Source organism: Saccostrea echinata, unplaced genomic scaffold, assembly GCF_033153115.1.
Source record: "Saccostrea echinata isolate AGI-Se365-2 ecotype Australia unplaced genomic scaffold, CSIRO_AGI_Sech_v1 ptg000027l, whole genome shotgun sequence".
NCBI lineage: Eukaryota > Metazoa > Mollusca > Bivalvia > Ostreida > Ostreidae > Saccostrea > Saccostrea echinata.
Genome location: NW_026889776.1, coordinates 14,307,842 through 14,379,930, shown reverse-complemented (window position 1 = coordinate 14,379,930; position 72,089 = coordinate 14,307,842). Strand labels below are relative to the sequence as shown.

The window sequence follows — 72,089 nt, the reverse complement described above, 5'->3', positions numbered from 1 at the left end:
TGATTCTGTCGTTTCTTTTCCACTATTATTATTTTTTTTTTCTTACCGATTTTGTGCAGACGATTTCTCGAGAACGACTGGAGAGATTTTCATGAAACTTTCAGCAATGATGGCAAGTCATCTGAACTTTATGCATTTTTTTTTATTTTGCCGTCGCCACTTCCGGTCGCGAGATACGGCCAATTTTCCATTTTTAAAGTGGCATTTTGTCCGCGAGTGTTCTCAAAAACGGCTTGAAATTGAGTCTTGAAACTTTCAGGGATGATAGATTGTGACTCGTAGATTTGAGAAACCTGTATAACTTTTGTTGCCGTGACGTCCGTTGTCCACCGGAAGTAGTCTAAAAATATGCAAATTTTTATTTTTTTTCTTATTGAAATGTTCTTAATATAGGCAAATAGACTGTTTCGAGTCATATTATTTCCACCGGAAGTTATTTCTTCCGAACCGGAAGTAGTCGAAAAAATGCTCATTTTTCCTTGAAACTTTGAGGGATGATTCTTCCACACTCAATGAAGAGTTAAAGGTCATTTTGACTACTTCTGGTCATACCGGAAGTGAATAAAAAACATGATTTCTAGATTGGCAAAGGGACTTTTTCATGTTTAAATTATTTTTAATATTTTTTAGACAAATATGCACGCGATATCTCGAGAACTCTTCAGTTGTTTTTCGTCAAACTTTCAGGGATAATGAGTTTTAAAAAGTCATTGTTACATTTGAAAGAATTTTGGAAAAATTCACTTCCGGTTCCATGTTACGCGCAATAACATAATTTTTAAATGGAATTTTTCCGCGGCAGATCTACAGAACGGCTAAAGTTATGAACTGGAGACTTATTGGAGAGCATAGAACATTACTTTTAGATTTGCGGAATTCCCTTTTTGTGCATCGTCAATAGTTCCGGTCGCTACCGGAAGCGAATTAAAAAAAGTCGATTGTTTCAACTTTTTTGTCTCTCAATATTTTTTTTAATGATATTACAAGGGATAATAGAGACTCTTATAAATAATGGTCCTACTAGCATAATAGTTAGCGTGTTCAATTTTCATGCGGGTGACCTGAACTCAATCCTCAAAATGTCTGGATTTTTTTGTACCATTTTTCAGCTGAAATATAATACTGTATCTTTGAAATGATATCTGGTATAATTTTTTGTTCGAATTACGCAATACATTTTTACAAACAATTTACGTTTTATAATATTTAATGTATGAAGGAGTTAAAAGGAATGCACATCGTAATACATATAGTGTTATGAATGAGGAATCAACTTCTCCAATAACGGAGATTTTAAAATGTACCTTTTTTCGTGAGTGTTCTCAAGAATGGCTAAAGATATGAGCTGGAGACTTGTAAGAGATAATAGAACATGATTTCTAGATTGGCGAAGTGGCCTTTTTGTGCGTCGTCGTTACTTCCGGTCGCTACCGGAAGCGAATTTAAAAAATCGATTTTTTCAACTTCAATATTTTTCTTTAATATTTGTAGGGTTAAGAGAGCCTCTTTTCAAAATACTGAATATATAATTTGTTTTCGAATTCATAAATCCAAACTGTAGATATTCGTCATTTTCACTTGAAGCGGGAGTCCAAATGGTGTAATTGTTAGCGCATTGGATTTACACGCTGATGACCAGGGTTAAATCTCCAGAGTGTCTGATTTTTTTAAATCACTTTTTCAGCTTGAATTTATGATTTTATTTTAAAAATCGGACGGAAGACCTCTCATTGCTCGCAATGAGTTTCTAGTTATTATTATTTTTCTTCCTGGGTACTTTTTTGTCCGTGAGTGATCTCCGAAACTACACATCCGATTGAAGTGAAACCTTTTTAGGGTTAATAGGAGTGTTATGTAGATTTGCGGAACGAAGGTCATTTTGTGCGCACATGCATGCACGTGCGTGCGCGTGCAATGAGTAAAATGACCAATATAATTGATATAGCCATAACTTTCATTTCTTTTGATGAAATACTTTGATACTCAGAATATAAGGATATATTAATAGTGTAGACAAGATGACATGGTCAGAATGCACATGCATGCACGTGCGCGCATGCGCATTGATTGAAACAACCAATACAATTGATATAGACTTAACGTACATTTTTTGACAAATTGCTTTGAAACTCAGAATATAAATATATATTAGAAGTGTAGACAAGAAGACTTGATCAACGCACACATGCATGCACGCGCGTGCACGTGCGTGCGCGTGCAATGAGTAAAATGACAAATATTCTTGATATAGCCATAACTTTCATATCTTTTTATGAACTGCTTTGATACTCAGGATATCAGGATATATTAATAATGTAGACAAGATGACATGGTCAGAATGCACATGCATGCACGTGTGTGCATGCGCAATGATTGAAACAACCAATACAATTGATACAGAATTAACTTGTACATTTTTTGATGAATTGCTCTGAAACTCAGAATATAAATATATATAAGAAGTGTACACAAGATGACATGATCAGCGCACACATGCATGCACTTGCATGCACGTGCGTGCGCGTGCAATGAGTAAAATGACCAATATACTTGAAATAGCCAAAACTTTTATATCTTTTGATGAAAGACTTTGATACTCAGAATATAAGGATACATTAATAGTGTAGACAAGATGACATGGTCAGCATGCACGTGCGCGCGTGCGCAATGATTGAAATCATCAATACAATTTATATACACTTAACTACAATTTTTTGATGAATTGCTTTGAAACTCAGAATATAAAGATATATTAGAAGTGCAGACAAGATGACATGGTCAGCGCACACATGCATGCACGTGCGTAAGCGTGCAATGAGTAAAATTACCAATATACTTGATATACCCATAACTTTTACATTTTTTAAGTAATGCTTTGATACTCAGAATATATAGACATAACATATCATAAATGTAGACAAGACGACATTGTCAATATGCACATGCATGCACGTGCGCGCGCATACAATGCTGAAATGACCAATATACTTGATATAGCTTTAACTTTTATACTTTTTGATATTTTTCGCATGTGAATAAAAATTGGTTTACAGTATATAATTTGTCATGTTTATCTTTGTTCTTCCACTCTCCTTTCTGCCCTCCATCAGTTTACATTTTTGCTCATGTAAAAAGAATCTGTTGAAGATATGTCTATCATCATATACTGATTAAATTAATTTTGATAATCACAATTCAAACATTTCAAGATTTTGTGATGTTGACCCTCCCTATTCATTGCATTGCTAGTACATTTCCTAATGTTGATTATACTCATTGACTCTGAAATTAGCCTTGACCTGATTTTGCATTGACCTTGCTACCTTGAATTTCATACAACTTGAAGACAGAACTTCAACCATGCTAATGTTTGACTCTGAAATCATTATTCATGATTTTGACCTAACCTGATCTATTTTTCTACTGGCCAGAGACTACCCTCCCTGCAGGTTTAGTCAGACATCAATATCACTTGGTACATGAGTAAACAAAATCAAGAATCATTTTATTAATAAGAATAAAATTTTGAGTCAAGGAGCTTATTTTCTCTCTCTTTTTTTATTATAATTTCAAACTAGTAGTCTTGTTAGAGACACATTGTACATGTATTTTGATTTTAGGCCAAAAAAATAATAGTCTTGTTTCCTGCTACCAGCCTGAAAAAAAATAGGTAGGAAAATTATTTTATTTTTTTCCGACGGCTTTTTTTTTTGGATGTGAACTAATACAAAATCAAATTAAACATGTCACAGGTCAATATTGTCTTTTAAAATTAAATTTCATGTCTTCTGATGCATAACTCAAGTGGTATTTTATGAAAGTCCATTTTGAAACATAGAATTTCATGAAATGCTTGTTTTGTGTTAACACAGAAACCAATAATGGCAATAGGATGATGAAATTCCCTATATTTTTCTTCCAAAACTAAAACTTTAGGGTTGGGCAAAAAAAAAAAAAAAAAAAAAAAAAAAAAAAAAAAGGGCGGACGGGTAGCAGGAAACAAGACTAATTATTTTTTTGGCCTAAGTTAAAATTATTAAAGTTATGTTAAAGAAAACTACATATTCTTGCTGGCATGCCAAGAAACAAGAAACAGAACAATATGAAATTCTGACTTTAATGAAAAATTACTCTCATGAACTACAGGGTACTCTGTCTACCCAAGCTTTTTTTAACTTGTCATACTCAATATGATCAACACAACAAAAACATGTATTAACATACTTGATAAATCTGACAAAATTATAAATTAATATTTTGCTCTTGTTGACAAATCATGAAATTTCACCGAGTAAAGATTTTGTTTAGTTGACCACTTAATACCAATATGTATTTACTAAATGATACAACTAAAACAATCCTTCACTTCTAATAAGGCATCAAGTAGCATCCCTATTATGCTTATTGTCAATAATGGTTGCATAATTTCATGAAAAAAATTATTTTGTGAATCTTCAATATCAAAAAAATATCTCTTTTCATCTGTCCTGATTCTGCATTTTAGATAATTTTACTTGTGCAATCACATAATGTCATTGCAATTTTTTTCTCGGTTTTGGTTATTTCTTTGTAAAATCACCATATTAAGCATAAATTTCTCAGTTCCAAGTAGTATTCCAGCAATTCTGTGCACTGTTTCCTAAAAAAAACCCACATGGATCAATTAGCATTTACATAAATAAACACTTAAAAAAAAGAATTAAAAAAAAACAAGAGTCATTAAATGCAAATAATGCATGAGATATTATTAAGCCCCCCCCCCACCCCCACCCCAACCTCATATAAAAAATAATATGCAGTGAGATATCTTCTGTTCTCCCAAAACAAAGTCAGGGGCAACAGTCGCAGCAAACATTGACAACTGCATGCATCAATTTAATTGTATAAAAATATAGCCTCAATCATCCCCCTTTCTTTTCCATATTTTAAACAAAAGCAAATCTTCACTACACTCTATACACAAGATTATTTGAAGTTAAAAATTAATGAACATTTCAGCCTTTGCATTACCGAGATACAAAAATTTATATTTTGATTCTTTATTTCAAATTTTATAAGGATATCTCATTGATTACAGAATTCTATTAAGTGTGAAATAGTACTGTTTTAATAATGAAAATTTCTTTCTATATTTTAAACTTCCTTACATAGTTGCAGTTATATAAGGCAATTAGAGATTATAAAACAAATTTCTCAGTTTTTCTAATTTTACATAATTAGTTCTTAAATGAAATAGCACATGACACTACCCCCCCCCCTCCAAAAAATCCATACAAACAAACAAAATTAAGCCCTGAACACACTGAAAACTACAAAACCTGCAATGTTGTGTTTTGTTTAGCATGTGATGGTTTTACATGTGTTTACATTCTACCTGGATCAACATGTAAAAACAGTCAATGATTGAATGAATGCAAGACAGTAACTATATAACCTCTCCCTTTATGCAAACACACACTGAAATTTAATGTAACTTTAAAACCAATGTAGATTTTATCATATATGCTGTATGGATAACATAATTTTCAACAACAGATATATATGTATTATATGCAGGTTGAAAACTTGACGATTATTAATTATTTTTTTTAATAATTGAATTCAAATGTCATTGATGTTTTTTGGATATTTTGATGTTTCTTACTTATAGATATTCATACATTGCTATTAATTAATTTACTTATAATTCACAAACGTGCATGAGTTAAGATTAAATATCGACGAAGGTAAATAATTTTTACAGGTTTTTGTACTTCGATACTTGCCTAGTGATCTTATTACTGCCAGGTATCTTTCACATCAACATCACGGCCTTATCACCAAACGCAACTTAATTGTAGCTCTGGAATCCATGTAACCGACGTTGCTTTCTTATAAACATTTGTTTCCAATGCTTCGATCTATTGTTCATGCAGTGTATCGGTACGTGACACTTGGAATTTCAGTAAGGTGAAATCCATTTTCAGGCTTTTCACGACCAAACACATATATTTCCCAGGCACAGCAAGGCCTGACCAAACATTTAACTTCCAGTAATACGAAATACTATACAAACTAGGTTTAAAATGACGGAAAATATCCCAGACAGACAGAATTAACTCCTCTGAATCATGTTCTGCTATTTTCACTTTCATTTTCTTGAAATTTGGCTGAAGATTTCCGAAAAGGGAAACAACTCTTGGTGAAAACGTACGTAATTTCAGAGATTTTTACAAACTTTACAACTGATTTATTTTCTTAAATCAAATATTACCACTCCAATTTTTTGATATGTTCTTTATAATTGTTTAGGGTAAAATTAGGAGCATCAAATATTCCACCAGTGCCTACGATTTTTGGGTACACTGTTAAGTTTTCCCCACCTTTTAGTAGCATTTTTTGACATTACTTTGCATTTCTTGGCAGGTCCAAAACTTTTTTTGCAGTTTTCTTGTTTAGAAAATGCAATTCACAAATAATTTTAAAGATAAAAATTAATAATAGTCATTTAAATTCATCAAATAAATATTAATGGGGTAAAATGACCCTTGTTGTTATTTCCCACATATGTGCAAAAATAGGTGACCCGTTGCCATGGAAACAATGCCAACTGATCATTTGCAATACTATTTTTTTAAAATGGGCTTATAGTGTGATTATGTCACAAGTTTAAACAAAATCGATGAGAGTCTATTTCCAGTCCATTTTGATGCTTACAGAGAATGACTCTTAATAAGATTTTTTTTGTCTCATCTTCATTATTTATTATTTACAAGCCTACCTGATCATTAAAACTTTGAAAGTACTTTTTGTATTATGCAATAATTTTTTTTTTTTTTTTGCATAATTCTCTATTCTACTAACTTTCAAATACATTATTTACAGTGCTTAATTATCAAAAGTGAATGGCAAAGAGAAATAACATCTCTCAGTTGCATACAAACTGATAGAGCCCTGGCCAGGATCAGAACATTGACCAAATGGTCCTGATGTTCAAAAATCTGGTTAAAATATCTTTGCTTATTAAAACTTTTATTATGTTTCCTTCGATATACTAAGGAGCAGAGAAGAATGCATTTTCACTACAAATTCAACTCAAGCCCTACCCTAACACGAAAACCCATGTCCCAGTGTCATGAAATTCACAAATTCGATAGAGGCGCCCTCATTATCATAACTATGCACTTAGTTGACGATTTTCAAAGAATTAATACATTTTTCACTTTATTATCAATATAGCCCCCCCCCCCCCCCCCCCGAAACAACAAAACCTGGGAACCACACGTTTTAAGATTTTTGTAAGAAGCACAATTGTTCATCATAACTATGCGCTTTATTTATCTGCTCAACACAGAGGAGAAGACAGAATTATTGAACAGAATTAATGCACAATATAATAACACAACAGAGACTAACACCAGTACATCTGACTTAGGGGCCATGAAACTCAAAATTCTGAAAGAAGCACTCTTGTTCATCATAACAATAGACTTAGTTTCTTTACTTTATAACCAAGAGCAGAAAAGAATATTTTCAAAGAAATTATGCTTTTTCACTATATAATCAATAGAGCCCCCCCCCCCTCCCCAACCCTGGGGCCATGAATTTCACATTTTTTGAAAACGCATCCTTATGCATCATAACCATGCACTTAGTTTGTTTAAATAATACCCAGGAGCAGAGAAGATTTTCAACGAATGAATGCATTTTCACTATGAATAGAGCCCCGCCCTTACACCAGAACCTATGACCCAGGGGCCATGAAATTCACAATTTTCGAAAAGGCATCAAAGCTTATCATAACCATGCATTTAGTTTGTTTAAATAATACCCAGGAGCAGAGAAGAAGATTTTCAAAGAATTAATGTATTTTCACTGTATAATCAATAAAGTCCCGACCTAGCACCAGAACCTCTGACCCTGGGGCCATGAAATTCACAATTTCGAAGAGTTACTCTTGCTCATCATAATTATGTACTTAGTTATTCTATTTAATACCAAGGTGCAGAGAAGATTTTCAAAGAATAAATGCATTTTTACTATATATTCAATAAAGTCCCGACCTAGCACCAGAACCTCTGACCCTGGGGCCATGAAATTCACAATTTCGAAGAGTTACTCTTGCTCATCATAATTATGTACTTAGTTATTCTATTTAATACCAAGGTGCAGAGAAGATTTTCAAAGAATAAATGCATTTTTACTATATATTCAATAGAGCCCCGCCCTAGCACCAGAACCCCTGACCCTGGGGCCATGAAATTCACAATTTTGGAAGAGACACTCTTGCTCATCATAACTATGTACTTAGTAACTCTATTTAATACCAAGAGAAGATTTTCAAAGACTTAATGTATTTTCACTATATAATCAATAGAACCCCGCCCTTGCACCAGAACCCCTGACCCTGGGGCCATGAAATTCACAATTTTGGAAGATGCACTTTTGCTTATCATAACTGTGTACTTAGTTACTTTATTTAATACCCACGAGCAGAGAAGAAGATTTTAAAAGAAATAATGCACATTCACTATATGATCTAAATAGCCCCACCCTAGCACCAGAGCCCCTGACCCCGGGACAATGAATTTCACATTTTTGGTAAAGGGCTCAATGCTTATTACAATCATGTCAACAGTTTGACTGCTTGATGTCCAGGAGTAAAGAAGATTTTTAAAGATTGCATTAATTTTGGTGGCTTTAGCCATACCTCTCAGGCCCCAGGGGGTCAGGGACCATGAAATTCACAATTGCTATTCCCCTTCACCTATAGATGCTTTATGCCAAATTTGGTTGAAATTGGTTTAGCGGTTTCAGAGAAGAAGCTAAAATGTTCAAATGTTAACACACGACGCACGACGTCGGACAAAAACGGAAAGCAATAGGTCACCTGAGGGACTCAGGTGACCTAAAAATAAATCAATGGTATGTAATTAAACAGATATTAGGGGTCAAAATCTTTTAAAACGTTCTAAAGTAAAGTCTCATAGTAAATAAAAGTATTTACTTTAGTTAAATAAAGTAAACATTAGTTAACTTAGTAAATTTTTGTAAGGGACAAGTTGTAAGCATGAGTACTTACAGTCATACATGAAACATTTTTTTTACCACTGTCGGCCGGGTAGATAATATTTTCAAAGGACAACTTCCTCTGTCTGAAGTATTTTCTATATAAACGGACTGGATCACATCAGGATCAGGAATAACTCGTCTCCAAGGGCCATGTGTATCTGCATTGTTGATACACTACTAGGACGTGTGGTAATAAAATGTGCTTACAGTAAGTTTAGCAGAGGTCATAATGTACCACACAGATAGTCATAGAACTTTTCTTTTACCGCTCATTTCAAAGATAGAAATTCCAGTTTTTGTTTAGGATAGTTTCTGTCGTTTTTCTTTAAACCTCTACTAGCATACGCTATCACCCTCTTATCACCATTCGACTGTTGATATGGTGTGGCTCCCAAACCATTTCTGTTTTAACCGTTGACTTACCTTTTTCATTGTCGCCCGCGTGGCGCAGTGGTTAGAGCGTCTGCTCTAGAGTCGCGTAAGGAGTTGATCCTTACGTCGCGGGTTCGAATCCCACTGCGGGACATGGAGACCGGTCTTTCGGATGAGACCGTGTCCCGTGTCGCAGTAGGTGCTGGCAAATAAAAAAAAGTCCCTCACTGCTGAATGGCCCTGAGTGCCGAGTATAGGTCAAAATTTGTAGCCCTCCACCGGCAAGTGGTAGCGTCTCCATATAAGTGAAAAATTCTCGAAATGGACGTTAAACAACAAACAAAACAAAAACCTTTTTCATTAGAGTTTGTAGAATGACCCTTTTCAGAAGATCGTTGAGAGACTTTATACTCTTAATTTATTTTCTACATCTTGTAATAGCCTAAATAAAAAAAATAATTTATCTCTTGTAATAGCCTAAATAAATGAATATTCTAACTGCAAATCCTATAATGATTCGTAATATTAATGAACTTGCCATGTAGAAATTGACTAAGTCTACATTGCATCTGTTGCTACACCTGCATTACTTACATACATGTCCTTTAAGCAACCGTATTCCTGGGGCAGTACCAAGGCAGACGTACTCTGGGATACTTGTACAACATCCTCAATCTCACTGTCCCAAATTTTCTTCATATCATGATTAGACATAAACTTCATTTCTGAAAAATTCATCAACGCTTCATACTTCAAACTATTTCCCATATCAATCTTATGCTGCTGTTGTTGATGGAAATCAATGTTGCAAATTTAAAATAAATTGGTGAAATTAGGAGCACCTTTAAAAAATCATTTTTAGCTAAAAGTCATTATATGTACATTGAATAAATTAAGAGTAGGTAAAGCCAATACTAAATTACTGAAGAAATACTAAAATTGCAGACAGAAATGATACACATTAATGATATCTGCAGAATAAGGAAGACGCCTCTAAAAATTACATAAATCGCTTACAATATTTTTCCTGGAATTCAGTGTTTGATCACGATGTGTCAACGAATTAATTCACTAATCAACGGATTCGTGGAAAATAATAATGTTCAGTCTGTTTTCCGTTTATTGAGGCTTTAATCAGATACATTTTGTAATTTAAAAAACTATTGATTTTTGAAATATTTATAAGCATTATTGACCTGATACACGTTCTTTGGTATTGGATCTGCGCAGATTAAGACAAAATAAGGAAATAATATTCTACGAGCTGATGTCTGAAAATTATAATTTCGGGATTGTACCATATATTCAGTGTTATCCGTTTTTCGATAAAGACACGTTCGTGTTGTTTCATTTTATCTTCATGCTCTGATAATATTGTTTTCAAAAAAGACATGAAAAATGGTAATTTCTTTTAGACGTTTGATTATTTTCTTAGCAATTACAGCCGGTATATCTGATTGCAATACGGATTTAGAATATGGATATTCAAAACTGCAGTTTGGATATAGGCTTGATAGAAAATTGATAAATTCTTTCGACAGATACAGTATTTTAAACTGTGTAGAAGAATGCGTTATAACAGTGAGATGTAAATCGATTAGTTATTATAAAGGAGCCAATTACTGTGAGATTAACCACGAAAACAGCACAACTGCTTCCGGTAGATTTATCCAAAGTTCGGGATGGATATATAGTGATAGAAATGACTGGAGCAAGGTAATCGTTGGTTGATTTTTGTAGTGCATATTTCCTATTTTCTTTAAAATGTTTTCTAGAACGAAATCAAATTTTATATCCCCACTTGATTTTTGTAGTGCATATTCCTATTTTCTTTAAAATGTTTTCTAGAACGAAATCAAATTTTATATCCCGGCTTGAAAAGCCGAGGCGGGGGGGGGGGGATGGAGGGGTTATAGTGATGGGGGTGTCAGTACGTTCGTCTGTACGTCCATCCGTTACGCTTTGGAGTACCCATCACCAATCCGCAATTCCTCTTCTACAACTGAATAAAATTTAGGATACAAAGGGCCCTTCTGAGCCTTAAATTTTGATCGGGCATATATTTCTGGTTTCCCATAGCAAAACATTACACTTTCATTCTTTCTATAATATTAGGAGTACGTAGTCTTACCCGCAACTCCTCCTATACAACTAAATAATTTTTTTATAATACTTTTACAAAATCTTTATTCCAAAGTGCCGTTGTGCATCTTCTATTTTACTTTTTTGATCGGACATATATTCGGAATTTCGCATAACAAAACAGACAATGCCAATTTTTTTTCTATCAAATCGGGGGTACATATAGCCATCTTTTATCTCAAACTCCTAATATACCAATTGCACTGAATAAAATTTATATATATTAATATTGATTATATCCATCTGCAATGGGCATTACGTTGATGCTACTTTGCTGGTGACAAGATCCTTAATAGCTTTTTAAGTCCACGTGCGCCCTGGTTTTTGACACCCAAGATCAAGAAAACAAAGAACTGCGAACGATAGTATTGTTCTCCCGCCTACCTCCAAGTCAATTTTCAAAAAGTTAACACATTTGAATGATTTTTCATATCTATATAGATATTTATATGAATTTTCATAAAACATTACTTCTTTGGAAAAACAAAGAGAGATAACACCATAATTTTGGTAAAACTTGTGTTTTTCACTATAGAAATCAATGGAAAACGGAAAATATTTTTAAAACATCTCCCCCCCCCCCCCCCGTGAAACAAAAATTCCTTTTTACAGGTAATATGGACTGTCAATTCACAAATTCATACCAAAGCTTTTTGTGTTTCACGGGGGGGGGGGGGGGGAGACATTTGTTTACAGACAAAAAACTACAAAAATGCTCTTTTTTCACCCATTTCAAAGGGGTTTATAACTAAAAACATTGTATTTTATTAATAATATATGTTTAATTTTATATGAGTAAAACATAAGAAAAGATTTAAGGAACATTTATTCATATCCAAGAATATTTTAAAATGTGGTGATGCTTTAAACCCCGATTTCAATGAAAAATATCGTCTACCCCCCTTATTTAAAGAGCTGGAATCAGGGGTAATTAACTATTTAACAATGGAATTAAAATTATCAGTCAATTACAATTGAACTGTTCTTTGCATTAAACAAAGATTTTACGGCCAAATTGCCATTAGTATTGAATTAAATGGATGTAAAATGTAGGCGGGAATCGAGAGTTAGTGTGCGTAGTTCTTCAGTACTCTTATAATTACCCCCCCCCCCCCCTCTTCTTATTCAAAATCGCTAGGACATTAAAATCTTATTTGTCTCTCTGTGCTGTCTCTCATAAAAACAAATTTCTGAATGAGAGAATCTTTTATATTTAAATGTGTATTATTTATCACATGTTCGAGGTGTTCAATGTTTGAGCTTATAACTTTGAGCATGAAGTTCGACCCAAAGAAGGGGAACACCATTCTCTGGATCTGCTTCTTGATTTTTTTTCAAGGATCTGAACACGACTGTTTATAGTCACACATTTCCAGAATGAAATTATAGCAACTTACTTTAAGATTGTGATACACCTCTTCATCAAGACTACACTTGATGGCTGTGGGTCTCACAGTGAACAAATCAAGAACATGCTGGCGATTTTTAATGTAAATTTTTAATAAGTTTAGACATACAATTACAAAACAGCGTCGAGATTACATAATTTTGGGCTGCAAAACACCCTCTTTAAGTTTTATAAGCTGATTAGGTGTGACAATTTTAGGTCATACAGTGTAAAATATATGAAGATAAGTAAATAACAGAAAGGAAAGCCAAAGCAATCACACGAAACTTCGAGATGGGGCGTAAAAAAATTATATACAGACAGAACGACACTTTACTGCTGTATTTTGGCCCGTACAGCTTTTTTTTTTTACATATACAACGTTGTTACAATACATATGCAGTAAGAAGCTGGAAAATCCTTCCAAATCTTAGAAAATTCCTGTGTTCGCTCCCTTCCTAATTTTGAAAGCGATCTAGAGCGACGAAAATTCAGCGACCAAACAAAACTCATATATTCTATCGTCGCCCGCATGGCGCAGTGGCTAGAATGTTCGCTCTATAGTCGCGGAGTAAGTAGTAAATCCTTACGTCGCGGGTTTGAATCCCACTGTGGGACATGGAGACCGGTCCTTCGGATGAGACCGTATAAAACAAGGTCCTGTGTCGCAGTAGGTGCTGGCGCGAAAAAGATCCCTCACTGCTCAATGACCTTACGTGCCGAGTATAGGTCAAAATTTACAGTTCTCCACTGGCAAGTGGTGGCGTCCCCATATGGGTGAAAAATTCTCTAGAGACGTTAGACAATACAAAACACAAACGTATAATTATTCTATCCAGAGGTGTGAAGTACATTTGAAAATTCCTATAGTACTTAATATTATGTGATGTTACCTGGATTGCTTTACGACAACTCCTTTGTGTTTATGTATAAGATCATGTTTTTTTATTTGCATTGTGGTTAGCTAAAAAAAAAATGATAAAGTACAAAAACTTCCATCTTTCAATTAACAGAATAAACATCATGGTTATTTGAACTCTTAGTGTGATATTTATTGAATTAGTCCGAGAATTTATCTTCTTTTTTTTTAAAAATTCATCTTAGCATAGTAGCTTACAAGAAATTTTGAACTGATTTTCGATGTTTTAAACATGAAATTCCTTGTCTATTTAGGATCTCTTGGGGGCCTGTTCGAAGTCAAACTGTTCCATCAACGAGAAATGTTCAGCTCTTCCCTTTGGTTCCTTTGAATGCATTTTGTCAGGTATGTCGAATAAATCTAAATCAATAGACTCAGATAAGATAACATTGTCAACGTAATCTAGAAATTGTTATGTAAAAACGTCATAAAGCAAAGACAGAACATTTACATCCATCTTTAATGAAATTTTTGATTTATATTTTTCTTAACCAAACAGAACATCGATATACTCATTAAAGCTGAACACGATTCGTAAAAGGAATGTGTCCGCCATTTTTGATCGGATTCTCGCTATATTTGAGGACCCCTGTATAAGGCGGCCGACTTAGTTCAGTGTAATGAATCGTCACCTGTGTAGACGCACGTATACTATACAGCACTCGGTAGCGACGAAAAAATAACTGTATACTTCTTCTTATGCAGGAAAGTAAGATATCAAAGAAACTTATAATAGTTGCACAGGTCAGTGCAGTATACAAACAAACACAAATACACGTAACTGCAATAAAATGTAAACAAAGGTAATGCAAGATAACCAGCACGAACACGCGTGTCGCCATGCCACGCCGATACCCGTGACAATAAAGCAGTCAGGTGTAACGAATGCGAGGAGTATACCCTTGTGCTGATATCGTAGATAGTAATATAAAAATGGCGTATGCCTATTTACGAGTTGTGTTCAGCTTTAATATATCAGAAACATAAAAATGTTCCTATAAATAAGGGGGAGAACACTTGCTATTTCTCCGCATTTTTGTTCAAAAAAGATTTCCGTTTCTCATAAAACCATCTGAAATCGTACTCATTGTATTTTTAAAGTTTATGATCATTTGAAAAATTTCGTTATATATTGTAACAAAAATAACTGAAATGTATGTACAAACCCTCATCTTCAAATGAATGATATACATCGACCCCAATTGATTTAAAGTGATACGATAAGGTGTGTGTGTGTGTGTGTGTTTATTTTTCCCCCATTATTGACCCAAAATCATTCTGCCCGCGGAAGCTTAACAAAAAAAAAAAAAAAAAAAAAAAAAAAAAAAAAAAAAAAAAAACTTGGACTGACTGTGACCAGGCCAATTACATAAGCATGACTTAAATTGCACATTAAAATTGGTATTCATCAAGAAAAGTTGTAGGTTTGATGGTACAACATACAAGTAGGTGAACACGAGTTATCTTTCCCAAGTGTGCGGATTACTTTCACTCGACCATGGAATATTCGACATGTGATAACATAATTGTTACCGTCTTCCTTGGAAGACGGTATACAGAGTTGAAGTATTTTACAGTCTTCGGACTATGCACTTCCTCTCTTTTGTGATTGGTAGAAATTGCATGATGAGAAAATTTTCAATTATTTCATTGGTTGAAATGCTGTTCAAGGCAAGGGAGATAATTTTCTGATGATTTAATTTTCGTACGACTAAACAATTTTTCAAGATTTTCAATCGTAAAAAAATATGACAAAACGAACAGTGGAAATTGGCTGTAATTAATTCAAAATAACATGCAATTTTTTTATAACAATTACCAAAAAAAGTTTCTATATTTTCATTGTTAACAGAATTGATCTCTATTGCATACAAGCTTTACAGCTTGTATGTATTTTTTCTCCTTGTTTGCACTGCCTTTCTAATTTCTGCAGCACTCGGCTAACCTCGGCCGATTCGCACCTCATCTACATATCACAAAGGTGACGGAATCAGTCGAGGTTTGCCGAATGATCTCGGCAGCAGAGTCGAAGTTTACTCAGACAGCTGAGCATCTGTTTCGCTTGGTAGGGCTTATGTCAGGAAAAAAAAACAATAAAGACTATACAAAGCCAAGAAATTTTCAAGAATTATACGGCCTGATAAGTTTAGGTCAATTTACTTTTTAAGGTTGTTGCTAAAGACGGTAAGCTTTTTGTAAAAGCTTTACTTGTACAGAAATATTTATTTCACTTGTAATTTACAGTGGGTAATTATACATTAAATTGTACGTGTAAAAGTCGAAATGCCAGTCTACGTTAACAATGCATTAATTTAAATTAATTAACAAATATTGATACATGTACATTGTGAGCAGTAACTCCAGATGCATTAAACGCGTGGAATAAGATGTATATTTAATCAGCTTGATTTAATTCCATAATTTCAGCCGACACAAGTTAATTGTAAGTTAGATTTTTTGTTTAAATTATCATACCTATATTACTACTAGGAAATCTGCGTGTATTAAGAAAGAAAACACGTTTTCTCACTTCTTTTCTTTATTTTACCTAAACACCTAACTCAGCGTTAAGATTTATTTTCTCACAAAACTCACGTTTACCGAGGCATATCTGAACGCAATGAAGCCAGACATTTTTTGCAAAATCTATCAACTTATATTCCTCGCTATATGCTACTCACTACTTTTTTTCTATTGTTGACAGGTACATTCTACGATAGTAGTATTTTGAAGATTTTTTTCAGAAAGTACAAATATTTAGATTTCTTCACAATGCACATAATTTCTACCTATACTTTTGACAAGAATTAGGTTAATATTACATATTTGTTTAACGTTCCTTCGAGAATTTTTTACTCATATTGAGACACCGCCATTTGTCGTTGGTGGAGGGCTGCAAATTTTGACCTTTACTCGGCACATGGGACCTTTTTAGCAGTGAGGGATCTTTTTCGTGATAGCACCTACTGCCATAGGGGACTTTGGTTTATACAGTCTTATCCGAAGGACTGGTTTCGACCTCCCAAAATGGGATTCGAACCATCGGAGTAAGGATCAACTCCTTACTCCACGACTCTAGAGCAAACGTTCTAATCACTGTTCCACAAGGGCAACAATTGAAAACATTTAAAAATCAGATCTTATTGATGTGATTACACCAACCTACCTGAAATTAAAACTGCTTGAAAAACACGCAAGTGCACAACATACCCTCTAGATCCATCCTCTAATCTTGTCAAAGACGTTTATTCATACTTTATTATTTCATTATTATTTAGGGGAAAAGAGCGTTGAAGTATTCACGTCGGCATTTTCTTCCAGAAGGAGCTTTGCAAACTTCACTAACGGGTGTTAGTGAAACCTGAAAGTGCTCTCTGGTAGAGATTGTCTCGGTCAATTTACTGCACCCAGAAAAAGGAGGAGACACCTTTATCCATAGCAGCCATACTGAACCCCCTAATTAAGATTATAAATAAATGACAATTGCAAAATAATCTTGTAACATTTAGAATATAAAAAATAAAAATTTACTGACCAACACAGGCATCGTGCATGTAACATCATAAACATGTTAGCTGAAGCTTAACGAACGTTAGAGCCTGTTTGCGTTTCCTTTTTTTTTTTTTTTATTTTTGGTCTATCGACTTTTCTTATTTTACCCAACTAAATTCTTTGTTTTTCTTGACATTTGAAATAATGTAGAATTTGAAAGTAAAATAACACACTTTTACAAATTTATTACCAATCTTCTCATGCTTATAACTATATAATTACAAGCCAACCTGAATTTCCACAGCCTTATAGTCTAATCTAATGATAGACAGACGAACAAATAAGGATTTAAATATAAAAAAAGAATGTAGCAGGCGAAGCCAGCTGTGACCCTCCTTGTCTATCCATTGCGTGCCTTTACAATTTGGTAATTAATATCGGGATCGAAATACTTTAAATGAAAACGAAAGTAAAAACTGACAAGCTTCAAAATCTGAAATAATCCATTATTTATGCTGCAGAATTGAATACACATGTAAAATACATTTAAGATACTTTTAAAAAGAGTTTCAACTGAGGCGCAAAACACTGAGTAAAATGAATCTATAAAAGGATATGCTTCGTTGCGTAGAACACACGTTTTATGAATAGACGCGAACCAGTTTAATTACTGCGAACCAGATTTTAAAACTGTTGAAAATACACACTACAAAACCTCACTATAGGCAGTTTTTCCAAAGAAATGAGTATTAAACGCATTACTGTTTTATACTATATTTACATTTTATTGGTACATGTATATGGTGTTAAAATAGGGATTTCGTTGTTTAATCAATATTGATTTTACTGAAACGAAATCAACAGGATTTACTCTACGTCAACCTTCCAGAATCGCTTGTACTCCTTGGGTTAACCGATGTCAGGGTACCAGATCTACCTCCCAGATTCCCAGAACACGCTAACGCCTTTGTTTGTATGTTGTTTAACGTCCCTCTCGAAAATATTTTACTCATATGGAAACGCCACCACTTGCCGGTGGAGAGCTGCAAATTTTGTCCTATACTCGGCACTTACGGCCATTGAGCAGTGAGGGATCTTTTTCGTGTCCGCACCTACTGCGACACGGGACCTCGGTTTATACGGTCTCATCCGAAGGACCGGTCTCCACGCCCCACAGTGGGATTCGAACCCGCGACGTAAGGATCAACTCCTTACTTCGCGACTCTAAAGCAGACGCTCTAACCACGCTAACGCATTTGAAAATCTTCGTAAGATAACTAGTCAGCCCGGGGGCTGACAAAATATACACTGGCATTTCAACTTTCAAGTACGACTTAATATACAATTACCAACAAATTAAGGTGGCGGAGAATAGTTTCGGATTAAGTACCGGATCCAATTACCCGCAAAATAAAGTGGCAGAGGATAGTTTCGGATTAAATACCGGAAAAATTATTTTTAAAAAACGGCCGCCACTGACCCAAGCCATCAAAAATAGGTAGAGAATGTTCCTTCGCCAAGCGCTCGGCACTTTGAAGTGAAAATAGTGGGTCCTTCGGATGAGACCTTAAAACTGAGGACGTGACGGAAGGCGTTGGCACGATAAAGAACCCTCATTGCTTAATAGCCCTGAATGCCGAGTAAAAGGTCTTAATTTGAAGCCCTTCACTGGTTTATGGTGACGTTTCTATATGAGTGAAAAATTCTCAAACGAGAGATAAAACAATATACAATCTATCAACCAAACGTTGCCCTCGTGGTGCAGTGGTTAGAGCGTTGCTGTAGAGTAGCAGTTGATCCTTAAGTTGCGGGTTCGAATCCCACTGTGGGACTTGGAGACCGGTCCTTCGGATGAGACCGTATAAGGTAGTGTATAGATCTAAATTTGCAGCCCTCCACCGGCAAGTGAGGCGTTTCCATACGAGTGAAAAATTCTCGAGAGGGACGTTAAAGAACAAACAAGGGAACAAAACCGCTCCAAACTAGGGCTGGGACGATACAACTTTTTCTTTATCGATACGTATCAAGATATTTGAACCACGATACGATATGCATCACGATACGTTAATTAGTTATAAAATCTTTTTTGTATTGAAAAACATTGCTTCACAAATAAGAATAATTTATTCAAAGAAACAAAATTATTTTACACAATTAGTGTCAATTATTATGTATTTCATATTTATATTTAGCATATTTATTTTATATATTAAACCCGAAATGTTAAGTAAACAAAGAAAAAAAAACAGGAGTCAGAATGTTTTTTCTTAAGCATCGATATGCATATCGTCCTCACACAGAATCGATATTTCGATACATGTATATCGTCCCAGCCCTACTCCAAACAGAGAATTTTACAGCTGTTAGGGTATCTTTCTGTAGGGTCGCTGAGTAAGGAAATTATCCTTATGCTGCGGGCTCGAATCCCACTCAGGGGCATAGAGTCGATCCTTCGAATGAGTAAATCGAGGTAAGGTTTCGCAGTAGATGCACGATCAAAAAAGATCCCTTACAGTTCAATGGTCCTAAGTGCTCAGTAGAGGTCTAAAGTTTGCAGCCTTCCACCTGAAAGTGGTGGCGTCTCAGTATGGCTGAAAAATACTCGAAGAGTCCATAAGCAAGCACAGAAATCAAAACGACAGTCATTAAACCAGTAAAGCTGAACATCATTCTTTTTTACTGACAGACTGTGGAATTCCCAACATAACAGGAGCCGACATTGACAGTGCTGGACGATGGGACGCTATTGGTCTTAGAAGACAGATGCATCTGAAATGTTTAGACAAGGACAAACAAATAGGATCAGGGCGTCTTTTGTGTCAGTCTAACGGGAAGTGGACAGAGGATCTGAAATGTGGTATAGTTGATTTCAAGAAATAAATTGATATTTACTTATACTAGAGCATTGACACATTTTTAGATGTGATCTCCCTAAAAGACAAGATATTTCTTATAATAACAACAAACTACACGTGCAAATGTGTTTATCTACGAGTTATTTAAATAATCATTGAAAATTACCATTGTTCATTTATTTTTTTAAAGAAATAACAAAAATCTTTATTGGTAATATTGAATTTTGTAGATTGGTTACGATATAAGAGTAGTGGCTATAAGTTTTTCTTGAAATCAGAAACTTGGGATAATGCAGAGGTAAAATATTAACTACTTAATGTTGATATGTTCTCTAAAATAAAAAGGTCAGACTCAGTCTCAGTCTCATAATGTCCTCATTGCATATAAAATAACAGAAATGCGTGTCAATTCTTGTATTAAAACATATGCGGTTGATTAAGTCACCCGATTTTTTTTATTTCAGGCAATATGTAAAAGGCACGGATCATCCTTACTAGGAATCGAAACACAAGAGGAAAACGCATGGATAAAACAAAATTTTTATAAAGGTATTTAAAAAATCATAAGCAGTATGAAATTTATTTCATGAAGAAAATTGTATCCTTAATACTTAATAAAAGTAGAAATTTGGTTGTGTATCAATGCAAAATATTAAAACTTTAATCCCAAAAATCAAGAGTAAAAATGCTAGAAAGTAATATCAACTCGCTAGAATTATACACTTTATATTTAGCCGTAGGGAGCACATTTGTACAGTATTGTGTTAGAATGACAAGTCGAGCCCCTCGAAAATATCAAAAGTTCAACGATATCCGCTTTACTATAAATTGTGTATTTTTAAACACGTGTAGCTATTATTCTTACTATTCTGAAAAATGCTAGGAGCTGGTTGTGTAATGTTTATTTATTCTGTAATAAAACATTTTTCTAATGCGTATCACATCGGTGTATTGAGTTTATAGAAAGACGGCTACATTTTACCCAATTCCTGAGGAAGTTGCTCCCAGCACTTTTCATGTTAAGGAATTTGTCTTAAAGAAAACAAATAAATTTTATAACGGAAAGTTGAACTTTTGTGATCTTTGTAGTAATGCATATATGTTCTAATTTTAAACCTTTCACGTGACCAACAGCTGATGTAAGCTATGTTGCTGTGGCCGAATTCAGCACAGAGTTTTCTCGGATGCTTGATCAGACCTTTATTTCCGGAGGAGTGAAGTTTAAATTGTTCATAGTAAATTCATTCCCAAGTGACACTAAGGACTACCTGGTCCAAACTTTCAAGGACAATGCATTTAAACTTAGATGTAACTACACTTGCTTTAGATGCTTGATATAACGTACATTTTCCGGGTAAGACAACAGGTTAGTTTTTTATGGAGGTTCATTCCCAAGTTACAATGAGTCCTGAGTAGACCAAACCTGTACGAATGCATATCCGGATGGACACTACCAGACTTGCTTTAGATGTTAGATCTGACCAAAATTTTCTAGATTTGAGACAAAGTGAAAGTAAAAGTGAGAATGTTAATTCCAATATAAGCCTTACCTATACCAATCTTGTAGGGATGATGCCAGACCTACTCCGGATGCTGGATCTGATCTACATTTTCCAAATAGGTGCATGGGTTTTAGTCCTACCTAGGTCAAACTAGCATGGGTGATGCATTTTTTATTGATGGACACTACCACACTTGCTTCGGATGGTAAATCTGACTTACATTTTCCGGATGATTGAAAAGGTTAATGTTATTTTTGGAATAGGCTAATTACTTCCAGTAGTTGTAGATCCTAGCTGGATCAAACTTAAAAAGATGTTGCATCTAGGTATGAACACTACCAAGTTTGCTTTAGATTCTGTATTTATTTTTATTGGTAGGTGTAAATATAGCGGGAAGGGGGGTTCTTCACAGTTAAGATATCATACTGTTTTACAAATCGTGTGCATTGCAGAACAGCAAAAATAAAATTCTCTCTCTCTCTTCAACAGTAAAATGGATTGTTTCTACATGCGCATAAAAATACAATGATCAACATACAAAGTAACCTCTACGCCCGCTTCTCCTCGCCAGACACACACACACATGCACTTCTAATTTTGCTAACCAATGTAAACATGCACTCATACATGTATATCACGAGCTTTTAATGGGCCATTTGTCAATTTTGGGTAATTGCCGGGGTAAGAATGTAGGTGATGGATATATGATACAGATTGATTTATAAATAGAATTGTCAATTAATGTTAAGTTACTACTTTATACGTATTCAATAAAAATGTTAGAGACAGAGATAAAAAAAAAATATACAAGTAGATTTAGTAATGTCCGTAAAAGCTGTGACGTTTGTTTCATAGTCACAGGTCTGTCTGTTTATTTAGTAAAGTGAGTTTCCCAATTGTTATATGTTTTGTGATGTTTCGCGTTGAACACAATACAATATATATAAAATATATAAAACAATATATATACATATATATATATATATATATATATATATATATATATATATATATATATAGTTTGATTACATTTTGTTTTATTACATTTTGCGTTGTCCTCAAAGCAAAAAATTTAGTAACGCAAAATGTAACAACCGGAAAGTGCATTAGTACATTTTGAGTTTATCCCAACGCATAATGTAATAACGCAAAATTTAATAATCCAAAAATCGGAGTTATAACATTTTGCGTTATTACATTCTGTGTTGATCTCGACGCAAAATGTTATAATCCAAGTTTATTATATTGTGCATTATCACATTTGGCGTTGTTGCAGAGCTTTGTTATTTTTGATAACGTTATCTTTGATTACCTTTGGTTGTTTTTATCATCATACTAGGGAGTGCTATTTGGCTGGGAGCATCAGAAACTGAGGGAACCTGGATCTGGAGCCACAACAACAATAATCTGGATTTCGAAAACTGGAGTAGAAATGAGCCGAATAATGTAGATCCGAGTGGAGGAGAAGCGGACTGTGCTGCTCTCGATAGAAACGGAGAATGGTTCGACCGAAGCTGTACAAACAAATACTCTTTTGTTTGTGAGCACATATGACACATTAATACTGAAAAGGACCTCAAGAACTACAGGACAGGGGCCGTTCTTTGTTAAATCATTGATGGTGATATTTTTAATCAATTGTTTCTCCGAACTGAATGATGTCCTTGCTTGCTGTTGTATTGATAGAAATGCTTGCTATTCTTATCTTCATTTTCATACTGTTTCATTCCTAGATAAATATGAGTTAATTCCACCTGAAGTAATTTAATGCTTGTATTGTACCGGAAGTAGTTCTTGATAATTTTGATTTTAGCATTAACATTATATACGCTTAAATTCTTTTTTTTTTTTTTTTTGATATATACTAGTATTTAAATCGTATTTTGAATAAACCTATTTGACCTTGTGTTATAATGCTTATTTATTAATTAACAAGGGTTATTCGGAAAGTAATCAATTATTTACATGTAGTATCTCGTATAAGAAAGAAATCAAATCATTAAAACTCACAAAGAAAAGTCATGACGTACAGAAAAACTTTTTAAAAAAAATATAGCATACTGTACATGTACATAAATTGACGTTTTCAAATTTTAGCGCAGTCACTAGATATTCAGTGAATTTGCGCTATGCACGTCTGCACCATGTATTTGTTTCAGGTCCAATAAATATAAGACTGCTGTATGGGTTCTATTCTTTTATTTAGTACATCTTGGTGAATTGAGCCCTAAAATTGTAAATATATTATAAATACATGTAAATCTACAAATCAAATAATTACAAACACAAACAATCATATATATCACATGAAATACAATTGTATAACATTATGCTCAACATTATACTTTCCTTCATGATACAGTATGTACAGTACTCTGAATAAAGGGCAATAACTCTTAATTTCAACTGAACAGATTCATGGGGCTTTACAGATAAAACATAAAAAATAAAGGTAAAAATGGATTTTGGTAATTAAGCTTGGTAAATCAAAAATATTTGTCAAAGACACTTTATAACCAATAGCTTCATTAACTAATTCAAAGTAATAAAAATATCTAAAATAAATAATACATGTTCTTACCAAAGACAATGTGTCTGGAGGCTTCAGATTTATATATTTACAACAACTTGTCATATGGTAACCCAGCACCTAGTCATCAAAATAACATAAAACAGTTCAAGGTGCTGCATACACACTTAAATGTAGTTTTTAACATTCAAATTATTTAAAACCAATAAGTCTTTTAATCAAGCTAAATAATTAACTTATTCAAATCTTAAGCTTTAGATAAACTTTATATTAACTTTAAATGTCATAGTCAAAAGTATAGAGAATTAATTTAAACAACAAAATTAGTAAAATTAGTAAGAGAAATCTAACCTGCTGCTACATGTATCAGGACCAAGGTCTGGCTAGAAAGTGAAAAGCATGAACTGTATGGGATACATGTACCACCTGACTGACCAAAATGACTTAACCGATAGCAAGACAGGGCAAGGCCTCAATTATAATAATAATACATCAAATGACACTACCAAACTGGACAAAACACTACATAGAACACAAAACACAACACAAGCACATGGCCAGGTAAACTAAATTACACAAACAAACACATTTAATATTTTAATAAATTTTATTAATCTGACCTTACTACATATTGGTAAAGAATTAATTCACGATATTTATAACGCCACGCCAAATCCGCTAAAATATGAAGCCCTTTTTTTTAAGTACACATACAGTATATAGTAATCAATTTGTCAATTGAACATTCCGCAGAGATTTAAGATTAGCCTATATTTTTCCTTGTACATGAAATTTTATGATCAGGAAGGAGGTCATGGGCACAGAACCAGTCGGATGTGCCTACTTGTGCTGTGTTTTTTGACAATTCCAAATTATTCTACATTGGAGCTTTTTTATTGTTGAAAAAACGTTTCTTGTGGAATCTTAAGTTGTTTCCTAATACTTGTGTGTAGAAAAAAGTTGATGTTCCTTCTTGGATTGTAAATAATTTTTGTACAAAGTTTATTCAGCGCAGTATTATGTTTACTTGCCGTTTACCTGGTAACGGTGAGTAACATTCACCTTTTTACATATGCTGCAACATTAAACTACCATGTGTGAAAACGATCTGGAGACTCTTAACTCACTAACGGTTGACTACACATGTAAAACATTGTACCTTACGGACAGATGATACAAACTTTTATCAAAAATCTTGAAAATATCAATAAAAGTTTTGTTTATATACAAAGTAAAATGAATAAGTTTAACCGCATAGATTTTTTTTTCATTCAAAATTTTCACAATAATTGGAATTAAAGTGACAGAAATTTGTTTAGATTAACAAGGATGGTTGAAGAAAGGTGGGATTTTAAACATCATAGAAAGTTTTATATTTCTTGATATTTTAGAAATTTATTATTCTATTGATTTACAACCAACATACATGTGTAGGTCAAAAATATAAACACCAATCCAGGCATCCATTTTCTGTTTGTACCATCTGTCCTTAAGAAAAGTTTAAACATTGCTGTGATGTCATTCCTTTGTTCTTGTAGTCTAAAAATTTACCCGTGGCAGTCCGATATTAGTGAGCAATCTGATATTAATCATAATACATGTGTAAGACTGTCTCAGTACTGATATCCTTCAAAATAGGACTCTTACTGAACAGACGAAATTCAAGTGTGCTTATTTAGCAAATACCAATGTTTGATCTTAAAGTTATGTGTACATATTTTTTTAAAACTGAATATTGTTTAGTGATCATACAGAATTGGAAAGTTTTTTTTTTTTTAAAAAAGACTCATTCTATAATAAAAAGGGATAAAATAAAAGATTCAAACACGATCTCTCTGAACTTGACTTCAAGTCAACTTGACCTTTCTGACTTCAAGTGGTGTTTTCATCAAGTGTTAAAATTTCAAATATTATCTTATTCTGAGTTGAAACCAATGAATATTAAAACAGCAGGGTTGACTGGTAAATCTCTCATTTTAATCATAGAAGAGTTGTAATTCTGGTTATATTAAGAAATTATCCAAAAATTATCCAAAAAGTAATTTTTTATAAAAATTCCCCCCACACACAATCTCTTATATACATATACACACTTTTTGTTCCTGTAAGGTCAAGCACTGGCAAGTTTAAGATTTTTTTTTTTTTTAGAAAAGTGTATTCAAAAGTAGAAAAAGGTTCGTTCACCCCCTTTCTTAATAGGAATTTCGGGTTAAAAAGGTTTATTTTTTGGTGGGCTTCTCAGTTTATTTTTTTTGGAGGTCCCCCTTTCAAAAGCGTTGCTACGGGCCTGTACTGTTATTCTAAATGCCAGTATTTAAAAATTAATAATTACATCTCGCACTAGCTTCATATTTTCTCTTTGTTCAGTTCAAATCAAGGTCCTAATCTGTATTTTCCTTTCCATGTACCATGTCTGTATCATAATCCAATGCAATGGTAAGTTCTATGCACACAATAGAGGATATTTCAGTCCTCTTTCCATTTCCAAACAATTATATAACCTCAAAGCCCATAATTGTGAAACAGATTTAAAAAATACTCAATACTTTTCATTCAAGCATGCATTCTTGAAGGAATTGCTTCATTGGCCATTAACACTTTTGTCTTCTGTTAAAATATCGGACTGTCTCGGGTAAATCAAATTGTCATTTAAAGAGCAATGTTTTAAGTACGATATATGCCTCACACAATTCTGTATGAAAAAATATCAGAGAGTTTTCGGCCCTAACCGTTCTCAAATTGTCTGATTTTTTTTTTCAGTAACAGAACTGTATTCGGCATATATCCATTACTGACATGCGGTCAGACGGAGGTAAACAGTTCACCGATTATGAATACACAGGAAGAAAGACCGTCTTTAAGCAATCGCTTAATGGTGGCTTAATGGTAGCTTAATGATGGCTTATAGAAAACTGTAGAGGAGTAGCCTTTTAAAAGAATTTTACAGAAATTTCGATTTTAGTAACCATGGAAACATCATTCAACAAAATAAAACCAATAAAAACAATTATGTATCTCAGTGTAGTCTACTTTCGTGCTAATTTATACTGAAATGAGACCAACACTGTAGAAGGGGTAGTGTTTTGAATGTATTTCAAGGAAATTTCTATTTTTAGTAACCATGGCAACACGATTTATCAAAATCAGAGCATTGTGTATCTAAGTATATTCTACCTGTGTGCAAAAATATACTGAAATCAGATCAAAACTCTTGGAGAAGTAGCATTTTGAAAGTATTTCAATGAAATTTGTATTTTTACCATGGTAACACCGTTCATCGAAATCAAAAACCGATACAAAGAATTATGTATCTTAGTGTAGTCTACTTGTGTGGTAAGTTATATTGAAATCAGATCAAAACTGCAGAAGGAGTAGCGTTTTGAAAGTATTTCCCAGTAATCATTATTTTTAGTGACCATGGCAACATCGTTCATTGAAAAAAAAAACGATACACAGAATTTTTGGTCTTAGATTATTGTACTTGTGCACCAAGTTATCTTGAAATCAGACAAAACTGAAGGAGGAATACCGTTTTGGAAAATTGTTTACAGATGGATGGACAGACAGACAGCTGGACGGACGGACGACGGACACCTTACTAGTGCATTTAAGCTCTTCTGGTCTCTGACCAGTAGAGCTAAAAACTGAAGCCCCGTGTCACAGTAGGCGTTTGCAAGATAAAGAACCCTCACTGCTCAATAACCCTGAGTGCTGAGTAATGGTCCAAATTTGAAGCCCTTCACCGGTATATGGTTACGTCTCTATATGAGTGAAAAATTTTCGCAAAGGACCTAAAACAGCATACAATCAATCAGTCACTTACAGTACCAACCAGATCCAACCTGACACCCAAGCAGTCCCAGAAAGCAGTCCCCGGGACTTCTTTGGGACCGCTGTGGGACTACTCTTGAAAGCAGACTCGGCAGTCCCAGGGACTTTGTTCACTCATGCATGAAAAAAGGTTCTGAGTGACATGATAGCTCCGCCCCTTGTGTATTGTGAATTTGCAGGCTCTCTGTTGTTGTTTTGTTTACTTTCAGCGAGAGGTGTTTAAGATAAAGAATTAAAAAAAAAACCAAGGGTTTCATACAAAATTTTAATAAGTAGAGATAGATATACATATAATTACTAAATGTCTTCAGGTGCTGTAAATTTACACAATCGTAGTCTAGAATTAATTTAAAAAAAAAAAGGAAGTCAGGAGATGACTTCTATCCCTTAAATTGAACTTTAATACAGGTGTTTGAAAAAAAATAACTAGGCCTATTTAATTAATGCTGTCAAATTATGTACTAAAGTTTGCATTAGCACTATTTAAAAAAAAACAACAAAAAACAAAATGCAAACAAAAAAAACAAACTTGTCATTACAGTAAGATATTCAAAGGGACGTACTGTACTGATTTTTTTGTTTAAATTGAAAAAAAGCATGCTAAGAAATTTTCCATGCTATTTTTTTTTACCGCCCTCGAATAAAACCTAATAGATTATTAAATGATTATGAAATAGAAATATTCTACAATTCTTCAGTCATTTAAACAATGTGAACAATTATTGGGGGATTTATTTATGAATTTGTTTTTTGATTTATAAACAAGTTATTAAAAGAGTAAATTTATTTGAATTTATTTAAAAAATAACTCAATCCTCAAAACCATTACAGAATGAGTAAATTTTGATGAAAGACCCACATGGGAAGAAAAATCACATCTTAATGAAGCCCACAAGTATTATTGGGTCAGATATGATTCCAAAGTGGTATACTTTATCATATCTTGGAGAATGTCCAACCAAAATATCAGATAGCCCTCTCCCTATCCTTGAAAAACCAAGTCTTCCAACAGTTATGTAGTGTTACTGATGGCCATGTGGATGTCCACAAAACTTTATTAAAAGTCAAAGACTGATATTTCTGGCATTATATATCTGATGATATCAAAATATTCTGTAGGAAATGTGACATCTGTCCTTCAAAAAAGTTGCCCCGTACATTACCAAAAAGACACCTTCAGAAAAATCTGATTTAAATCAGATCCTTTGATCCGCTCACATAGATTGCTACACAAGGATCTGAAGAAACCCCATTCAGGGTCATCTCCTGGTGACCTTTCTAGCAAAAATATTCATTAAACGTTTCACAAATCAGAAAGATCGTTCTTCAGCGACATTCGGGAAAATGAATGTAGAAGAAAAAGTAGCTGTGGAGAAGATCTTATCCTTTCGTACAAAACAAAGAGCTAAAAAAAGCACTAAATATATTTCTGTATAGAAAGGACTCATGTCGTTCTTAAGGAGGTTGATTCCTGCCATCAAAAGTAATGAGAATTTTTTATCAAGTATATTTTTAGATTTTATACACATAGCTTACTTAAAAGTCAAAACAAAAATGGGGGTCAATGCGCTTCTTTTGGCGCTACAGAGCATTTAGTTTGACCTTTTTGCACTGTAAAGAAGTCTTACACATAAATCAATTTTTAAGGTCAGACGATACGTTCCTCAAATATCTGTTTTGTATATCATCATATTGTATGGAAAATATTAGAAATTTTAAATACTTTCTGATTTCTAAACTGGTTTCTAATTGTCTTTAAAAAATTGAAACACTAGAAAATGTGATATTGGCAAATTAAGTTTTTTCCCAAAAGGATTTTATAGGAAACAACATCCTCTGGTATCTTGCACAAATGCCTGGTAAGGTACCTCAATTTTTTGCGAGTAAGCATATTAAAGTAGCAATACTTCAATGACAAAATCTTAGAAAAAATTATATATTATTGAGTAACGTATCGTCTGTCCTTAAAGTTTTTCATCCAATATTTTTTATTCAAATAACTTAGGGGAACAAACACAGCCTTATTTCATGTTGAAAAGACACATTAAAATTTGTGACAACAAAAAAAAATTTCAAATTACTCCGCATGTTCAATTATTTGACCTTTTTGCACTCAAAAAAATTCATTTTCAATAATTTGAAAGTAATGACATTTTACTGAATTTAAGAAGAATGGCTAAAAGTATCTTATATATTCAGGAAAGAAAATAAAAAGTGGGGTCTGTGATGTAAATTTTTAAATATTACTAAAATAGTGCTAATTTTAAGCTTAAAAAAGGAATATTTTTTTTCTTGATTTTCACAATATATTTGCTATATTTATGAAATATGATGATAAAATTCATGACAGTTTATTTGATATATAATTTAGGACCAGTATAAAACAGTTCACTGCACACAATAACTCTGTGTGCAGGCTGCATGGAAAAAGAGGAATCTAAACTTAAAATTCTTTAAATACTTCGAAAGAGAAAAAAAATGATCATTTTCTTCTAAATAACCTTCCGCCACAAAATATAGTTCCTCACTTAATGCTTTTGGTATGGAATTTAATCATGGAGTTTTAACTGAATATAGTTTAATTGGCATTGTAGAATCCAAATTTATTGTAAGAATTAAAACTTTATGCAGAATTTTTGAAATATAGGTTAAGATATAAATCTGCTCAAAAGCTCAGAAGCTCGTTAAATTGACAGGTTACGGAAACCAAGTCACAATTTTCCGTTCGTGTATCATCGGGGCTTTCACTCTGTAACTGAATTCCGAGATACTTCTAAATTCTTGCAAGCAAACGTTTGATTGGATAATTGGAAGGTCACCAGGAGGTGACCCTGAATGGGGTTTCTTCAGATACTTCTGTAGCGACCTATGTGAGCGGATCAAAGGATCTAATTTTAATCAGATTTCCCAACAGAAATATGTGGTGGGAAAGAAAATGGGTCCACTCCCACTTTCAAAAAAAAAAGGAATTCTTACGTTCTTGTAGTGGGTGACCATTTTACCAAATGGGTAGATGCCATCCCCATTAAAATCAAAAAGCCCAAATAATTTCCCATGAACTTTATAAAAAAAATAATACCCATATTTGGGGTTCCCATGGCAATTCACTCTGACGACGGGAGATCTTTTGAATCCAGTATATTTCAAGAACTATGCAATATTTTCCGTTATTAAAAGCTTGTACAACCCCATATAGACCCAAATCTGATGGCAAGGGTGAACGGTCTAACCGCACTATTGAAAATATGCTACTTGCTTTTGTAAATTAAAAATCAAGATTGGGATGAATACATACCCCTCATTATGATAGCCTTTTGGTCCTCAGGCGACGAATCAAGAGCGTCTCGTCCCTACCAAATGGTTTTTGGCAGACTCATCCATTTACCTGTTGACCTTGTCCTTAGCTCCCCAAACCCTGAAATTGATAAACAAATATAGAACTGAATTTTCCAATCAATTAGCCCAAAAAAGAAAAAAAAACCTGGAGACTATCCATAATTTCGCCTGTAATAAACCCCCCAATTATTATCCAAACATAAGAGAATATAGCTAAAAGGTCCACCAACATTTTTATAAACCTGGTGATGCTGTTTGTTTTTATTCTCAAAACATATGGAAAAGTTATCTGGACAGGCGCATATGTCATTATATGGCATTAATGATGTTACTTGTAAAATCAAGGAAAACCAAAAATTAAAAAAGTCCATCATAACTTATTGCAACCATAATGGAGACCACAAACCTTCTCTACCCTTGTAATGTGATGAATGGATCCGAAGTCACTGTCCTATTATTTTCTGCCAATCCATTACACACCGCCTTACCAAAAATTTCTAATACTTCAGATTCAGCGCTACAAATGCTTAATATATGAAAGGGAATTTCCTTGGCCTGGCACTGTGAACGTCATATCACCACAGCTTACAGTGCTTGACCTGCAAATTTTTTCTTTCAAGACCAGACCAAAAACTCGGCTGCCAGGGACACACTTTTGCAACTTGTGAAAAGAACACGGAGATACAACGGAGAGGAGGACCTTGAATTGAAGCATTCCAAGAAAGTCGCGTCAAACTTTGTGATCCATTCATGAAGCCTGCCACTCCCAATCTAGGAAACACAAATCTGGCCGCTTCCAAACCTACAACTTAGCAGACCAACCCACAAAAAAATTCTATGGTAAATCTCCAAAGAAAGCCCCAGCCAAAGCAATACCAGCATTAATGGTCATAAACTTGCCTATTCCAGTTAACTCCGGAGACTCAGCAACTGCCCTCAAAATCACAAAATCTAAAAAATCTCCACATCCAGAATTTACCATCCTGTGTACATGAAATTCACTTAACAACCCCCCTCCGAGCCGACCAAAACAGCTGATATTTCATTTCCAAGTCCACCTTCACCAAAACAAGGGAAGGATATCCCTATCAACCTTGCTCTTTCCGAGTCCAGTAAATTCCGTCTTTGATAAAACCACAGTTGTATCCAAAGACGAGGACCAGGTATCTAGTTTTATTGAGGGCATCATAGATCCTCTAGGAGAATATTCCGTTTCCGACCCCGTTCCCGCTGGGCAGTGTTATAAGCCTACAAATAAGAGAATGTTAAAGAAAAAAGCAATTCAAGATGCATAGAGTATTACTTTAAACATGATTGTAGAAAAAAAATGGAATGGGAGTTCTAAAGCAATGGAACCTGTAATGCAGTGGATGTTTTTACAACCATCAAAGATAATGAACATGAAGTGAAAAAACTTGTAAGGGATGATGATGATGCAACCACTGTTTCAGAAGTGAAGTGGATAAAACAATAGAGAAGTGTAGTGACAAATAGAGAAGTGTAGTAACATATAGAGGAGTGTAGTGACAAAAATAATATCATAAAGAATTTTACAAGTTATCTTCATGCATTACAGAAGAAATAAAAAAAAAAAACCTTCAAAGGGTGATTAGTACAAAAACTATAAATCACATAAAGAAGTATTTTTCTTACGCAATATCAAAGAATAGAAATTCTGCCATATTGACAAAATAACCTTGTAGTTTACCCAGTCATTTATTTGGAAACAACCAAAAATGTGATGCATGATATCTACAACATCCTTAAACCTGTGTGCCAAGGAATCTTCCTGATGGAAAATGCTTGTCAAACCAGGATCTATTTGACAGGCTGCTGGAAATATTTACAACATATGCAGAAAAATCAGATTATCAACATTGGAAAGTACACAAAACAATGAATCTTTCAAAGGACTAGTTTAGTGAAGGTACATGTACATGAATCCTAAGAACAATTTTATTCGCCCAAAGTGGCAGTAGCTCTATGTCAAAAGAAGTTAGAACAAGAGGCCCAAGGGCCTTAACCGTCACCTGAGTATAATATAACCGGAATGACAAGATTACAACTAAGCATGCACGCAACTATCCTATATCACTGGGCAGGAAGTTTTGATGGACGGTTAAGTCACCAATACTACAAGACCTCTGTGATAATGATAACCAGTATGCAGATGCGAAATACAGAATTCTACAAACTGAATGTTTAATCATGAACTCAGTCTGTTGTCAGCAAGAAATTATTTTGGAATAGGTATGCAGGTATGTAAAAAAAAAAACAACCCAGCATATTTGGAAGAATCCAGGTATAATAACACCCCACGCGGCAAGTTAGGTAGATGGAATATTGGTTAAATGAATGATAATCTATTCAATTAATTTAAAATGATGAAAGACCCAATATCAAAAAAAATACAGTATAAGCTTTTCTGTTAGACATGAACTTTAACATGTATAAAATATCTAAAACCACCATATGTGCCAAGAGGAGATAGCATCCTCTGTTGACTGGTCACATCCGCCGTTTTCTTCTGTCACGATTGGGCAAACGAAAAAAAAAACTGTAAACAATTCAGGGATTAAATAATGACTTTACAATTTTTTGTTTGTTGTTTAACGTCTGTGATGAAGTAGAATTACGGTGCTTATCAGTTTTGTTGTTTTATGTGTAAATAGTTGTAATTATATCCTTAGTTTGGACCCTTAGTTGGGAATGTTCGTAAATAGGGCTATTTTTAGAGTAACCGGTTTGGTCAGTGAGAGTCGTTGCTGTTTGTCAAGTGTCCTGTAGTCGATGTTCCATGGCGAATTCCAGAAGTTAGTCTGGTAAACGGGTAGCAAAGAAGTCGGTAATTTTACTACATGGGCATTTCTTTCTCCAGCCGGTAAGCTATAATTTTCTTTTGTGTATATTTTGTGGGCTTTGTTCTAATTTTACCAGGTTGGGATTCATCCCCCGATATCGGGATTTTCTCTGAAATGAGGAATATTTTCTTTTATGGTTATAATACAGTCGCGCCAAAGCAGGGTTTTTTCATGCATTTCAACTCATCCGCGTTCGTTATTTATTTGAAGATAGTCGCAGGATGTCAGCAACTGTAGTAAGTTGAACACATTTATCCGACTTTGTGTGAGTCAGAAATTTTACATAATGTTGTCTAATTAATAGTAATTAACAAATATTAAGATAACAAGAGTGTTTAAGACCATTAACGACAACAAAAATGTTGAAATTGAAAGGTACCTGGAAAGTTTACATGTTATGCCTCCATTTTGAATCGTCACCTAGCTGTGACAATTGTGATTTTATTTCATAAAACTGAAGTAAGGTATAACAATGTATTCTCCCTGGCTTCCGGTAATCCCAGCCTATTTAAAGAAAGAGATCTCGCGAGATCTTCCTTCTTCCGTTTGGCTTCGTTGTTAGCAGACGACTTAATTTTTTTTGTTTTATCTAATCTTCTACAATCCTTTCGGATTTCGTATTCTATATTAGTAATGTTTCGGACATGGATAGTCCTGTTTGTAGCCCAGATGGGGCAGTAGATTTTGGCCAAGATGGCATTTCTGCAAAAGCAGATAGTAATTTGTGTGGCCAAGATGGCGACCCCAAAAAGTGGGGTGGTTATTGCATCCCTAAGAAAAGTTTGCGCAAGGGGCCTATTAATAAAGATCGTTATGAAGACGACAGTGAATCGACCGATCCTTATGAGGATCATAGTTCATCAGATGAGGAAGGCGAAATTGACAATTTCACTTACAAGTCACACCCGAGACGAGCCACAGGCCGACTCTGACGATGAAATGGACGCTAAAAGTTTTGACCACCCACTCATTGATGAGACGGAATACATGCTAGATAAAAACAAGGCAAAGTATGCCAAAAAGTATTTCAAGCTTCATTTGTCAGAGGACAAAATTCGCTCCAGCATTTTGGAAGACGCGCCTATACCAGGCAACCATTTTTTGAATCCTCCGGATGTCGACAATTATCTCTCGGACTTAGTGGCGGATCACAAGTCAATGAAGTTCTTGAAAATGCACGATTCTTCACTAAAATTTGTACAGAAACGAGTTTCTCAGTGCATGGGACCCTTATCTAGAATTTTGGACGAAATGGACAAAGCTGATGAGGGCAGCAAGTCTAGTCTGGAAATAGAAGTGGTGAACTTCCTTGTAAAAACTAAACTCATGATTGGTCAAGTGAATGTTGCGTGTCTTTACGAACGAAGACTGAATTTCCTTGCAAAAATTCTCAAAAGTACTAAGAAAGCTAAGAGCATGTTACTTGAAAACGAGACGAAACTTCAGGACGATTACGTCCTCTTTGGGAACGACTTTTACACCACCCTGTACAGGAAGTCGAAAGACAGAAAGAGTGCACGAGAGATGTCAAGGGACATCGCCAGACCTGTCAACAAGAAACAAAGACAGAGTGTTGACCAGCCCTTTGGTCAGGGACCCTCTGGTGAACAAAGAAAGTCCAGGGGGTCGAGCTACTCAAGAGGCACAGGCACCATTACAAAGAAACAGAGGTATGTCAAATTTATCAATTACGTCACACGTAAACATACCGATAGTAGTAGAACAGATGTCAAAAGTTCTGAGGGATCATCACAATCTCCACTCAGGTATAGAAAAGTTAAAATTAACGGAAATTGTACAAAATCAAATCCCCTTAGGGGCAGGCTAAAACATTCCGTTTCAAATTGGGCAAAGATTACAAAAGACACTTCAATCTTGGCAGAATTAGAAGGGTACAAAATAGATTTCTCGAGAACACCCAGTCAAACATCAATCCCCGTGATAATTTATTCAGAGAAAGAATTTCAAATTTTAGATACAGAAATTCAGGAGATGTTACAAATAAGTGCGATGGAGATTGTAGATCCCAGGAACATAGTTCCAGATCAGTTCATAAGCACTTTGTTTGTACGCCCCAAAAAAAGGTGGGGGGTCACGTCCCATTTTCAACCTAAAACGACTAAATTTGTAATTTACGAACATTTCAAGATGGAGGGTTTCCAAGTCGTGAAAACCATGATGATCAAAAACGACTTCATGTGCAAAATCGATCTGAAGGATGCATACCTTTGTATTCCAATACACCAAGCTCACAGGAAATACCTGAGGTTCAGTTGGGGGGGGGGGGGGGGTCACCTCCTACAGTACACAAGTCTGCCTTTTGGATTAGCAGCCGGTACCCGTCTGTTCACGAATGTTATGAAACCTATTGTAGCAACTCTGCGCAGAATGGGGATTCGACTGGTAATCTACCTGGACGACATTTTACTTCTGAATCAAACCAAAGAAGGGTTGATGAAGGACAGATATTCCCTTATTTGGTTATTGCACAACCTGGGGCAGACCTGCCTACCCTTCCGCTTTTGGCGTAATTCTTCCGCTTTCTACAACGAAATTACGCTGTTACGCCATGAAATTTAATTTTACGCTTTTAAATATTTTTCCTAGACAACTTAATGAAAGGCTAACTTGGGAGTTAAAATAAAGGCTTTCCTAAATAAAAACGAGAAGAAGGTAATTAATACTAATTATTAGAGGGGTTCGGTTCTTGACGACATGATTATTTACGATACAAACAACATACGTAATATACTTTGTTGTTATGCCTTTTGAACGGGTGGCCTGCCAAAAATTAGAAAAAAATTTTGAATGATATGTGCAGTAAGTAAAGTCAGTTTAATTTTCAATTCCGTTTAAACTTACATTGCTTAGAACAGCATAGAGACAAGTAAATGTAAGGAAAACCAAAACGATAGCGCAAATATGTAGAATTTTATTAACATGCAAATGAAATCTGGAATAATGTGATTTTCTATAAATTTTCCAAAAGTTCATTAGGCATGCAAGTTAAATAAGTTTGATATGACTGCATTTAGGATACCAGTACCGTTCACGGTAGCTCAGTCGGTAGAGCGCTCGCTCCGTGATCGGGAGGTCGTGAGTTCGAATCTCGGCTGCGACTGACCTAAGTCGATAAAAAATGGGTAGCAACTGTTCCTTCGCCATGCGCTCGGCACTTTGAAGTGAAAGTTGCGGGTCCTTCGGATGAGACCTTAAAAACCGAGGCCCCGTGTCACGGCAGGCGTTGGCACGATAAAGATCCCTCACTGCTCAATGGCCCTGAGTGCCGAGTAAAGGTCAAAATTTGAAGCCCTTCACCGGTATATGGTGACGTCTCTATATGAGTGAAAAATTCTCGAATGGGACGTAAAACAACATACAATCAATCAATCAATAGGATACCAGTTTTACAACACATGGACTTTTTGTCAATAAATGATTTGAAAACGGAACACTCATGCTTGCTTTGTTTAATGATGTACAATTGCAGGTTTACCTCTGAAATTCCGCCAAAATGAGTATTGAAATGACACACTCGCAATGAAAAGGGTAGGCAGGTCTGCCTGGGGTGGTTGATAAACTGGAAGAAATCAGTGCTAGAGCCCAAACGATAGAGTTTTTGGGTCTAAAAGTGGACTTAGTAGAAATGAGTGTTTATTTACCTCGGGACAAAATTCAAGACATAAAAATGAAATGCCAAAACGCATTAGAATCCAACCACATTACATCACATTAATCCTTCTGACTTTTTTGAAAGTAGAACAATCAAAAAAGTAAGAGGAAGTTTGTACCATCATTTCTTGCTGGAAATCTTTTGAAGGATTCTAATATTCAAGTTATGGAAACATCTCAAAATAAAAAGCAAAAATTAGAAAAAGAAAAAAAGCCAGAAATATCAAAAGGGAAAGGAAAAGCACTAGATAAGGGGAAAATTCAGCAACTTCAAATTGAGTCCCAAACCAGGAACATCTGGCATTCAAAGCAAAACATCTGGTCCAATACCTGTAGATACTTCAGATGATGACAATTTTACGGAAGACGACGAAGTATGTTGTATTTGCAACTGAAGTGTTTATAACCTATGCAAGATTAAACCAACTGACGACCGAGGTAATTTTCATACATGTTTAATCTGTAGCACATATAACACTTACAAATATACCAAAGCTGACAAATATTCTCAATCTCCGCTATACTTCTCTCTCCGACGAACAGACGACAACTCTCTCACGCATGCGCACTTACAAGCGGTTCCATATACATTCGTTCCCTTACACATTCACATCACACTATACTCCCTTCCCTTTTGAAAAAAGAAGGTACTCCTGTACCTTGTGTAAATATCAACCAAACACTTATATGATTGTGAAAATAAACAGTGATCCTTAAAGATTCTATGATAAAGTGAAGCAGATAAACTGAATATCAGCAGTGGTATTACATATAATTCAGATAATGTTCACAACATACAGTCTCTAAATCATTTTACCTGAGTTCACATACAATAAACCATGCTGAATCCAGATACAAATTATTTCTAAATTCACTATGAGATTTCAATGATAAATATTACCATTATATCAACAGTATGAATATAACTAAAAAAATGATTGATAAGGAGACTTGCACTTCCATCCAATCACTCAAACTACATGCAATAATAGCACATACACAGGCTAAAAAAAAAAAATTTAGACATGAAATCAATATAGAACAATTATATGACAATTTAGGAATGACGAATGATACAAAAGAATCATCACAAATTCTAACACTTATCAGACATAATGAATCCCGCCGCATCTCTTGCATATACTTGCAACTATAACTAAAATGACAATTTCAGGATTCAATTATCTATTAGAATATAGAACAACATAGTTTATATGAAGTTTCACTCTCGTCCCGGAACTCGAAACATCGGACCATGGCCGGGGACAATGTATTCTGCTACCTCAAGGATCCTTCTCCTATTCTTGTCCTGGTCGTTCACGTTCCTACTGTACCTCCTCCAAATTGATGCATCTTCCAAGTCTTCCATGCTGTGGAAAAGATCACCAACGACGGCTACTGTTCCCATCTGGGATGCATGGACTAGCACGGAGATGTCTTCTGATGTATGTCCTGGTGTGTGTACGACTTCTATTTGATCATTGATCCAGAATGACAACTTGAAGTCATGGAAGTGGTGTAGAACACCAACACACATCTGAGAAGCTGCAACATGGTAGGCATTAGGGAAAACATTCAAGTTTCCCATGTGGTCTAAGTGACCATGAGTCGTCACACAGCATTCTATGTCCTCAACTGCCAAACCCTGTTCACTGAGGCGGGACAGTAAGTATTGTCTATCTGAAGGATTTCCCGTGTCGACTATGATGTTCATCGATCCTTTTAATAGAGTAATACTACTTCCCATTTTCCGTTTTCCTAGGCTTGGGAAGTTTTCCTCGTAACCTGCTTGGAGGACAATAACTTCATAAGGGGTGTCCTCTTCCTCACTACTGCTATCTCCATCGCTGTCTTTATCTGCTACATCTTCTTCACTACCGCATTCATCCAGAACTTCCCACTCGATCTCATCATGTTCTTCAACACGTCTGTGGGGCTCCTGTGGTGCTCCGGCTCCATGTGACCTTCTGGTTCTGACCCTTTCTTCGAGCTCAGCGAGTTCCTTTCTCCCCCACCTCTTGAATGCACGTCTCTTTTCCTCTGATAAGTTACAAACTAGGGACAGAAGGATTCTCCAGTGAAGTAATACCGCTGGGCTGTTTACTGGACTCATGGTGAAGCGGTTCACCAAGGGCCACCACATCGCACGGGTCAGCTGACCCATCTGGACAAATGTCCTACCCATAATTGGGTATTCTCGTGGCAGTGGGATTTCTTCATTGACATGCACCACTAACTCGTCGATTGTCGCAGTTGGTCCCAAGACGTACTGACCTAACACATTTAAACACGATGCTCTCAAAGTGTGATATTCCGGCAGCGCTGCCAAAGAGTTCCAGGGGCGATCCCAGAACAACCTAGGGAGATGATACTCCCAAGCATGATGCTTGAGGTGCTTAGAGCGATAATGACATCCAGGAACAGGGCATGCTGATCGTTTATCCCGTACATTAGGTATCTGTCTTTGTGTGGACGGTCCCGGTTCCTGGGTCGGTTCCTTGGCAGGTTCCGAATCTGGTGAAAGTTCCTGTGTCGGCGCATCACCTGTCCGTCGCCGCTTAAAAGGTAGTAGGCCCTCTTCAACATCAGACGACTCTTCGTCTGTTTCTTGATGGCAGTACTCATATGTGAGGTACTCGTCAGAATCAGAGATGTCGGCTTCATCTGCCGTGATGTACTCTCTGTCAGATTCTTCCATTGTACCTAAAATAAAATTGAACACAAACATAACATTAGTAAAAGGTACAAGACATATTATACTTGACACCTTGGACATATATACGTCTTCAAGGTATCTGCTAATTCTTCAGTGACTGCGACACATGCTCCGTGATACCAAGTATCACAGGAGTCGCACTGAATCATAAGACGTCCGTCGTCAGGTTTGTCACATATACAAAAAGTGTCAATTGATTGCAACTGGAGAATATTTTCTCCATTTCGCAGACGATGCTGGCATTGGTGTAGCCAGTCAGGTATTTTCCTGTCACAACACTTTTTCAATCTGTCATGGTTAGTAATAAACACAGAATTTTGAAGTTTGACCTTGTAGATATATGATGATACTTTCTGAATAACAATGCCAGGTCCCTTCCAAGGTGGATCTAGTTTCTTAGAACGACCTTTAGTTTTGGCGCTATCCAACACATAGATGAGATCACCAACAGCATATTCTCTGGTGTGAATCTTGACATCATAATCTCTCTTCATATGGACTTGATGTGCCTTCAGTACCTCTCTGGCCACTTCATGAGCTGTTCTTATAGACTCTTGTAATCTTGACACATAATCCTCGTGGTCAATGGATGCATTGGTTTTGGGTGGTCGAAAAACTAGGTCAGCAGGTACGCTTACTTCACGGCCTAACATAAGTTTGTTTGGTGTGAAACCAGTGTGTCTGTTAACGGATGATCTAATAGCGCTAGCAAGCTGAGGTAAATGTTCATCCCAATTATTTTGTGACTTGTCAACAAAACAGCGTACAGCATCCATAAGTGTCCTATTAAATCTCTCGACCTGCCCATTTGCTGAAGGGCGATAAGGCGTTGTGCGGCTCTTATGAATCTGAAGTATATCACAAATAGTCTTGAAGAGCTTGCTCTCAAAGTTTCTCCCCTGGTCAGTGAATATGTTGAAGGGAAAACCAAATCGAGCAAAAAATTCATTTACAGCAGCTCTAGCTGTGACTTCAGCTGTTTGTGATGGTAATGGGACACATTCAACCCATTTGGTAAATTGGTCCACCATGACTAAAATGTTCGAGTTGCCTGAGGTAGATTCGGGTAAAGGACCCAAGAAATCAAGGTGAACTCTCTCCATTGGTACTCCAGCTTGGTATTTTGTCATGGGACACTTTGCTTTTCTGTTGGCCTTTTTGTGTTTACTGCAAATGTCACATGTCCTTACAAAATCTCTAGTTGACTGATTCATGTTATACCAATAGAACTTCTCTTTCACTCGTAGATATGTTCTTGATACACCTTGATGTCCCATAACTGGTAAGTCATGACATAGTCCTAGTACCTCATCTACCAAGGTTTTTGGCACCACAAGTCTTGGTTCTCCACCATTCTTTGGGTTGTTGCGAAGGATTCCCTCACCATCAATGAAAAACATCTCTTTATTAATCCAGTATTTCTTAGCTGCCTTGCTGCTTATAAAGATTTCATCTTCAGATGGGGTTTCATTTGACACCAGATAAGGCAGTATCAATCCAAGATCTGGGTCATTTTTCTGAAACTCTTTCAGTTCTTCTGGGGAGTACTCAATGCCAGCAAACCCACTAGTACAGGTGGCTATGCATACGCAATTGCTTTGCTGTTCATCCGTACCAATGGTGATGGAAAACACATCATCTGTAAAGGAAATTTCCACTGAAGTGTGCTGCACTTCCGGGCTCGCTTCAAACTCTATATTTTCATTAAACAACCAGGAAAAAGCTGCATGTACTTCGTTTGTGTCTGCCTTTCTACCCAGAGGGACTACATCATCAACATCTTCAGTGAATTTCGACCAGTTGTTATGCGCCCTTACACAATACTTGCATCCTCCACAGGGAAGCTTGGATGGGTCTATAGTTGCCCTCATTTCTGGACAGGGTTTCGCATCTGGTGCTCTTGAGAGTGCATCAGCATTCCCATGTTTCTTGCCAGGCCGATGTATTACAGTCATGTTGTACTGGCTCAAGACTTCGAGCCATCTTGCCAATTGACCCTGTGGATCCTTAAAGTTGAGGAGCCAGGTTAAGCTACTGTGGTCTGTCCTGACAAGGAATTCTCTTCCCAGCAGATAGTGGTTGAACTGTTTCGTGAATCTCACAATAGCTAACAGTTCTTTTCTGGTGGTGCAGTAGCGTCGTTGCTCTGGCGTAAGACTGTAACTTCCATATGCAATGACATGTTCTCTTCCATCCTGTAACTGTATAAGTTCTGCACCAATAGCTGTATCTGATGCATCAGTATCAAGAATGAATTGATCACTGGAGTTCGGAAGAGTCAAAACAGGAGTTGAAGTTAGTGCTTTTATCAGATCGTCAAAAGCTTCTTGTTGTTCAAGTCCCCAGATAAAAGGCTTTTTACCTGTAACTCTGTTTAAAGGACCAGATATTCTAGCATAATCCTTGATGAACGCTCTATGGTAATTGGCAAAGCCTAAAAATCTTTCAACTTCTTTTGTAGTCTTAGGGGTTTGCCATTTTTTAACCACTTCAACATAATCATCTCCTATTGCCATTCCTGTCTTGCTGACCTTTCTTCCTAAAAACTCAACTTCCGTTTGAAACATCAAACACTTTGCCGGCTTCAGTTTCAGTCCATAATGACGAAATCTGTCGAAGACTAGTTGTAAATTATGTAGATGGTCTTCAAACGATTTTCCCATAACCAGAATGTCGTCCAAGAATGCTAACACGATATTCCATGTTAATCCTCTTAAAACAAGGTTCATAACTCTGGCGTAGGTTGACGGAGCATTGCAGAGTCCGAAACTCATGCGCGTAAACTGGAAAAGGCCATATTTCGTAATGAAGGCTGTTTTAGCCTTATCCGAGTCATTAACTTTGATTTGATAATATGCTGAATTGGCGTCCAGTTTAGAAAACCATTCATTTCCAGCCAAGGTGTCAATACATTCTTCTATAAGTGGGAGGGGGTAGACATCCTTTTTAGTGACCGAATTAAGTTTTCTGTAGTCTATGCACCATCTTACTTTACCATCTCTTTTGCGGATAAGTACGGGCGGAGATGCCCATTCAGACGTTGACGGCTCTATGATCCCTGGATTCAACATGGTCTGTAAATGGGTCTCTTCTTCTTTTACAAAATCTAATGGGGTTCGTCTCATTCTCTGCTTGACAGGAACAGCTGTGCCCGTATCGATGGTGTGCTTTATCTCAGTAAAATTTCCGAGATCAAAATCATTCTCAGCAAATACATCTTGGTACTCTGTTATCAAATTCTTAAACTGCTCTTGTTGACTATTATTGAGGTTAGTGACAGACTTCTGTAGTAGCGGATGTAAATAGAGTGGGATTTCTGATGTGGAAGTTTTTGTTTCAACTGATATGTTGACTGGTTGAGCTTGAACTGCTTCTCCAACAACAGTTCCTTTGTGAATGGTGTAGTACCTGTCACTTGCATTGACTAAACAGAGTCTTGGAGATGTTTGGTCAGAGTACATGCATCTTGGTATCAAGACTGGTATATTGGCTTCCTCAGGCTCTATAACGTAGCTTCCCTCAATGTGTCGAGATAGTTTACCATTGACATGTATGGCTGAATTTGGCGGAATTACAGTTTTACCAGGCACTGTTACTTTGGCAACTGTTGGAGCTTCCCGACTCTTTCCATATGACATCTGCAAAACTTCAGAGTTAATGGAGAACTGGTTTTTACTGCAATCTAGTATAACATTGTTTTCCCGCATGAAGTCTAAGCCTAGGAGCATGTCATCATCCATAGGTGCTACGTATATTTCAGATGGGTATGTTTTGGATCCTATCATGATGTCAACTGGACCAATGATGAATGTATCCATTTTCATATCACGCCCTGCACCATGCATGACTGTGCGTTTCTTAACAGGTGGTTTGATCTGCATCTTTTCATACACCCGATCCGAGATAATAGTGACTTCTGCTCCCGTATCTATTACTGCAGTAATGTCTGTAGAGTTCACTTTTACATTTAATCTCAGCATAGAAGCTGATCCCAACTGTAGAATGGTCATTGTTTTATCTACATCTGCGCTTTTATCTTCAGAATAGGAAGTATGATTTCTATTTGATGTTTTCCTTCTGGGTCTTCTTTGCTTCTTGCGTTTCCTTGATGTATGTCTTATGGATTTAGGGCTCGTTTCTTCTGAAGCACAATTTTTCTTGAGGCGCTCTGTAGTATTTCGGGTCGGATTTACGCCTGTTGACCCGGCCCACTCTCGTTTTAAGGTCTCGTCTCAGACTGTGAACTCCCGTTTGTATTCTGACTTCTGCTTTGATTCTGGGCCCTCAACTTCTTAGGCTTTCTGCAATCTCTTGCTAGGTGCCCTGGTTTGTCACAATTGTAGCATGTACGGGTCTCCGTATTTTGTGGTCTTCTTTTCTGTTTATTCTCCATGCTGCTTAATTTTGTTTGAAGCATCTGCATGTTGTCCACAAGAATCTTGATCTGTTCCTCCATAGGCTTTAGCTGATCTGATTGATGTGCTGATGGAGAAAAATTCTTGTCGCTTTTTACTGCTGCGTTAATTGTTATCACAGAATCAATCTCGTGCTCGGAATCTTCAGAAAATTCTCGGCGTCTGATGGGTTTACCATAAATGACTTTGGTAGTATGCTGGTACCACTTGATCTTGTCTATGGCATCCTCAATAGATTTAGGTTTTGACATAGCAGCATTTTGACCAGCCTCTTTATCACAGCATCCCTGACAGAATCTCCATACAGCTTGCAAGTATACATGTTCTTCTGGCAGGTCACGAAAAGCTTTCATTGCTAGGGAAAGTAATCTGTCAGCCCAATCTTCAAGTTTTTCTCCTGTGTTCTGATGGGCTCCCATAAACTGGACTTGAAGAGTTTCTGGTAAATCCTCAAAGTTAAAACGCTTTTCTAGTTTGCGAACTAACTCAAAATAGTCTATGCCATAGTCTCTGTTCACAATACTGGTGTAAAACTCGCTGGCTTTTCCATCGAGACACCAACATAACTGATCTTTGCGCTCTGTAGCTGTCCAGTGAGATACATCTGCATATCTGCTGAATTTTACAAAGAAGGCTTCCCAGTTAGAGGTCCCATCATACCGCAAGGCTTTGGGCAGATACACAGGTTTTGATTCGTGTCGCCCCTGGCTCTCGGAGACTGTTGGTTGACGTCGTACGAAAGTTGGCGACAACTGAGGTGAAGGCAATGTGCGTCGTTGTACCATAGGTGTCTGGAACCTGATATGGTCTGGAATTGGACGTTGCACTTCATTGTCATGCAAAGAATTTTCCTGCTCTCCTGATCTGTAATTAGTGTGACTGCCATGTGGTCGCATATTAGATATAGAACGCTTCTGAGTACCCGTCGGTGTTGACTCACCATTGTATGCGTGCAATGCACGGCTACTTTCACCTGATGATGGCGTTCTCCTAGGTTCCGACAAAGGGGTCGCTGTGTGTCGAGGATGAGTAGATGGCTTTGCTGTGCAGTCACTCATCTTGAACTCTGTATTTACTTCACCATGATCCTCGTAATCCTGGAACTCTGTGAAGTAATCCTCCATACCATCAATTGTGGGCTTTGCGTAGCTATGATCTATACACAATGGTGGTAGAAAATCTACACACTCCACTAGTTCTGGTGTGACCCTTAGTTTAGGTATACCCACAAATGTTTCCAAGTCAATGGGGCCTTGCTTTCTTAGTTCCCATATACGGTCAGCTATGACCTGACCCACACCTGGTAGGACTCTTAGATCTTCATAGGCACAGGTGTTTATGTTAATTTTGAATGGACTCTTCCTGTGTTTTGACATCATGTTACTGGTGGGGGGGGGGGGGGATATACAAACGAATTTGTGTGTTTACTTTATTTCAAAATAATATACATGTACAATATAACTTACCCTATCAATGACCAAACATATGTAAACACCTTTAATTTAATTCAAATTCAAATCCATCTTTTAACTGGCAGTATCAACGCATTCGGTATTACAATACCATGTGGTCGACCAAGTGCATCTTCCGGTGATTAGCCTCACCACGTGTTTATTTTTTTTCTTCAACAAAAATGCACAAAAAACATAATTCTGCCAGGCTTTGTGATCGTGATGATTATAACTTAATGAATAAATAGAATTTCACATAACTTAATTCAAATTGTCAGACAATTTTCAAGATTTACTGTAGATACACGTGTGGGACTTTGACAGATTCCCGCCACGAGAAAAAATATCAACGAAATTCAATACACAAAATTTCGTGCAGAATCGATTGCTCGCAGCGCCAGTGAAGTGTTTATAACCTATGCAAGATGAAACCAACTGACGACCGAGGTAATTTTCATACATGTTTAATATGTAGCACATATAACACTTACAAATATACCAAAGCTGACAAATATTCTCAATCTCCGCTATACTTCTCTCTCCGACGAACAGACGACAACTCTCTCACGCATGCGCACTTACAAGCGGTTCCATATACATTCGTTCCCTTACACATTCACATCACACTATACAACAAATGGAAACCTGAGGAACTTTCACACATGGCAGTAATCAGTTTTGTTGGTTGGGGACAATGTGGCATTTGTGGACATTGGAACCATCTTAAATTTTGTTCTGAAGTAAATGTTCTCCGGAGAGGAAGTTAATTCAAATGCCCACATTGTGTTTAAACAATTTAATACATGTAATAATAAAATGAACTCAATTAAAGTTTAAATGATTGCAAATTTAATTTCAGTTCCTTTTTTAAAAGTGATATTATATTTAACTAAACAAAAAATAAATACCTAATTACTGAACCAGGCTTCCATACATTCAGTACCGTGATACAATGGAACTCTCCATTTTGAAAGGTAAATTAGACTACTGTTTTAAAAATAGCACACAAAAAACGAAGAAAGGTTGAAAAAATGGGGTTCCACTAAAAAGTTAGCCAAATGTAAGCTTTATAAATAGCAACCATTGACATGTTAAAATTACAACATGTAATATCCTTTTTTAAGGAAAAGAATTAAGTACTGTGATATAATGAGACACCAGAGGTGTGTTCAGCAGAGCGAACGCTCGCGATTGTCCGCTAGCGCCCGCTTCTGAACGGAGGTGATCGCCAGAGAGTTCGCGATCGCTCGCGAACTTGCTTCTTAGGTAGTTCGCATCAAATCCAATATGGCGTCGAATGTGTCGATCGATGGATGAGAAGCTGTATTTTTCATGAAAACTGTCTAACTACTGTGTATCTTCATTCCGGAATTTCAACACCTGAAAGGTTTCAACATGATTATAAAAATACCACAACAAAGAATACCAAACAAAGCTCAAGATCGGTCGTGTTTCGGTTTTATTTGCTGTAAGATGTGATGGAAATGAGAAGTGACAAACTTTTCACCACTTTTTGTCTCTGTGTTAAATATGTAACAGATAGAGTTACTTATAAGTGGTTTGTCTGTCATATCTCTTTAACGTCTTACTCCATCAAAACAATGGCATCCTTGGAGGGCTAAAGCTCCGGCATGTCCAGTGTTGCATGTATACAAGATTTATCGATACACAATGCAAATTAAAAGATGAAAAAAAAAACCAATAAGAAACATAATGAAAAAAATCTTTAAATGCATTATAGATTAGTTTAAATTGAAAAAAGCTACAGAGAACCACATTTTATAGTTCAGAGTGCAAGTACCAGATCACAATTCAACTGTAAACATCATTTAGTGATTTACTCATTTGTTGTTATATCTTTCATATGATAAGTGCGTAATAGAATGAGATGCTTAAGATGATTTTGACTTGCTCAGCTTAAAAGTTGTGTCTCATTAAACCAACAAGAATTAGGCCCAGATACAGAATCATGTGATTTATTTTTAAAATCTCACATAGGGATATATATTTTATGTGCAGACTTATTCACATGTACATGACATAATATTATTTATATTTTTTCATTTTTGTCTTGGATTTCCTGTTATATAAAAATTCGGTCATTATTTCTTTCACAAAATTTGAAGAGATTATAATTTCCAAAGCCAGTAGAACCTGCTTACGTAATAGTGGACACAGCCACAATGGGTTCAGTTCATACTTTATTGTTGATGTAGATGGATATATTAGATGACATAACAATTGTTATAGCCCTGTAAAATGCCTCAGTATCGCAAGCTACCAAACGATACGATACATATCATGATGTGTCATGCAATACATGTATAATGATACAGTTGTCAACAATTGAATTCACTGATACCATTACATATTCTTGTTTGCTTACCTCCACAGATACTGAAAACATAAAAAGAATACCTTTATACCCCTAACCAAAGTTAATTATAGGTTGACCTATAGTATTAACATTGTATTTTTTCTTTGCTACCTTGTATTTAGTCATTGGAACATTAAAAATGTTTATGTTGCAGGAAAATTTAAAAAAAAGACAATGAAAATTAAATTGCACTGTATAACAATACGTACATGGTAATATGATAAGTGCATTGTGGGCCCTTGCGATCAATACGGTCGATGTATCGCTGAATTGTTACTTTGATAATTTTAATACCAAGTTTACTCTAACCCAGGAATTAACATCCCCACTAACCCTACTAACCATGAATTTAAAGTTAATCCCCACAAAAATAAATGACTCTACAGTATGTCATTTTCTGTCATCATAGGAAAGTTATTACGCAAGTTTTACAAGAGGAGTTGGTGGATATTGACCTGACTAAACATGACTATCTTCAAAGTGGTGAAAATTTTTTGACAGCTGCTATCTTGGATAAAACCTTGAAGCTGGAGAGAGGGAGAATTACTGACTATGTTGAAACAACAGTGCCAAGTTACAGCAATCCATGATTCACTCTCATTTTGGAATGAAACGCTCTTCAATAAATGTAATGTTATTTAAATGCTTGGGTTTTTATGTTTTATTTTATTAATTGACGTATAAACACATGATAAAGCTACCCTATGCATCAACACTGATCATTTTCTTTCATTGACATACAAGTATATTAATTACGAAGAAGAGACATAAAAATGATTTCATTCATAAGTAATATTTACCATAATATATATATCCTTTTTTTAAAGAGCTTACACAAGTTCCCTTTTTAGTTATTTGTCCAATTCCCCATTTTTGTAATTTAAGGTCATAATTATGTTCCCCAAACGAAGTTTGGGAACATATTGTTTTTACTCTGTTTCTTATTATTATTACTATTAAGGTCTTCCGTCATCACGGAAGACCTTATAGTGATTCTACTGTTTCTTATTATTATTAGGGTCTTCCGTCTTCAGCGGAAGACCCTTCTATTATTCTTAGGTTTCTTTTTTACCTTTATTATTATTAGGGTCTTCCGTCTTCTGCGGAAGACCCTTCTATTATTCTATTGTTGATTTTTCACTTTTCTTATTATTAGGGTCTTCCGTCTCCAACGGAAGACCCTTCTATTATTGTATTGTTTCTTTTTCACTTTTATTATTAGGGTCTTCCGTCTTCAGCGGAAGACCCTTCTATTATTCTTCGGTTTCTTTTTTACCTTTATTAGGGTCTTCCGTCTTCAGCGGAAGACCCTTCTATTATTCTTCGGTTTCTTTTTTACCTTTATTATTATTATTAGGGTCTTCCGTCTTCTGCGGAAGACCCTTCTATTATTCTATTGTTGATTTTTCACTTTTCTTTTTATTATTATTATTCTTTTTTTTTTCCTTACCGATTTTGTGCAGAAGATTTCTCGGATATCGCTCGATCGATTTGCTTCAAATTTTCAGGGTTAATGCGTTGCTATCTGAAGTTTATAACGGCATTTCAGTTTTTGAAAAATCACTTTCGGTCGGAAGTTATCGCCCTTTCATCGATTTTTAGATAGACTTTGTGTCTGCACAAAAACTCAAGAACGACAAATGCTAGAGTGTTGAAACTTTTATTGGTGATAGAGGACATGTTCTAGATGTGCACCTTGGTTTTCAAATTTTCCGGAAGTGCTAAGTATGGAAGCTCGGTAGGGGTCGAAATTTAGGACGTGATTTTTGAGTGAATTTTAGAGACATTTCTTATCATAAGATTTTAAATAGAAGTATTTTGTTAAAACATGTTGAACGCAAAGTCTTCAAAATCACAAGACCTTTTATTTGATATCAAGAAAAAGGGGCTGACCCCTCAAATTAGGGGCTCAGAAGGGCCAAAAGTCTTTCATCTATAACTTTTTAATGATCAATATTTTGTTATAAATTACTGAAGCAAAAATGTTCATCTTAACATTCTGCAACTATATATTATAAAATTTTGATCATATGTTACGTAATAAGGGACCATAAGGGGCCAGAATACTAAATCTTTGACACTTTATATCTCGAAAAGGAGAAATATTTTGATAAGCAATATTGAACAAAAGATGTTCAAAATAATGTTCTAAACAATATACACCCTTTTAATTTTTGCAAGACATCCCCATTAAGGACTTGGAGGGCTGGCCCCTAAATATTATTGTTCTATGTATCTCTGAAACGAAAGGAAATTTCTGAATAGTTGTTGAACAAAAAGTCTTCAAAATCACAATACCTTTTATTTGTATAAGAAAAAGGGGCTGACCCCTCAAATTAGGGGCTCAGAAGGGCCAAAGTTCTTTCATCTATAACTTTTTAATGATCAATATTTTGTTATAAATTACTGAAGCAAAAATGTTCATCTTAACATTCTGCAACTATATATTATAAAATTTTGATCATATGTTACGTAATAAGGGACCATAAGGGGCCAGAATACTAAATCTTTGACACTTTATATCTCGAAAAGGAGAAATATTTTGATAAGGAATATTGAACAAAAGATGTTCAAAATAATGTTCTAAACAATATACACCCTTTTAATTTTTGCAAGACATCCCCATTAAGGACTTGGAGGGCTGGCCCCTAAATATTATTACTCTATGTATCTCTTAAACGAAAGAAAATTTCTGAATAGTTGTTGAACAAAAAGTCTTCAAAATCGCAAGACCTTTTATTTGATATCAAGAAAAAGGGGCTGACCCCTCAAATTAGGGGCTCAGAAGGGCCAAAGTTCTTTTATCTTTAACTTTTTAATAATCAATATTTTGTTATAAATTACTGAAGCAAAAATGTTTATCTTAACATTCTGCAACTATATATTATAAAATTTTGATCATATGTTGCATAATAAGGGGCCAGAATGCTAAATCTTTGACACTTTATATCTCGAAAAGGAGAAATATTTTGATAAGCAATATAGAACAAAAGATGTTCAGAATAATGTTCTAAACAATATACACCCTTTTAATTTTTGCAAGACATCCCCATTAAGGAGTTGGAGGGCTGCCCCCTAAATATTTTTATTCTGTGTATCTCGAAAACAAAAGGAAATTTCTGAATAGTTGTTGAACAAAAATTCTTCAAAATCACAAGACCTTTCATTTGATATCAAGAAAAAGGGGCTGACCACTCAAATTAGGGGCTCAGAAGGGCCATAAGTCTTTCATCTTTAACTTTTTAATGATCTATATTTTGTTATAAATTACTGAAGCAAAAATGTTCATCTTAACATTCTGTAACTATATTTTGTAAAACTTTGATCAATTGCTCAAAATAATGGGCCGTAAGGGGCCAGAATGCCAAATGTTTGACACCTCGAACAAGGGGAAATATTTTGATAAGCAATATTGAACAAAAGATGTTTTTGAATAATATTTAAACAATATCTCTGTCAAGATCTTAACTAATCTTAACCAGGAGGGGCCAAAAGTCTTTAATCAATAACTCTTTAACAATCAATATTTTGTAATTCATTACTGAAGCAGAAATGTTTACCTCAACAATTTTCAACTATATATCATAATATTTACATCACATGTTACATAATTAGGGGCCATAAGGGGCCAGAAGGCCAAATCTTTGGCACTCTATATCTCGAAAGTGGGAAATATTTTGATAAGCAATATTGAATAAAAGATGTTCAAAATAATGTTCTAAACAATATTTAACCTTTTGATTTTCGCTAAAGGTCCCCATTAAGGAGTTGAAGGGCTGGCCCCTAAATATATCTTTTTCATATAGCTCGGAAACGAAAAAGAATTTCTGAATAGTTGTTGAACAAAAAGTGTTCAAAATTATGAAAGCTTTAAAGTGGTATGAAGAAAAAGGGGCTGGTCCCTCAAAATAGGGGCCAGGAGGGGCCGAAAGTCTTTAATTAATAACTCTTTAACGATCAATATTTTGTAATTCATTACTGAAGCAGAAATGTTTACCTCAACAATTTTCAACTATATATTATAAAATTCACATCACATGTTACATAATTAGGGGCCATAAGGGGCCAGAAGGCCAAATCTTTGGCACTCTATATCTCGAAAGTGGGAAATATTTTGATAAGCAATATTGAATAAAAGATGTTCAAAATAATGTTCTAAACAATATTTAACCTTTTGATTTTCGCTTAAGGTCCCCATTAAGGAGTTGAAGGGCTGGCCCCTAAATATATCTTTTTCATATAGCTCGGAAACGAAAAAGAATTTCTGAATAGTTGTTGAACAAAAAGTGTTCAAAATCATAAGAGCTTTAAAGTGGTATGTAGAAAAAGGGGCTGGTCCCTCAAAATAGGGACCAAGAAAGGCCGAAAGTTTTTAATCCATGACTTTTTAGTGATCAATATTTTGTCACACATTACTGAAGGAAAATTGTCTTAACAATTTATTTATATCACTAGTTTTTGACGAAAATCTCAGTCAAATTCTTATGTCATCGAATGGAAAATCGGACGGAAGATCCACTCGTTGCTCGCAACGAGATCTCATCTAGTTATTATTATTATTTTTATTCTTTTTTCTTCTTACAAAATTTGTGCAGACGATTTCTCGGAGATGGCTCGTTCGATTTTATTCAAATTTTCATGGTAGATGCGTTAACATCTGAAGTTAATTCCAGCAATTCCGTTAAGTGATATTTACTTCCGGTCGGAAGTTATCGCCCTTTTATCAAAATTCAGAGGACCTCCTTGTCTGCGATGGAACTCAGAAACGGCTTAAGCTAGAGCGCTGAAATTTTCAGTGATGATAGAGGACATGTTGCCATTATGCACCTGGGTTTAGATATTTTCCGGAAGTGCCTAGTATGGAGGCTCGGTAGGGGTCGAAATTTAGGACACGAATCATGAGTGAATTTTTGAGACATTTTGTGTCATATCTTTTAAAGTATAATTATTTTGTTAAAACATAGTGAACAAAATTTGTGCAGAATGACAAGATCTGTAACATGATATCAAGAAAAAAGCGCTGACTCGTCACATTAGGGGCCGATAGGGGCCAAAAGTCTTTAATCGATAACTCTTAAACAAGCAATATTTTGGTATACATTACTGAAGCAAAATTATTCATCTTAACAATTTACAACTATATATTATAATTTTTACGTCGTATGGCACATAATTAGGGGCCACAAGGGGCCAGAATGCTAAATCTTTGACGCTTTATATCTCGAAAAGGAGAAATATTTTGAAAAGCAATATTGAACAAAACTTGTTTAGAATGATGATCTGAACAATGTGCATCCTTTGAATTTTTCCTAAACAGTCCCTATAAGGACTTAAAGGGACGGCCCCTAAATATTTCAAGTCCACATATCTCGAAAACGAAACGAAACTTCTGAATACTTGTTGAACAAAAAGTCTTCAGAATTACAGACCTTTCATGTGATATCAAGAAAAAAGAGCTGACCCTTCAAATTAGGGGCTCAGGGGGGCCAAAAGTCTTTCATCTATAACTCCTTAACGTTAAATATTTTAATATTAATTATTGAAGCAAAAGTTTTCATCTTCACAATCTGCAACTATATATCTTAAAATTTTCATCAAGTATTACGTAATTAGGGGCCATAAGGGGCCAGAATGCTTAATCTTTGACGCTTTATATCTCGAAAAGGGGAAATATTTTGAAAAACAATATTGAACAAAACTTGTTTAGAATGATGTTCTCAACAATGTGCATCCTTTGAATTTTTCCTAAACAGCCCCTATAAGGACGCAAAGGGACGGCCCCTAAATATTTCAAGTCCACATATCTCGAAAATGAAACGAAACTTCTGAATACTTGTTGAACAAAAAGCCTTCAGAATTACAAGACCTTTCATGTGATATCAAGAAAAAGGGGCTGACCCTCAAATAAGGGGCTCAGAGGGGCCAAAGTCTTTCATCTTTAACTTCTTAACGTTAAATATTTTGATATTAATTATTGAAGCAAAAATGTTCATCTTCACAATCTGCAACTATATATCTGAAAGTTTTCTTCAAATGTTACGTAATTAGGGGCCATAAGGGGCCAGAATGCTTAATCTTTGACGCTTTATATCTCGAAAAGGGGAAACATTTTGAAAAGCAATATTGAACAAAAGTTGCTTAGAATGTTGCTCCCAACAATGTGCAACCTTTTAATTTTTCTTAATAAGCCCCTTTAAGGACTTAAAGGGACGGCCCCTAAATATTTCAAGTCCACATATCTCGAAAACGAAACGAAACTTCTGAATACTTGTTGAACAAAAAGTCTTCAGAATTACAAAACCTGTCATGTGATATCAAGAAAAAGGGACTGACTCCTCAAATTAGGGACTCAGTGGGTCCAAAAGTCTTCCACCTGTAACTCTTTAACAAAAATGTTCTTGTTCACGATCTGCAACTATATATATCTTAATTTTTTTTTATCAAATATTACGTCATTGGGGGGCCATAAGAGGGGCCGAAAACCTTTTATTTATAACTTTTTAATGATCAAAATTTTGTGAAACATAGCTGAAGAAATTGTACAAAATTGTATGTTTTGACTATCTATATATTCATGAACGAAAATCTCATTTAAATTCATATCTCATCTAATCAAAAATCGGACGGAAGACCCACTCGTTGCTCGCAACGAGATCGCATCTAGTTATTATTATTATTCTTTTTTCTCCTTACAAAATTTGTGCAGAGGATTTCTCGGAGATGGCTCGTTCGATTTTATTCAAATTTTCAAGGTAGATGCGTTGACATCTGAAGTTAATTCCGGCAAGTCTGTTAAGGGATATTAATTCCGGTCGCGAGTTATCGCCCTTTTATTAAAATTCAGAGGACCTCCTTGTCTGCGATGGAACTCAAAAACGGCTTAAGCTAGAGCGCTGAAATTTTCAGTGATGAAAGAGGACATGTTGCCATTTTGCACCTGGGTTTGGATATTTTCCGGATGTACCTAGTATGGAAGCTCGGTAGGGGTCGAAATTTAGGACACGAATCATGAGTGAATTTTTGAGACATTTTGTATCATATCTTTTAAAGTATAATTATTTTGTAAAAACATACTGAACAATATTTGTGCAGAATGACAAGATCTTTAATATGAAATCAAGAAAAAAGGGCTGACTTGTCATGATAGGGTGGGAGAGGGACCAAAAGTATTAAATCAATAACTCTTTAACGATCGATATTTTGTAATGCATTACTGAGGAAAAAATGTTCATCTCAACAATTTACAACTATATATTATGATATTCACATCATATGTTACATAATTAGGGGCCATAAGGGGCCAGAATGCTAAATCATTGACGCTTTATATTTCAAAAGTGAGAAATATTTTGATAAGCAATATTCAACAAAAGATGTTCAAAATAATGTTCTAAACAATATGCAACCTTTCATTTTTTTCTAAACGACCCCATTAAGGAGTTGAAGGGCCGGCCCCTAAATACTTCCTTTGCAAATATCTCAGAAATGAAAAAGAATTTCTGAGTAGTTGTTGAACAAAAAGTGTTCAAAACCATGAGAGCTTTAAAGGATAAGAGGAAAAAGGGGCTGGCCCCTCAAAATAGGGGCTGAGAGGGGCCGAAAGTCTTTGAACAATAACTCTTTAACGATTAATATTTTGTAATGCATTACTGACGCAAAAATGTTCATCTCAACAATTTACAACTATATATTATGATATTCACATCATATGTTACATAATTAGGGGCCATAAGGGGTCTGAATGCTAAATCTTTGACGCTTTATATTTCAAAAGTGGGAAATATTTTGATAAGAAATATTGAACAAAAGATGTTCAAAATAATGTTCTAAACAATATGCAACCTTTAATTTTTTTCTAAACGTCCCATTAAGGAGTTGAAGGGCCGGCCCCTAAATACTTTCTTAGCAAATATCTCAGAAACGAAAAAGAATTTCTGAGTAGTTGTTGAACAAAAAGTGTTCAAAATCTTGAGACCTTTAAAGTGATATGAAGAAAAAGGGGCTGGCCCCTCAAAATAGGGGCTGAGAGGGGCCGAAAGTCTTTGAACAATAACTCTTTAAGATCAATATTTTGTAATGCATTACTGAAGCAAAAATGTTTATCTCAACAATTCACAACTATATATTATGATATTCACATCATATGTTACATAATTAGGGGCCATAAGGGGCCAGAATGCTAAATCTTTGCCGCTTTATATCTCAAAAGTGGGAAATATTTTGATAAGCAATATGGAACAAAAGTTATTCAAAGTAATGTTCTAAACAATATGCAACCTTTTGATTTTTGCTAAACGTCCCCATTAAGGAGTTGAAGGGCCGGCCCCTAAATATATCCTTCGGATATATCTCGGAAATGAAAAAGAATTTCTGAGTAGTTGTTGAACAAAAAGTGTTCAAAATCACGAGAGCTTTAAGGTGATATCAAGGAAAAGGGTCTGACCCATTAAATAAGGGGCTGAGAGGGGCCGAAAGTATACAATCAATAACTCTTTAATGATCAATATTTTGTAATATATTACTGAAGCGAAATAGTACATCTTCACACTCTTTATCTAAATAACATGATGTTGATATCATATATTACACAGTAAGGGGTCTTTAGGGGGCCAGATTGCTTAATCTTTGGCGCAATATATCTCGAAAAGGAAGAATATTTTGATAAACAGTATTGAACAGAAGACGATCAAAATAATATTCTGAACAATATGCAGTCTTTCAATTTTTGCTAGACGTCTCCATTTAGGACTTGAAGGGCCTTCCCTTAATATTTCTTCTGCATATATCCCGAAAACAAAAAAGAATTTCTGACTAGTTGTTGAACAAAAAGTGTTCAAAATCATGAGAGCTTTAAGATGATATCAAGAAAAAGGGGCTGACCTCTCACATTAGGGGCGAAGGTCTTTAATCTATAACCCTTTTATGATCAATATTTTGTTAAACATTATTAAAGCAAAATTGTTCGTCTTAACAATTTATTTATATCATTATATCTGAACGAAAATCTCAGTCAAATTTTTATCTCATCTTATCAAAAATCGGACGGAAGACCCACTCGTTGCTCGCAACGAGATCTCATCTAGTTATTATTATTATTATTTTGACCAAATTTTGTGCAGGCGTTTTCTCGAAAACTATTCAGTAGTTTTCAATGAAACTTTCACAAAAAATGAGTCATCATATGAACTTGTTTCATCACAAGGAAAATTTGGAAAATTCGCTTCCGGTTCCAAATTATGGGCAAATTCCTGATTTTTAAATGGAATTTTGTCCGCGGCAAATCTAAAGAACGACTAAAGGTATGAACTGGAGACTTATTAGAGATTATAGAACATGTCTTTTAGATTACCAGAATCGGCTTTTCGTGCGTCGTCACTACTTCCGGTCGCTACCGGAAGCGAATCTAAAAAGTGGAATTTTTCAACTTTTTTGTTTTTCAATATCTTTCGGTGATCTTAGTAGGGTTAATCGAGACTCTTTTCAGAATGCATAATATATAATTTGTTTGAAAATTTATAATAAATATCATAATTAATATTAATATTTTTAAGACAAATATTATGCAGCGATATCTCGAGAACTATTCAATGCTTTTTCGTCAAACTTTCAGAATTAGTACGTTTTATAAAGCCATTGTTACATTTGAAAGAATTTAGGAAAATTCTCTTCCGGTTCCATTTTACGGAAAATTTCCTGATTTTTAAATGGAATTTTTCAGATCTAAAGAACGGCTAAAGATATGAACTGGAGAAGATAGAACATCACTTCTAGATTTGCGGAATCGCCTTTTTGTGCGTCGTCAATAGTTCCGGTCGCTACCGGAAACGAGTTTAAAAAGTCGAATTTTTCAACTTTTTTGTCTCTCATTATTTTCTAATGAAATTAACGGTTAACGGTTAGCGTGTTCAATTTTCACGCGGGCGACCTGGACTCAATCCCCAGAATGTCTGGATTTTTTGGTACCTTTTTTCAGCTGAAATATATGACTGTATCTTTGAAATGATATCTGGGTTTGTTTTTTTTCGTTCGAATTACCCGATATTTTTATTATTATTTAGACCAAATTTTGTGCAGGCGTTTCCTCAAAAACTATCCAGTGGTTTCCAGTGAAACTTTCACGGAAAATAAGACAATTTATGAACTTTATTCATTACAAAGCCAATTTCAACCAAACTTGGTATAGAATATACTTGGGTGAAAGGGGTTCAGATTCGTTCAAATGAATGGTCACGCTCTCTTCCAAGGGGATATAATTACAAAAAAGTGAAAAATTAATGGCATATTTTAAAAATCTCAAGAATAACTTGGCCAGGAAAAATAAAACTTATGTGGAATCATCCTCAGGTGGTGTAGATTGTAGGTGGGGCCACAATGGGCGATCAAAGTTTTACATAGGGAGTATGTAGGAAAAATCTTTAAAAGTATTCTCGTCAAGAACAGCAAAGCCACGATTGGTGATATCTACAGTGCTACCTTGGTATATTGCCAACTTTTGTCCAAGACAGATTTTGGCATGAAAACGAGGGGGGCAATATAACGAATTCTGCCATAAACTACAATTCAGTGGGTAATCAAAATAAATAGTTTACGTAATTTATTTCATTTACAATCTGTTTATGTCATGCTTGCGCACATATGTATAAGGACAGCTCTCATTTCTTTTTGGAAAAAAGTCATTATTATTATTTTTTTTGTTTACAATATTTTGACTGAAAAGAAATAAAATGTCAAAATATTGAACACTTATTAATTTCCTGCTCTTTCGCCATGTTCTAATAATTTAAGAACCCGATGACAAAGATGTCAGTAGTTTTATAGCCTCTGGGTATAAAAAGTTTTTGAGAATTATCATTAATTTCATCTAAATCGAAAGTAGAATTTTTCACCGTCTCAAGAATTTCTGAATCAGTAAAAAAGTTCGGTTGGTAAAGTGTCTTGACTGACGATTGGTAAGTCACATATCAAGATACGTCAGCCCGTTGTAATAAACATGTATTTTCATGTTGCTAGTACTTGTGCTCTTCTCTTCCGATTCTGTTTCGATATTTATCAATCAACCCAATATGTGCCTAACAATTTATGAACATTTCAGGGTTAACGAAATCCCTAATATTTTCACATGCGGAATTATAGTTAGTAGTCTAAAAATAGAGATTGAGTTTCCTTTTGATCGATAGAATAGCTTGTTAATCTACATGATCTAAGGGGACAAAAATGAATTTTTGCATTTATTAAGGTTTGGTGTATTATCCATGATCATAAGCAATAATCGGCGATTTACAATCAAAAAGATCGAATGTTGATCAATATTTTTTTCCTCGTAATCCATATTTGTACGCTTTCTCTTGCCTGACGTTTCCATTATTGTGATGAAATAATTTTCTATATTATGAAAACACGCCAAAGACATTGTTAATTTTGAGTTTTATTCCACAATCATCTTAATTTAACTGAATTCCTTGTCCAGCCAGTCACGCTTCACCGCAACCACTGTCAAAGCACGGATGTGTTGTCCAAATTTCTGACACACTCTAGATAATTGGCATTGTTATCGAGGATTTTCTTATTTAATTTGACCTTTTGTTTCCCGAAACCAGTGGCGGATGGCAATATAACGGGTGTATTAACACAGGGGGGAATCCGTTCTTGGAAAATTCCTGGCAATAAGCGAGGGTGGCAATAAAACAGAGGGCAATATACGGAAGTATCACTGTATATGGAAGCATCCTCAGGTAGTGAAGATTCTTCCAAGTTTGTTCAAATCATGACCACCGGGAGAAGCGTGGGGCCATAATGGACGATCAAAGTTTTACATAGGAATATATACGAAAAATCTTTAAAAATCTTCTTCTCAAGAACAGCAAAGCCATGATTGGTCATATTTATTGGAAGCATTCTCAGGTAGTGTAGATTCAAGTTTGCTCAAATCATGACCCCGGGAGTAGGGTAGGGCCACAATGGACGATCAAAGTTTTATATAGGAGTATACAGGAAAATTTTCTCAAGAACAGCAAGGCCATTATTGGTCATATTTATATGGAAGCATTCTCAGGTAGTGGAGATTCAAGTTTGTTCAAATCATGTCCCCAAGGGAGCGTGGGGCTACAATGGACGATGAAAGTTTTACATAGGAATATATACATATAAGTGAAAAATAAATGGCAACTTTAAAAAAATCTTCTTATAAAAAATCACTTGGCCAGGAATCATCCTCAGGTGGTGTAGATTGTAGGTTGGGTCACATTGGACGATCAAAGTTTAATATAGGAGTATACAGGAAAAATCTCAAGAACAGCAAAGCCATAATTGGTCATATTTATGTGGAAGCATCCTCAGGTGGTGTAGATTCAAGTCTGTCCAAATCATGACCTAGGGGATAGGGTGGGGTCACAATTGACGATCAAAGTTTTACATAGGAGTTTGTAGGAAAATCTTTAAAAATCTTTTTTCTCAAGAACAGCAAAGCCATAATTGGTGATATTGTAATGGAAGCATCCTCAGATAGTGTAGATTCAAGTTTGTTCAAATCATGACCCCCGGGGGTAGGGTGGGGACACAGGACACAATGGACGATCAAATTTTTACAAAGGAATATATAGAAAAAATCTTCTTCTCAAGAACAGCAAAGTCATGAATAGTTATATGAAAGTATCCTCAGACAGTAGATTCAGATTTGTTCAAATCATGACCCTTGGTGGTAGGGTGGGATTACAATGAAAGTTCAAACTTGTAGGAAAAAAGCCACAGTTAGTCAAAGAAATATGAAAGCATCCTTGGTTAGTGTAGATTCAATTTTGTTCAAATCATACCCCCCCCCCCATTTTAGGGGTAGGTCGGGACCACTTATGCTTTTAAGCTTTTTAATACTGAACCGATTTCTCTTTTTTTTCTTAGCCACCGTGCTCAGGTGAGCGATGTGGCCAATGGGCCTCTTTTTCAATTTGAAGCGGTGGACCCAAATGGCGTAATGGTAAGCACGTTGGATTTTTACGCGGGCGGCCTAGGTTCGATCCCCCGTGTGTCCGAATTTTTTTTTCTACTTAAATGTACGTTTTTATCTGTAAAATAACATGTGGTAAAACTGGGAACATAAAATGATAATACATAAAAAATGCAACTAAGTCTTTTACATTTATTACAGTCAAAAGCACTTGGTGATACCATTGATATAGGGCGGGTACGATTTGGTGCGGACGTCTGTGAAAACATAGGATTGAAATTCCTGTTCGAATTAGACGTCCGCGTGAAGTGCACAAGAATTTCAATCCGATGTTTTCTCAGACGTCCGAGTAAAATGAACAAGAATTTCAATCCGAGGTTTCCTTAAATGTCCGCGCGAAATGAACTAGAATTTCAATATAATGTTTTCTCAGACGTCTGCGTCAAATGTAATACAATTTCAATCCTGTCATGCGTTTTCTCGAAAACTATTCAGTAGTTTTCAGTGACACTTTCAGGAAAAATGAGTCATTATATGAACTTTAAGTTCATATAATGACTCCGAGAAAACATTACATTGAAATTCTAGTTCATTTCACGCGGACATTTAAGGAAACCTCGGATTGAAATTCTTTATTTATCAGAAAAAAAATGGAAAATTCCTTTTTTTTCCAGGCTGTGGGCCATTTCCTGATTTTTTAAATGAATTGTGTTCGAGCCAAATCTATAGAACGGCTAAAAATATGAACTGGAGACTTACTACAGATGATAGAACATGACATATAGATTTGCAAAATCATCTTTTCGTGCGTCGTCAGTACTTCCGGTCGCCACCGGTAGCGAATTTCAAAAATGGAATTTTTGTGTTTTAATTATTTTCAATGATATTAGTTAATACAGAGTCTTCTTAGAAAGCTAAATATATTATTTGTTTCGAAATTGATTGATCCATACTCTAGATATTTGTCACATTCATTATAAACACCTTGTTTTGGTGGCGTAATGGTTAAGGAGTTGGATTTACAAACAGGGGATCCGGGTCAATTCCCAGTATGGTCGTAATTTTTTTTTATGCTTAATTAATGGTTTAATGTTTAAAGTGATGTGTTAATGTTCGATTTTTCACAGTTTGCACGCAGATGAGATAAGTAACATGATTAATTTGATTGAAATAGCTTTAGTGTTCATATTTTTATAAAATATTGTAAGAATTAACAAATAAATACAGTTTATAATTTCCATTGTTCTTATTTTGTGAGATAGTATGAAAGCACGTACATATACGTGCACTATGAGTCAAAACTTGAGAACTGAATAAAGCAGTGATTTGGAAAGAGGTAGCATTCAAAGTGCCGAGGAGTGACAAAACAATAGAAAAGAGATATCCGTTGACCACAGTCAATATTTTTGCAATGAAGAAATCATAGCAATTTTATTTGTACTACATTAGTTTATTAATGTGGTTAAAAAATTCAATTAACAGAGTGTGTAACGACGCCCAATTTTCTTCGCGGTTTTTAGTCATGCTATACGAGTAGTTAATGAAAATACACTTCTCAAAAAATCCTTGATATAACTTATGTCAGGAGTGATATACTTCAATATTTTTTCTGAGAGTTTTTATTACATGAGATGATCAGAATGAAGAGGGTTTTTATACATTATTTTGCATTGAAACATGTCTTTGAAAATTTGGTGGTAGTCGAAGAAAATGTCTTTACATCATGACTTGTAAATGTAAATACACTAGTTTTAATTTGATTATCTCTGTAAATAAAAAATCAAACCAAAAATTGTCAAAAAAAAAGAAGCTTATTAATCATTTAGCATCTAACTAGTAATTGTTCAAGGGAATTTGCAGAATTATTGGACAGATTTGATTTTAATAGCTTTTTTTGGTATCGATATTAACCTGTACAAGAAAAGAAATCAAAAGGTTGAATGAAAGTTTGTCGCATCAGAAGATTTAGAAAATTTTACGATTTTAAAAAGAATCCCCATTTTTGCAACTTGTAAATACTGCCGAAACACTTTTCAAACTCTATATTTTAAAAAAAAATATTTCGCAAAAAGAGCTTTATCGTGGACAATATTGACATGCAAGCATCAAAACAAGCATTTTGATAAACTTATTTAAAGTCTATTTCAAGTCTATCATGTTCAGTTTCATAAATCTGTCAAATTTGAAGTGTCGTTAAATAATGAACCTTCTGCTTTTCATAACTTTTTTAAAAATCTATTTTGTTATGAAACAGGATTAAGTTGTCATTTAAACTTCTTGGTTTTGAATGTTTTATGCGTTATAAAATTGGTGATGGTAAACTGGTTTTATACACAGATGCTGAGCAGTCTCCATTTAAAATAAAATAAACCACACATGTTCCCATCAATAAGAAATCCATTCAATAATTTTAACAAATTAAGGAAAAGGCATGTTTTATAGTCTACTGTGTTTTTAAATGCACTGTTACATGTATACCTTTAGGATTTTATAATCTACTTTGTTTTAAATGCACTGCTATAGCTTTGTGATAGCTCTAATATACTGGCATGGCCTCTAGACTTGCTTCCATTTGCTCTGTAATATATACATGATCCAGTATAGGGTTACCCTCAGTTGTTGCAAAGTTTACCTTCTGTTTAAATCCGTTTGTCTCTAACATCCTTTGAATCGATCCTTTGAATATCGCATCTTCATTGAAATCCCCGAGTATAAGGCATCTGGAATGCAGTACTTTAAAGAAATCTATAACCTTTTGAAGACCTTCAATAAAATAGCTGACATTAAGAACACTTGGTCGGTATACAATGATGATTACTGTGTTCTTCTCACAAAGCTCCACAGCCATTCCCTCGATATTTTTTTGAGGTAACACATGAACTAAAGCTTTTTCCTTCCTATTCTGGTAAATTCCAACACCTCCCCCTTTCGCTATGCTTAGTTTTTTGGTAATGTCCATACTTTCGTCATAACACTGTTTCCTTGTAACGTGCTTGAATTCAAAGTCGTATATAGCAAAGTCTTTGGTATTGTCATTGTCCGTCAGCCATGTTTCGGTAAGACATATAAAGTTTGCATGCAGAAATCTGGTGTCACTTTTTAGGTCTACAATATGCCCTCTTAAACTTTGCACATTAAGTAAGAGAATTGTTTTGAACTTTCCATTTTCAGCGCAGAAGTCTGGATCATCTTGCTCCAGTATTAATTTCTCCATTTTACTCAGTGCTGATTTAATGTCTGGATTAGCGTAAATCTTTTTTGACAATGCATTTTCATCTCCAGTTTCTATGAATAAACCATTTTGTGAAGTGACACGGCTAATAGCAACATATGCTTGTCCTGGAGCAAAAGTGCAATCTAAATTAACAACAACGCTGTCTGTTGTCATTCCTTGAACTTTATGTGCTGTACAGGCCCATGCAAGTTTCAAAGGAAACTGGTGTCGAACAACATTCTTTTTACTTTTCTCCTTGATGTCTTCTTGTATTCTCTGAATCAATACTTCATTTCCATGTGTTGTCTTTTTTCCTTGTTGTCTCCCAATATCTTCATTATCAAATATTATTTTAATTCCTTCTAATCTTTTTCTTTCTTGAACATTTCCAAAGTCAAAACTTGAAATATGTCCAATTGCACCATTTACAAGTCCATCTTCCACATTGATATTTCTTGTCAACATCACTCTAGCATTCACAGAAAACAACAAAGAAGCAGAGAGACCATCTGTTCCAGTCCTGATGAAAGGTTTCTCGCGCAAAGTCAGCCTTCCTGTAGTTTTGTCTTTCTGATAATCCTCAGCAGTTATTTCTATCAATTCTTCAAAGTTTGTTCGCAACATCTTCAGATTATATTCATTTGCTTCCTCATTTGTAGGATACACATGCAGTGCCTCATCTGGCCCATCTCTGATGCATTCTTTTAACATCGTTTTTGCCTCTTCTGAAAGTGGTTCCTCTATGGTTCGAATCCTTAGTGAATTCAAAATTGTAGCAAACGCAGCATCGTCACGTTGTCGCATTATTTCTTCCAATTCAACGATTTGAAAAAATCTAACCAGTAGTCTACAGGATATTCACCATTTTCCTTGTACAATATTTCTAACTTTCGTTGTTTCACAGGAGGTAATTGGTAGAAATCTCCAGCAGCTATAACTGAAATACCACCAAAGGGTTCCTTGCATTTCTTGATTTGAACCAAGCGTTCATGAATGTAGTACAAGAGTCGCTTGTAAACCATTGACACTTCATCAATGACTAAAATCTGCAAAGAAGCTAACTTTGTTCTCATTGCACTCAAACTTTGTTCTTTCAGAGGTTCATATGGAATTGGTAGAGCTTTAGTTAAAGAAAATACATGGTGAATTGTGTTTCCCCCGATATTGAAAGCTGCAGTTCCAGTAAAAGCTGTGAGAATAACAGACAGATCTGAAGGAGACGTAACCATTTTTTCAAAAACTCGAGATGCTTCATACTGAATAGTCTTGACAAGGTGGCTTTTTCCTGGTTCCTGCTCCTCCAGTAACAAAAATATGTAATGGTTCTACTTTTTTTTCCAGACACTTTTTTCAAACACCATTCACGAACTAAGTAGAAAACCTGCTTTTGCCTTTCATTTAAAGTTCGCAATAAAGGGAGGATCTCTTGCCTCAAGTTTGAATTCTCCCTTATGTGATATATCAATTCTGAAGGACCTTCATATTCAATCTCATCAGTGATTTCTGGTTCTTTATTTTCCGATTGTTCTATTCTGCTCTTTTCGTAAAGATATTCTTCCCGATTCCTTGCAGTTTCTGGACGAAGGTTAGCCCAAGCATCTTCAGGTTCACCACAAACTTCAAGAGTTTCTTGGGCATTTTCAAGAGCATCTTCATTCTTTGAGAAATTACAACGATTGTTTTCAACCACATTTCTGACTGATTGTAATTTGTCTTCATTTCTTATCCTGACAAAACCGTTTTCAAAAAATGTCTGATAGAAGTCAAACCCAGGTGGTTTTAGTTGATCTTGGGTATAATAAGGAAGGAAAAGCTGAAGTATTGATTGATAATACTTCTCCGGTGCATTTTCAGAGTTAAATCTGGGATATCTAATTACAGCTGGCTTAGCTCCTGTTCTTTTCTGAATGTAACCATTTCCATTTTTCAATTCATAAACACCTTTTTCTCCCTGAGGAATCTGAGATTTCGCTAAAACACGATACTCTGAGCAAAATTCTGCAAGGCACATTTCAAGAAAAGGATGTAGATCAGGACGACTTTCGTATCTTTCCACTATATTTGTTATCCAAATGCTGTTTTCATCATCTTCCCCAATACTTTCATTCTTTTGTTTTTTCATTTGTGATAGAGGTTTACTTAACCGAGTTGGATTTTCACCAACAGGAATGAAAACAACTTTTCTTGAACTCTGTTTCATTTTAAGATTGCAGACTCTGTACACTGCTTCCTGGGCACTTACTCCTCTATGATTCAGATAAGCTGATCCAATTTTTCTTATTGTTTGATGCGCACTTAAAATTCCCTCTCTAGATTCTACTTGAGTTTGTTTCAACAGCATTCCCATTTCCCTTTCCGACTTTGAAATGTATGAAATAATATACACAGAGCAGCTAATTGAGTTAAGGATATACTGTATGTCCATATTTGCATCCCAGCATTTGAGAAGGCACGGGTTGTACTGGTTTGTCCACATTTCGTCTGGATTTCGTTTCAATGTGGTACTTGTTTTTGCAGACAATACCCTATGTGCCATTTCATAAACATCTTGTGACAATTCTATATCAGTGAAAATTTCCTGTTGTTTTGCATGCGTTGTCATCATTCAAAACTTCATTCCAGACATGCAGCAGAATATCCTTCGCTTTGGATTTACATAATCCTCTATCATTCTCCGAGTCATCAACATCATTCTCACATTGCCTTGTAATAAATGTTCTTTCTGATGGTGGTCTTGGAAAGTGGAATCTACAATCTGTTCCTTTTTTTCTACACGATTTTGAGTGATTCTTGCTATGTTGCTGAACACCTAAAACAATATTTCGAAGTTCTGGGTCATCATTTTCAGAAGGTAAAGCACATGTGATATATCTATCGATGAATTCACAAACAGTTTCCTCGGCTTCTTCGTCAAATTTGGGTGCATTCTCAACCCAATACAAGCAATGCATGTGTGGAGAACCCCTTTGTTGAAATTCTACTCTCACAAAAAAGTCAACAACATTCCCTATTGGTTTTGATGGTGACAAAATGACATGCCTTTGAAACATATGGAATCTATGTTCAAACATCCTGGCCGCAGTAACTGGATTGCTTCTAAAATTTCACTTTTTTCTGACCAGTCCAAATCAGACGGGGATCTACAATCATTTTCATGACGCAATATTGATCCAATTATTTCGTTCCACCTTAACTCAGCCGCAGAAAATGAACAAAACCATGTTGGGATACCTAATTGTCGAAGCATAGCAAAAAGATCCTTTTGAGTAGCTGACCAATATGCAGGTGTTCCTCGAATAGGTTGCATAAAACGTAAGCCTCATCATTCTTGAGGATTTTTGAGAGTACATCTGGATTCTGCAACATTTCAGATGTTACTGCTTTCCCACTATCAAGCTTAGATAAAGACTTTCGGATTGAAATTTGTGTTTTCTCAATTACTTGGTTCAGTTCAGACATGAACTGAGAAAAGAAAATGTAATTTGTGTCTTTAGCAAATCTGTTATCAGCATTCATAAGCCTGTTGTTAAAATATCTTGATATGGTTATCTTCACATATCGATCTTCATTGAAAGAAAAGTTACCACTTGAAAATAAATGTGGAAATGTCTTTGCTTCATTCCCCTCTTCTTGTAACATTCGTATTGGATTTTTCCCTTCGCCTGGTGCTATATTGTAAATATCGTCAAAGTAATGGTCAAGAACTTCTTGTGCAACATCAACAGGCTGTAAGCAAGTGTCAGTAACGACTTCTTGAATTCCATCTCTTTCTTCCTCATTCAGTTCCTCATCTATAAATTCAGTGGTCTCATTTGATAGCAGATCATTTTGGTCGCTATTTTCTTCCCATGTGGTATTGATTACTACTTCCCGATACCATTTGTTCTCTTTTTTTAAATAAGCAAGTGCCATCTTTATGTGATAGGGATTAACAAACTGGTATTCAAAATAGCCCTTGTAAGCTAGCTTTTGTTTCAGCTTAACTCTTAACAATAAACTGTCATCTCGATTTCTTGGTAAACTCGTTGCCTTTCTAATATTTGATGGCACACAAACAACAGGCCCATGTACATTCTTTTGACCACCTTGTGGAAGAGCCATTACTTTCATAAAAGGAGTATGTAAAGCAATTAAATGCTGCTCCAAACTGTTTAAATTGTTAAGTTCACATGGAATTTCCTCCAGTGACATTTTATTAACAGCTGCCTCTGCTGGAATATTGCCACTCAATATTTTTCTATGACAAGTAAAACATATCCACAATGATGACTGTGGGCAATGCACTGGACAAGACGATGTACAATCATGACAGTATTTCTTTCGTATACAGGTCTGCGCAATTTCATTCGCTTTATGCCTTTCTTGATACATGTTAAGTGTGCATCCTTGGACTTGGTGTTCAAACAATAAACGATGACAACAACAGCATGTGTACTCTGGGCCATCTTGTATACTTTCTTTATACAATTTCGCAACTTCCTCTTCGTTTTCCAGCTTTACTTTGAGTACCCATCTTTGATTCAGAACATTTTCTATCTTCTTCTTTTTATCATCAGCACTGATATGATACTTCATCCTATTAACAGTCTTTACCTTAAGTTTATGTACTTCATCATTCTTGTACTTTTCTGTACTTCTTTGTTTCACATCTTTTCTGTGTTCTTCATCATTCTTGTACTTTTCTGTACTTCTTTGCTTCACCTCCATTCTGTGTACTTCATCATTCTTGTATTTCTCTGTACTTCTTTCTTTAACATTCAGTCTGTGTCCTTCATCATTCTTGTATTTCTCTGTACTTCTTTCTTTAACATTCATTCTGTGTACTTCATTATTCTTGTATTTCTCTGTACTTCTTTCTTTAATGTGATAGTGATATTTTAATTTATTTTATTAAGTGAATATTATATTATATAGTTCAGTGACTTAATATTCACGTGTATATATTTTATTTTTAGCATCGCGCAGCATTTCGTTTTCACGGAGTTTTGCGCTCACCGTTAATAAAATTAATATAATATTACAACTTCATTTGGTTTTAATCTTTACTTATGTTCTAGAAGTTCTTACTTATCCTGAGGGTATATAATGTTATAATGTTCAGTTTTAATAACAAAGCTAGCGATTGGTTAGGGACGTTTTCCCGCCGATCTCTTTGTTTGATCACTTTGACATCGAGAGACCATTGAGAAAGATATACATATACATATTGTGGTCATTATTATTATTATCCTTAATTTTGAGACGAGACCTCAGGACAGTGACTGTAAGTTGACTTCTATTTCTTTTATCTATACTAATTCTTATTCTATACTTTCCGATAATTCATCGTCTTTGATTTTTAATGTAATTTTGTGAAGATATACTGAGTTCAACTTTATCATTATTAACTGAAGCTTAAAGTATAAATTCTTTGAGTATGTAAATAAAATATCAATTATGCAGAAGTGTATATAGAATATAATTATTGTTTAATAGGAGTCTATATATCAAGACCCGTTATTTTTATCGGGTGGCCCATTGTTTGAGCCTTGATCCACAATCAGGTATACCTGCTATTATTTTCTATTTATTATGTATATATTATTGTAAATAGATTTGTGAACTATTCATTTTATTGTAATAGTTCTGTTTGGAATAGTTCGATTTATATTCTCGTTTTCAATACGTTGATGTAAGGGAAATAACTCTTATTTCTCCATGTATTTATTTCAATGCTCAGTATAATGTGTAATACTTTTATGATCGATTATTATAAAGTAATTCATGCCTAAATTCATGAATATCATTATAAATGTAATATGTTTGTTTCTTTTCTAAATACTTATAATTTGTTATTGATATTTTCAGGGCTTTTGTTTGTTGGTTTATAATACATTCAACAGTCACAATAAACTATATATGAGAACCTTAGCCGCAGGAGTTTGTCTTCACTAAGAAAACCCTGTTACAATAACATTCATTCTGTGTTCTTCATCATTCTTGTACTTTTCTGTACTCCTTTTTTTAACACACTCTCTGTATACTACATCTGAAATATATTTCTCAATGCTCCTTTTCTTAATGTACTGATTGTGGACTTCATCTGTTTCATATTTCCTTTTGTTAGATTCCTTCAGTTTCAACTTGTGTTCAGCATCGAAAGTGTATTTGTCCACACTCCTTTGTTTTGTTTTTGCTTGGTAAATTTCACCACTTTTATATCTATTTTTTCCATCTGCTATTGCCTTCAATCTAAATTCAAGGTCAGTCTTGTACTTAAGCTTTGCTGATCTTAATTTCCTTACTTTCCTTTCATGATCTTTACTTAATTTTTTTGCAGATAAAGTGAAGCGTACTTCCCTCATGCGGTTTCGATTTCTACGTCTCTCTCTCTGTATCCTACTTTGACAACATAAACAGAACGTGTTTTCACAGAACTACCTGTTTCTTTCCCAGCAACTCTCACCACTACATTATAATGATACTGATTTTCATGATCTAGATAAATTAACCCTGTGGAATGAACACTGGCTGAAGGTTCCATCAATTGTCTTGAATATGTCACCCAATGACTCTCTGTATAGGTATGTACATCGGTACTCAAAAGATGCCAGAGAGCTAGAATTTCTATTTCAGTTGCCCATGTACCATCTTTTGACATATCTGTTAAAGACAAGTGATTTTCTACAGAACTTTCTGCACATCTTATAAAAGGTTCAAACATTTTCCTATTGTGTAGAAGATGTTTACACACTGCTGTTCGTATTACGTAATGATAATCCTGCACTCCAGTCAAACAGAAAAAAACTGCCCTGAAGAAACAATTTCCGTCCCTTTGAATTAATTGAAGCGATAAAGAACCCTAGCTGCTCAATGGGCCAGAGTGCCGATTATAGGTCTAAAATTTGAAGCCTTTCACCTGTATACAGTGACGTCTCTATATGAGAAAAAAAATCCTCGAATGAGACTCAAACAACATACTCGTACAGACAACAGACTTGTTTATTCATTTCACTCAGTCCTACATATATACAATTTAATCCATAA

The 72,089-nt window shown here is 35.2% G+C and overlaps 1 pseudogene; it reads left to right on the top strand.

Annotated features, from left to right (window-relative positions):
* The first annotated feature begins 34,922 nt into the window (after positions 1–34,922).
* Positions 34,923–37,796, top strand: LOC133193087 (uncharacterized; annotated as a pseudogene).
* The last annotated feature ends 34,293 nt before the right edge of the window (positions 37,797–72,089 follow it).